This window comes from Hoplias malabaricus, chromosome 13 (assembly GCF_029633855.1).
Source record: "Hoplias malabaricus isolate fHopMal1 chromosome 13, fHopMal1.hap1, whole genome shotgun sequence".
NCBI classification, from domain to species: domain Eukaryota; kingdom Metazoa; phylum Chordata; class Actinopteri; order Characiformes; family Erythrinidae; genus Hoplias; species Hoplias malabaricus.
In genome coordinates, this window is record NC_089812.1 from 23,871,979 (window position 1) to 23,944,067 (window position 72,089).

At 39.6% G+C, this 72,089-nt stretch overlaps 3 protein-coding genes and 1 long non-coding RNA gene across 5 annotated transcripts; 1 reads left to right on the forward strand and 3 right to left on the reverse strand.

Moving 5' to 3' along the window:
- Positions 1–2,227: 2,227 nt before the first annotated feature.
- Positions 2,228–6,227, reverse strand: LOC136665369 (GTPase IMAP family member 7-like). Its single transcript, XM_066642970.1, has 2 exons — positions 6,112–6,227; positions 2,228–5,060 (listed from the first exon to the last, which is right to left on the reverse strand). Exon 2 carries the CDS (start codon positions 5,051–5,053, stop codon positions 3,611–3,613), a length of 1,443 nt encoding a protein of 480 aa, XP_066499067.1. The 5' UTR covers positions 5,054–5,060; positions 6,112–6,227; the 3' UTR covers positions 2,228–3,610.
- A 9,577-nt stretch (positions 6,228–15,804) lies between these two features.
- Positions 15,805–18,476, forward strand: LOC136665389 (uncharacterized). The gene is made up of 4 exons (XR_010795238.1): positions 15,805–15,890; positions 16,014–16,129; positions 17,433–17,554; positions 17,740–18,476. It is a non-coding gene; the product is annotated as an uncharacterized lncRNA (long non-coding RNA).
- Positions 18,477–28,070: 9,594 nt separating this feature from the next.
- Positions 28,071–29,811, reverse strand: LOC136665376 (GTPase IMAP family member 4-like). The gene is made up of 2 exons (XM_066642983.1): positions 29,770–29,811; positions 28,071–29,253 (listed from the first exon to the last, which is right to left on the reverse strand). The coding sequence occupies exons 1-2, from the start codon at positions 29,786–29,788 to the stop codon at positions 28,376–28,378; spliced, it is 897 nt and encodes a 298-aa protein (XP_066499080.1). The 5' UTR covers positions 29,789–29,811; the 3' UTR covers positions 28,071–28,375.
- A 3,505-nt stretch (positions 29,812–33,316) lies between these two features.
- Positions 33,317–41,305, reverse strand: LOC136665372 (GTPase IMAP family member 7-like). 2 transcript variants are annotated; one of them, XM_066642976.1, is made up of 2 exons: positions 41,170–41,305; positions 33,317–35,278 (listed from the first exon to the last, which is right to left on the reverse strand). In XM_066642976.1, exon 2 carries the CDS (start codon positions 35,269–35,271, stop codon positions 34,030–34,032), a length of 1,242 nt encoding a protein of 413 aa, XP_066499073.1. In that variant the 5' UTR covers positions 35,272–35,278; positions 41,170–41,305; the 3' UTR covers positions 33,317–34,029. The 2 variants fall into 2 exon arrangements, with proteins under 2 accessions (XP_066499073.1, XP_066499074.1); XM_066642977.1 differs by lacking the exon at positions 41,170–41,305 and adding an exon at positions 35,655–35,748.
- Between the last annotated feature and the right edge of the window lie 30,784 nt (positions 41,306–72,089).

Sequence of the window (72,089 nt, forward strand, 5' to 3'; positions counted from 1 at the left end):
AGCCCCTCTCAAGGAGATTGGTTCCAGAGCACATACTGTGTCGAGGTGAGCCCAACTATATCTAACCGGTACACCTCAACCTCGCGCACCATGTTCCAAGAGGCAGTTTCAGTAACCAGTAATCATAATGCCAGGGTCCCTGCCCTCAGCTGCCAACCGACCCACAATGCACCAGACCCAGATTACTACCTCTCCCACAGGTGGTGGACCCATGTTGCTCCCCATGAGTGGACCTCATGAGTAAGAGTCCAACCACCAGGGGCTCACCAAGGAGGCCCTCCCCCAGGCCTGGCTCCTGGATGAGGCCTCGGTAACCTTACTCCAGGCGAGGGAAGCTGTGTCTTTGTTATACCTCTCATCATGGTCTTATGGATCATCCTTTGTCTGGCCCATCACCTAGGACCAATTTGCCTTGGGAGACCCTACCAGGGACTATTGCCCTTGACAACATAGCTCCTAGGCTCACGCAGGCATGCAAACCCCTCCACCATGTTATGGTGATGATCCAGGGAGGGGTAAGGTGAAACTAAAAGTTAAAATATATGTGCTAACATGAAACTTAGACGGTTAATACTGCACAATTTAAGATGAAATAGAAAAGGTTATAAGTCTAGATTTTTGGCCACAATCCAGGAATTTTAACAAGAAATTCAGGTTGTGCTCTGTGAGAGAAAAGCAAAGGTCAGTGTAAAGCTGTAGGCCATTTTACCTTTATTTACCATTAAAGTACTGTGTGAATCTTAGACATATTAAACTTCATTCAAATGTCTGACTTAATGCCTGGGCTAGCACTAAGTGATTTTAGAAGTTCTAAGAAAGATATAAATAAATATATTTGCCCTTGTATCCACATTTACAATGTAGGCCTATGACAAGCAAAAAAAAAAAAACGTTTAGAAAAGTTTGCAGTGGCAGATCACATTTCCAGGAGCTTATCAGATCAGCTTATCAGCTTTCTGTTTCCATTTTCTATTTAACTGAAATGACAGCTTCCTACATGCGTGGTCTGGGAGGCTGGTCCTGGGAGCTGACATTTGTGAGTACATATCAGAATATTAATAAGGGACTTTTTTTTGTCAAAAATTTGTTGACACCCACTGGCCCAGTGTTTTTTTTTGTAATCTGATATTAGGAGTTTTTCTGCTTCTGCCCTTTCCTGCAGAAACTGATGCTTCTCTTCATGAGACTGGTCATCAACATCATCTTTTCCACACATCCATTTCTGGGTTGCGGTTCATCAAAGATGTAGTTACATTAAATATTTCTGTAAGTACGTGAAAGCATTCAGCCACATATTGGTGAAGTCAGGTGCTGATGTTGGATGATTAGCCCTGGATCACAATCACCAGTTTAACACATCCCAGACATTATTACACATCCAAGAAAAGCGCACAACAAACAGTCCTCAGTCCACATGGCGTGGTGTGTGATGAAAATGCAAGTTCAGTGCATGCAGGTCTCACTGACTTCAGCAGAGATTGCTGAAAATAGCCTGAAGGCTTTCTGTGGTGTGTGGAGCATCTGTTTACTTGATCCTTCACAACAGCACATCCCAAGTTTTAGCACCATATGAAATAGTTGTGAAAGAGCAGGGTGTAACCGGGAAGCCAGCTGTCATGATGATGTGTCCATTAAGACACAGGAGGACAAATAAACAGGCAGAGAGATATAGGAAATTGTTCTGTTGAAGAAACACAAGAGTGATACAACCTTGGAATGAGAATCCATCACTCTGTCACTCCAGAGAACACAGTTCACATGATATAAGCTGTGTGGGTACAGTTACATGCCTCTGTAAGAAATATATGCATTGTAATGTTGGATTCCTCATTAAAAGGTGTGCCAACAGACTTACACGAAGTCTACAGGAGATTATATGTTTGAAATTTGATAAAATGTGATAAAAACATCAGCCTTATTTGAGGGTCTGCATATCAAGCAGCAACTGTGAAAATTATCCTCTGACTACCCTATAAATATTTTCCACCATATCTTTATCTGAAATATGTTTACTAAACCAGTTTCTGCTATTTTCAGCATCTCAGTTTCACAAGAAAATCAAGACAACAATTCTAGAGGAAGGAATGGAGATGTTCTGGTTTTCAGATCCTTTGACAACTGTATATTCAGTGCATGTTGTTTAGTGTGCAAATGATCTGAACCCTAAAATGCTCCAAGTAGTGTATGAAAAGTCAAACAATGTGTTTCAAATGGGAAACTTGTGATATGCGGTCTTTATTTGCAGTTTGTTCTGGAAAGAATGGAACTGACACTTCTACAAGATAATTTACAAGATACAAAATGATGGTCTTAGAATGATGTGCTACTTTGTTTTGTGACTTTCTGAGCCAAACCAGTAACTTTCTAGAATCATATTCATCCATTCATTGTCTGTAACCCTTATCCAGTTCAGGATCACGGTGGGTCAGGAGCCTACCCAGAATTACTGGGTGCAAGGCATGAACACACCCTGGAGGGGGCGCCAACATACCAACGTTGGTTTTTGGAGCGTGGGAGGAAACAGGAGCACCCGGAGGAGACCCACGCAGACACGTGGAGACCACACCAAACTCCTCACAGACAGTCACCTGGAGCAGGGCTCGAACCCACAACCTCCAGGTCCCTAGAGCTGTGTAACTGTGACACTACATGCTGCACCATCACGCCGCCCCTATTTCAAATCCAATGTCTAAAAATTCTTTTAATATTTAACTTTTTGCTTAAAACATATTTCTCTTTAAAAGAAATTGGCATTATTATGCTAGTATATTATCATTATATCAGTGGCATACAATGGTCTTAAAAATTGCCGCTGTCCAATGAAGAACAGGTATCTACAAAAACTAAATCAACTTTACAGGAAAAAGAAAAAACCTTCTTACCTTTCAATAGAAGTCAATGTAAAAAATATTCTAAGTAATTTTGGAGCATTTCTATTGGTCCATTCTTCACAAAAGTTTCACACAGTGTGTAGGACATGTGAAGAACTGCTGTGTTCAGATAAAGTTGGTGGATTGGCGACTCAAAAGTGTCCATAGGTGTGAGTGTCTGAGTGAATGTGTGAGTGTGTGTCGCCCTGTGAAGGACCAGCGCCCTCTCCAGGGTGTATTCCCGCCTTGCACCCAATGAGTCCGGGTAGGCTCCGGACCCACCGCAACCCTGAACTGGATAAGCACTTACAGACAATGAATGAATGGATTTGGAATATAAACATATTTCAATATGTTTAATAAATAAAACACATATAAAAAAATCAACATAACCCTATAGCCCAAGAATAGAAACAGAGAATACCAGAGAACAAATGGCTAAAATATTGTTGACGTTCATTCTTATGTAAACAAACACACCAGTAAAAACAATTGGTGATTACTGAGGTCAGAAAAATGACTGAGGAAATGTCCAGTGTACAGTAAGTCAATAATGTAATTATTGTGACAGGAATATAAATAAATACAATACATAAAAACATAATGTGTGCAGCAAAAAAATAGCTTTTATCTCTAACTTTACTATTGTCTGCAGGGTGTGAATATCTGGAGACTAAGTGCACACAGTGTTTACTCTGTACTGTGTACACTGTACTGTACGTTGAATCTATTACTGTCTATTAATGATTTCCCCTGATGCTCATTTTTGGATGAAGAACATTTTTCTTCACCTGTGATAAAGAAGCTTGAAGGGAGCTTTTTAAATCCGTCCCTTTGTTCAAACGAATGGCTCGTTCCAGTTCTTCCAAATGTTTCAGAAGTGCTAAATTTCTCTGCTTCATTTTCTCTCTGTTCTCATCATTTTCTCTTCTCAGTTTCTCCAGCTCCTCCTTTTGGCGTTGACTCTTTTGTCTCAGTTTCTCAAAAGTTTCTACTTTAACCTGCTGCAGCTGAAGCTCTTTCTTTACTTTATCAAACTCGGTTTTCTGTTCCCGTAGCGTTGTTCGCAGCTGGCGAACTTTTTTTTCAAGTTCACCTTTCTCTTTCAACCATGTCACCTCAATCTTCTCAAGTCTTTTAATAGATCTCTGCAGCTCTGCCTCTGTCTTCTGCCATTTGAACTCCATCTTGTGCAGTTCCTTGCTGTGAGCTTCTGTTCTTGCATTTTGTTGAAAGGGCATCCCACCTTGAGATTTTCGACCTTGGAATTTTTCAAGATGGTATTTTTTACTTGGGTATTTTGCAGTGTGCACTGTGTACTTGTCCTCTTCGTGTGAATTGTTAGGATTTGTGTTCTGGTTGAGTTTGATTATGGCTGTTTGCCCTTCTTCTTGTCTGTGTTGTAAGTAAGATGTAATCTCTTTCTCCTTTACCTTCTCTGATTCTATTCCTTTGATAATTTTTCCCTCCTCTTGCTCTCTGTTTATATCAGCATCAGCAGATTCATCAGCTGAATCTTTCATTTCTGCCCTATATTCCTCTGCCACAATTTCCTTTGGAATAATTTTTTCTTCCCGTTCTTCTTCCATCTCCTGAAACAGAGTTTTTCTGTAGCGTTTGCCTTTATTTCTTTCCACCATGTCTTTGATCTTCTTCAGTAAAGTGGGGACTTGCTCTTGATTGTCTTTGTCTCTGTTATTAAAGACATGGTATCTTCCTCCACACATTCTAATGACATTCTTCAGTCCTGGATGGGCATCTTCCAAGTATTCCTCAATTGTCTTTCCCTCCAGATCGTCTCCTTTGGTAAATAACACCACTGTGTGCTTGATAGCTTCTTCTCCAAAGACCTCCAGGATCTGCTTGGCTGTATCAATCTCTTCTTTGGTGAAGCTACCAATGGGCAGTACAAAGAGGAGCACATCAGACCCAGAGTCAGAGATTTCAATGCACGAGACAATCTTCTGTATGGTTTCATTCTCAGTCTGACTGAAATCTGTCCACCCTGGAGTGTCCACAACAAAGATTTTGTGTCCATCTACAGTGCTGGAGCTCATGGACCAAGCCTGGGTCACTCCTTGTGAGCTGGGTGCTGTATGGAAAGATTTCCAGCCCAGGAGAGTGTTCCCTGAGGAACTCTTTCCAGCATCCCTATTTCCCAGCAGAAATATTCTGATCTCCATCACTGATCTAATGGAGAGAAAAGAAAAGCAGAGGGAACCTAATGAGAGGCCAAAATAAAGCAAAAGCACAACCTAACATAACAAAACATATCATAACATAACAGAACAAAGCTAACACAACATTAATAACAAAGCTTAAACACACACACACACACACACACACATACAAACATTCTTTCATTGTCTGTAACCCTTATCCAGCTCAGGTGGGTCCAGAGCCTACCCGGAATCACTGGGCACTAGGCAGGAACACACCCTGAGGGGTGCACCACAGAGCGACACACACACTCACTCCTATGGACACGTTTGAGTCACCAATCCACCTACCAACGTGTGTTTTTGGAGTGTGGGAGGAAACCTGAGCACCCGGAGGAAACCCACGCGGACAGGGGGAGAACACACCAACTCCTCACAGACAGTCACCCGGAGCGGGAAAGGAACCCACTACCTCCGGGTGCCTGGAGCTGTGTGACTGTGACACTAGCTGCTGCGCCACTGTGCCATGCACACACACACATACACACACACACACACACACACACACACACACACACACACACACACACACACACACACACACACACACACACACACACACACACACACACACACACACACACACACACACACTAACAAGGCCAGCACATATAACAAACTTGCACTCACTCAGCTCCATCAGCTCCACTCACTCATTCATTCTGAAGAGCTGCATGAACAAATGTATCAGTTCTGTACAATATTTATCCATATTTAAGTACAACTGTAAACTAAAATAACTTACAACCAACCCCTACTAGATCTGTAGTAGATGTGGGCTGACAAAGAGGATGCACCTGATGGTAAGTGTCCTCTACAAACCGGCAACGTATTTAATTTAAAAAAACGGATTTGTTAAGTTAACCTAGTAAAGTAAGTAAATGTTTCTTTTATGTTGTAATCAAAGGTGAGTTCATATGAAAGTAAAAGGCCAGCTCTTAATCAAAAGCAAATTTACACAACCACAGATTACTTTTACATCCAGTTACTAAAAATCTCACAACTGAAGTGAGTATCAGTACCTGCTGTTGGTCTGGGTCTGATCCTCTGCTTCTCTTCAGAAGTTGTGAGCAGGTGAATGTGTGTGTTATTAAAGAATCCTGAGGATTTGTTACTGCCTTTCACAGCCCTAAAGACAGGTTCTACCTCTTCTGTGGCGTCACACTGCACTCTAAAAAGAGAAGAGTTGATCCAACTTAATTGAATTGCTTCAATTGGTAACAAGTAATTCAATTAAGTTTATCCAACTTAATTTTTTAAGTTCAACCTACAAAAAATTAAGTTGGATAAACTTAATTGAATTACTTGTTACCAATTGAAGCAATTCAATTAAGTTGGTTCTTTTTAGAGTGTGGAGATCTGTGTTAGTTTATAGCTCCACACACTGGCGATCATCAGAAGGAGACACTGGAGATTCTTAGAGTTACAGCCACAGTTTGGAGAAATCATGATCTGAATTATAATAGAGGGGATCATAGCAATTCTCTTCTAACAGTCTTTAGTTTTTTCATATATTTCATGAACACAGCACCTCATGGAGCTGGCTCGTAACTCGCTCACTCACCTTTAACAAAATGTTTCTCAAATACCCTATTCAGTGCTTTGCATGACCTTGTCTCAAGTCTCCCTCCAGTTTAAGGCAGCACAGAACACGAATAAACAGGAAGCATTCATGTTTTCAGATGCAGTATCAATGTTTATTGATATTTTGGTGTGACAGCTGTTTGAAAGTTACATTCATGAAGGAAAACTAGCTAAGAATTCTGCTTCAGTTGGAGCCTAAAGTGCAAATATCTCTGAAAGCCATTTTGTAAACCTACCTCACTAGAACCCAAGCTAAAGGAGTGACCCGAAGTGTTTCTTTGCCTTGTTTTAGATTATACGACAAAACCAAAAAATCCAGTAGAGCAGTGTCCTCATCAGTAGATGGCTTTTTACTTTTGTTAACGAAAGAAGGAAGTGTGTCTCTGCCCTGAGCTTTGGTTTATGATTGATTATAAATTCAAGTATTAAAGGTCAATTAATCACATGATGTGTACACACATCAGACTTCAGGAATATTCACCATCAATAGATTTGGCTTTGGACAGAAACATTCCGAGCCACTCGTGAATTGTGAGAGAATTTGGACCCGTCCCACCACCCTGTCACTGCAGTTCAGTACCACTGCAGACAGACAGAAGGCAGTAATGATCCAGAAAGGCCTCTGACGCTCTAGCACATCTCAGGCCTCATCTTGGCTGCCCGGCATCTCAGGACTTTGAGGAAACTGTCGATCTTGTGGGAGTCCCTGCGGAAGTAGGACAGTGGAGATTGTCCAGGTGGGAGATTCTGTCCTGGCCCAGTTCGTTGTTGTAGAAAGGGAGTGAGGAGAGAGCCTGTGAAGAGTGGCCTACCTGTGGGGAAACAACAGTCAGGGAAAGAAGAATAAGCAGTCATCACTAGGGCTGTGCTATATCATATTGTGTGCAATAATATCACATTTATAAACAATTAAAAAAATAAATAGATCAATATCGTGATTATCATGATATTCTGACTTGTTTACGTAATGACGTCATGAGGTTACACGTAGTATGGCATACCTTTATTATGTCATTTAGGCACAGACAGGTATGGTGGAATTTTGCTCTGCGTTCAAATATAAAAATAATATTCTATATATTTTTATACAATGTCAGAATCTTGGTGAGTTACTGTTGTTTATAAAATAAGCAAATGTTTTCACATTTATTTGTTTCTTCTGGATGTTTGAAATGGTGAGATTTGTACTAAAATAAATATATTTTAAATAAAATTATAAAATTGGGGTAAACATTAACTCTTACATTTTTCAGAAACTAATACATGCATAGAAATGCAGAAATCTTTTAAACTCTAAAATAAGCCAACATTTTACTGTCCGAGATGGGTGTAGTTGGTTAATTTTATTCAGATGGGTATATGCTTATTTTTATTTGCCTTACTACTTTATCATTTTATGTAAGGTGTGTAATTGGGAACTTCTTTTAATTTTTTAGACTTAGAATTTTAGTTCAGGCCAAAATCAGCAAAACTGGAAGCCCACATGTCAGGTCCGTTGCAGATAATGTAGATTTTTTTTCCATTGTTTGTAACTTAGGGTGTCACATAGATTTGTAGAGAGAGTAATCAAGGCTACCACATGCAAAATCATGGGGATGCAGGTAGGCAATTGAATTGTATTATTTGGATGAAAATCTCATTCTGATGCCTCAAAAAGGAGAAGGAAAAGAGACATCTTGGCTGGGACACTAACAATCACCTGAAATACTGTGTGGAAAAACATAGGAAAAAACACATTCAGCGGAGAGAAAGAGAGGGAAAAATCGACAAAATGCACTTAGTATCTACAAGAAAGGCAATAGTGGCACTGCAAACAGAAAAAAAATATGAATAGAATGAGTGTACAATCAAGCACTTCCATTCATTCATTCATCTGTAACCGCTTATCCAATTCAGGGTCGCTGTGGGTCCAGAGCCTACCTGGAATCATTGGGCGCAAGGCGGGAATACACCCTGGAGGGGGCGCCAGTCCTTCACACAGACACACATTCACTCACACACTCACACCTACGGACACTTTTGAGTCAAGCACTTCCATGTGGAGGACCAAAAAATGAAAATTGAAAATACATGAAATAAAAAAAACAAAATAAATACAGGGGATTTTTTTAAATGTAAAATGCTAAATTATTTAGCTCTAGAATATACTTAAGGTGTGCAGGGTTAACTGGATGGCATTGTAGAATGACGCACTAGCATTTAACTAAATTAAAAATATATTAATTTTTTGATGGAAGGAGAAATGATCCAGAGAGCAGTGAATAATTTAGGTATATGGTGTAGGGCAGTGCTAAACAATACAGAACAAGTTGTGGGACTTAAAGCTGAACCAGTGAAGCACTGATAGATCGTGTTTGCCAGGGAAGTTGAAATTGTGGTGTCTGCAGTTTGGCTTATTGCCTTGTATTAGGTGGCCATTGACAGTTTATGATGTTTCAGTCACAGAAAGAGAGAGGATGGAAAGGGTTATTAACAATTTTAACAATAACCATAAGGAAGTGGCTAGGGGTGGTGCTGTGTTTAAGTAGCATGGCATGGTATGGGAAAGGAGTACTGGAGTTACCACTCAAGTTTTATTTGAGGAATATAAATGTGTGTTGTGAAGGTAAAGGTGAGTCGTGAGATGATTCTGTCAGGATCCAAAGATGCAGTGGTAAAAGCAGCAGCTCCAATCACTAAAACAGGAAGGAAGTGGAATCTGAAAGTAGCTGTGCAGATAGCCAGGAGCTCATTAGAACTAAGTGATTGGCCAAGTACAATGCCGAAGAGCAGGCCTTGGGTCAGGTGATTTGTGGAAAGCTTTTAGTAAGGCCACGTTACTGGAGAGAAGGCAAATGATGATGGCAAATGATTTGTAGCCAAATCAGCCACATCCCTGCCTGTGCAGTTTGGCATCAGGGGCCAGAAACTACAAACCGTATTCCAAAAAAGTTGGGACACTAAAAAAATTGTAAATAAAAACTGAATGCAATGATGTGGAGACGGCAAATGTCAATATTTTATTCGTAATTGAACATAGATGACAGATCAAACGTTTAATCTGAGTAAATGTAACATTTTAAAGGAAAATATGTTGATTCAAAATTTCACAGTGTCAACAAATCCCAAAAAAGTTGGGACAAGTAGCAATAAGTGGCTGGAAAAATGAAAATTGAGCATAAAACGAACAGCTGGAAGACCAATTAACACTAATTAGGTCAATTGACAACATGATTGGGTATAAAAAGAGCTTCTCAGAGTGTCAGTGTCTTTAACTTTAAGTATAAATAATGAAAGAGACATTTACTTGCCTGTTGGCACAGGTCAATTGCTCTTCTTGGGGGTCTGTGGGCCCTTGGGCAGGACGTTGGAACAGGGGGTGCAGGTCGACATGGATGGGAATAAAGAAAATTAAAGCTGTGAATAATGAATAATTAATATACCGGTGGATATTGATGTGATGTAATTATAGTCTGGAGGGGAGGTGTTTGTTTTCTTTGGTAGTATCAGCATGTAATATCCTGTTATCCCAGTAGGTGGGGCTAGGGTTAGTAGAGGTGGAGCTAGAGGAGAGTTAGAGAGGGAGCGCTGTATTCTTAGAGGTAGACTAACCCCGGAAAGATAACAAATGAGCTGCTATGAGCTGGCATTTTTTTTTGGGGGGGGGGTGGTGACAATTAGTTGAGTGTGTTAGTGTGTGAAGGCCATGTGCCAACTCCACGTGCCTGCTTTTTTATGGCTTTTTGCAAAATAAAGGGGAAAATTGATCAACAAGGGATCCTCCAGACCATTTGAGACAGCACTACCACAGTGCTTTTCTGTCAGTTTATGTGGTTCTAACAACTAGTGTACCACCAAAGTTACACTTTATGGTTGTAATAACATGGTCCACTGTGTAGGGTGGCACGGTGGTGCAAGCAGGTAGTGTCGCAGTCACACAGCTCCAGGGATCTGTGGGTTCAAGTCCTGCTCTGGGTGAAGACTTTGGTGTGTTCTTTCCCTTGTCCATGTGGTTTCCTCCAGATGCTCCGGTTTCCTCCCACTGTCCAAAAACATGTTTGTAAGTGGATTGGTAACTTAAAAGTGTGTGTGAGAGAATGAATGTGTGTGAAGGACTGGCACCCCCTCCAGGGAGTATTACTGCCTTGAACCCAATGATTCCAGCACTAAGGCCTACATAATTTAGTAAGAATTAATCAAGATTAATCAAAACCATTACTCCCTGAATATATTATGTCATTAGTTATTATTAACCATTACTCAATAGTGTTAATCTGCATTTTCCATCACATTCCTCCCTTTTTATGATTTAAAAACATCGATGCATGTGAACTTTTAATCATAATATTGCTAAAAAAAAATGCAAAAGATAACATCAAATATAGACTAGCTAAGTATTGAGTCTAGGCATCATAACTCATGCACTTAAAAAAACATATTGAATGATTACATATCAAATGATTATTTAAACTCATAAAATCATAAAATCAACTTGAAATCAGCATTAATAAATGAAAAGTGAGTTTAATGTAAAGAATTACTCCCCATCCAATGAGGCATAGATTGGTGGGGACATTTCAAGAGGCATCTCATCCAGTGGATTTCTTTCGCGACCAGAGGCTGCAGGGTCAAGCTCCATGTACACATCTGCACTCACCATACTGAATGAAACAGAACGCTCAATAATTTTGATGATCAGACTTCTGATACAGGGAATAATACAACATCTGATTAGTGCTATTACTAATAGAGAAATGATTATTGTGACAGCCAGTTTCAGCTCCAATGCTCCCCATTTGCCAAAATAGGAATTAAACCATGCCATCCAGTCAATGTTTACACCTGAAAATCCATACAACTCCTCAGTAAAAGTTGTTAACTCCTTCATCGCCTTAGTGAATCACCTGCTTGCTGCTGTGTGATTAGGAATGAAAGTGCAGCAGTGATCACCAAACATGTGACATTCACGATGTATAACTGAATAGTTGAATGTTTTTGAGCCAGCTGCTAGAGCACAATCTCTAGGACACATATAGCCCCACTTTATTGACTGATCTAGGATGTCTTCATCCTTACACATTTTACTTTTATTCCCCTGAAGTAAGCATTCTATCTTTAATGGATCTGGATGCATTTTTCTCATGTATTTGGCACAAGTGGAAGCATTGTAAGGAAATGGCATGATAATTGGAACTTCCCAAGCACCCATAATACACATAACATGATGAATTTGTGGCTGTAGTAACAGCATATTTAGCTTTTTTATGCCATACTTTTATACCTGATCGTATGGAGTCGCGGGGATAGCCTGAACCTTGAAATGATACAGTCAATGCTGGTGCCAACAACATCAACCAAAAGATAAAGATTAACAGTTCAGCAGGACTTGGAAGGGCCCCAACCACCGCTGTTCACCACCCTGTCTCCTGTTTCAAGGAGTGTGACTTCCCCTCCAACGGTTTAGGCAAGGCCTGTGAGTGAACAGAACGCATGATTGTTAGTAATTTCTCATGTTTCAATAGGACAACATGTGCTCTTCCAAGAGTCCCACGTCGTCCACGTGGCCTGGTGGATCCAAACCCCATCTCGGTGGCCTGCCAAACAAAATTTCAAAAGGTGTTAAACCAGTTTTGGTTCTGGCTCACATACGTATATACATTAAAATCAGTGGTAATGCCTGCACCCAATTGAGCCCTGTTTCTACACAACATTTCTGAAGCTTGCTTTTGATTGTTGCATTCTCTCTCTCGACTGCTCCTGCACTCTGTGGATGATAAGCACAGTGTAATTTCACATCAATGCCCAATTTCTCTTCTAGCTGAGTGAGTGCTGTGCTGATAAAAGCTGGTCCATTGTCACTCCCAATGCGTCGAGGAATAATGTGCTGAATTAAATCTTTGGCCACTGCCTGAGCGTCTTGTTTGCTGGAAGGGGAAACACTCAACCCATTTGGAAAACATATCCACTACTACCAGACAATACCTTTTCCCCTCGCACTGGTTGAGTTCAATGAAATCCATCTGCAAATGTTCAAATGGCTCATTGGGTGGAGGATGTGCCCCTGGTGTTATTTTAATGCCTCAAGCTGCATTGTGCTGGGCGCATATGAGACATTTTTCACAAAACCTTTGTGCAAAAATAGTGAACCCTCTTGTGTACCAGATTCACTGTACTGCAGATACCATAGCCCCTTTGGATGCACGATCTCTCCCATGAGACAATTTTGCAAAATAGGGAAAATAAGCAGAGGTTAGGCAAGGCCTACCATCTAAAGCTTGCCACATTCCATCCTTGAAAATACAGCCTGCTTTGTGCCAAGCAGAGCGCTCTGCTTCTGAGGCCTGCGAGGTTAGTTCTGTGTGTGAGAGTGTGAGAGGGTGGAGCTCCAGAACACAGGATTCCTGAAAAAGAGAAAACATTGGATCATTTCTTTTTTTTTCTTTGCAGGTTCATCTGCAAAATGTGTGATGTACAATGTGTTTCCCTGTGGATGTCAGAAAAATTCCTGTGGAACCATATCATTCAAAATCAAACACAGGAATATGCATATTTGGAGTCAGTCCAAATATTCACAGTCTTACCCTCAGCCAGTTTTCATGCTTCTGTAAGAGCCACCGATTCAGCTGCTTGAGCTGAGAATGACCCTGGCAAACTGCCAGAATAAAAACACTCATGCAGAGACAAAACAGCCAACTTGGTTCTTTCCACAAGTGTAATGGGACGCTAACCCATCAACAAACAAATTAAAATCATTGTTAGGAACTGGAATATCCTTTAAAACTGGTCTCCAGGAGCAGACCTGAGAGATGGCTGTCAAAAATCATGAGGCTCTCCATCATCCTGTGTAAGGAGCAGGCTTTGGAATTGTGCAATACTGAATAGTAACATTCAGCAGTTGGCAACAAACAACAAGGCAACAAGTAACCAGCGTGCAGCTGACAAATTACATGTTTCCTGTTCTGACAAAAATCAACACCTCATGTTGAACCACAGGACGGCACGGTGGCGCAGCAGGTAGTGTCGCAGTCACACAGCTCCAGGGACCTGGAGGTTGTGGTTTCGAATCCCACTCCGGATGACTGTCTGTGAGGAGTTGGTGTGTTCTCCCCGTGTCCGTGTGGGTTTCCTCCGGGTGCTTCAGTTTCCTCCCACAGTCCAAAAACACATGTTGGTAGGTGGATTGGCGACTCAAAAGTGCCCGTAGGTGTGAGTGAATGTGTGTGTGTTTGTCTGTGTTGCCCTGCGAAGGACTAGCGCCCCCACCAGGGTGTATTCCCGCCTTGCGCCCAATGATTCCAGGTAGGCTCTGGAACCCCGCGACCCTGAATTGGATAAGCGGTTTCAGATAATGAATGAATGTTGAACCACCAACATCAAAATTTTTTTTAACACCATGATATCTCTAGAAGCTAGGATCGCCAGTTTTGCTGGAGAAATATGCACCTGTGCATATTAATATTAATTATAAATAACCCCATGAGAACACAATGCAACATTATCTTCATGACATGCTTCAGCATCAGACAAACACACCAATAATCTATGTACTGAAGACGTGCACTGCCTCCTGGAAAAATAAATCCTTAAATCAGCCTTAAGGGCTGCATTAAAAATGATCAGTGATTCAAAGTGAGGCAAACAGGTCCGCAAACATATCAGCAGTCTGGGACTGCAGCCAGATCCTCAGGAGGAGCTGAAACCCATACAAAGCTCTGGTTTGTGTGTGTGTTCATGTCAATTAAGAAAAAGGAAACCACAGCTGTGTATTAAATGCGGAACACTTCTGAATTTTTCACCCTTTTTTTTCACACCCCCTCCATGATCCCACCAATCATTCAAGGAGGTGCACTTGCAATGCCATGGACTCAGATCTCTCCACCCATCCTCAAGAAGTTTAGACAGTGATATATGAGGCTCAGAATGCAAAAATATACTTCTCTTTTGAACAAACAGTTTAAACAATTGCTTTTGTGAGGGTGAGAGGATGATCTGAGCCATGGAGTGTCAATTTTCCCACTAGAGATACACAAGCTTTAGCTTTTCACTTAAACCCATCAAATCAAATTCCTTTATCAAAAAATCTTCATCAGGCCCTTCATGCATGTGCACAGTGCGATGAAGGTCCTCTATTGACATGACATCGACCCACTCTGTAAGGAGGTCAGTAGATTGCAGAAATTTAGACTTAACAGTGGACAGTAAATCTGCTGATAAAGCCAAGCTTTCTCAGCTTCCACTCATATGTATAACAGCAAGCCACGTGCCTGCTTCACCATGACATACACCACTGTATCCTCCACACAGACCTCGATGCCCACATAGACTCAGTATATATTAAATACTCAATGTACTCATTAAATCCCTGAATCCCTGCTCAGGAGATTAATTGGGTGAAACTTAGAAAACAAATGCATTCTTCTGTCTGCACGGAGCATCCTAAAGACTCTGTTGCTACATCTGTAACTTTGGCCAAACACCCCTTATGCTGAGGTCTAATTGAAAAACATGAAGCTCAAAAGTGGTTGCTCATGAATCTACTAAAAGCTAAATTCTATCCTTGCTACTGTCATCTTTATTCTAAACATGACAACATAAGAATCAGTTTGTGTTAATAACAAAAATTGTTCATTTATCTATTTTGGTGTTCGTCCAGACACTCCATCCCCATCCAGCTCCTCCACCCCCAAGACCTAATCTCAGTTGGAAGGCTCCATTGCTTGTGGCCCTTGTCTCTGGTCTCTGTGTCTGTTGGGACAGTCCCTTATGAAGTGATCAGGGCTTCCACAGACGAAACGCCCTGCATTTCTGCCAGCGCTGCCATGGCCTCTTCCACGGCCTCGACCTCCGTGCCGTCCCTCACCTCTTTGATCGTGGTCCGTTGCCTGCTTCCACAATGCCAGCTGTGCATCAACCAGTTTGCGCTCCTCCTTTTCTCGTCGGATTTCTTTCATGCCGTTCGGGGGTTTTTCTGCATGCGCTGCATACTTTTCCACCTCTTTCAGTTGGCCCACGTCCACATCTAAACAGTTGGTTTCCACACAGGCATGTAGATCTGGGCGTAACCCACACACAAAGTCATATTTCAGCTGGCTTTCCCAGGCTGTTATGTGCGCAGTCTCCCAATCCTCCGTTGGTGGTCCGCCGCCTCCATGTTTCCTTTTCACCTCCAGAAGGTGGGAAAGGAAGGACCGCGCTGATTCGTCTGGCTGTTGTAACACCAAGGATTACAAAATCCACTGTGAGTTTCCTGCTTCTGTGCTTTTCTCTTTGGCCAAAAAGTTTTTGATGTGTTTTAAGACACAAGTAGATGCCAGCAAAGTCACTTACAGATTACTGTTCATTTGTTTAAATTCTTTTTCAGGGTGGGAGAACGTCTATGGGTTTGACATGTCCTGCATTAAAGAGGTGGCCATTAAAGAACCTCTGGTGGATGTTGTTGACCCCAAACAGCTTGTCACCAGCGCCTGCCTCATTAAGGTGAAAATACACTGATGGAGTGAATGCAGTGCAAAAGTTTGTGTGTTTGGTCAAATAACAGGTTTTACTAAGTGGAAATAAGTATGCGTTCTTAAGCTCTTGATGAGCTTAATGGATAGTTACTGTTAGCTGGATGAATCTATCTCGCTGAATGTTTTATATTGAGACTGTCCAAAAGAAATCTCAGATTGTATCTTTTTATACGGGATTGAAAAGAAACGTCAATGTAAAAAGATCTTATTCTAAGTGCTTATTGTCTTTTTTATGAAATGTTCAGTGTGAAGGACTGCTGTTCAAATGATAAACAAATCGACAACGGAGATCGGGTGTGGGTTTTTAAAATGTTAATCTCCATTCAAATTGCAATGAAATCCCAGATCAATTTTTAACTTGTGTGCTTTTGTGTATAACTAACTGCTGATGGAACATTTGAATCCATCTATCAAGGGTAGTTCACATTTATGCAAACTGTTCAGTGTGAAATAATCATTTGTGCCAGATGAGTGGAGGAGCATAGTGAGTAACTCCTAAAGGTAACTCTGAAAATCTCAACTCTATTTCAATGTTGATGTGTCGCTTGCCACAAAAGCGCATGCTCTCAAGGCATGACTGGTCACTGTCTTCTGGGGTGAATTGGGAGTTGGATTTTCTGTAGCACTACCAAGCATTTATGGTGAAGCTTAAAGGTTATTAAACAGAACTAAAACCTTAATATTTGCTTCTTTTTTAGAGTCACTGAACTTGTTAAAATGCAAAATGCCTCTTAGTTAAGTAACCAGTAATTCATGTTCAAATATGGACAATAATTCAATATCAATATATTGCAATATAAAGTTTCTATAACAGTGATTTTCAATGTTTTTTACATTTTCAATATTTACAGCACCTGTCACTGACTGAAGTTTATTATAGGGTGCTGCCAGCAGTTCATTGCACTCAAATTTAAAGTTAATATTAAAATATTAATATTGACAAAGCTGAAGTTTTTTTTATTGTAATCTTTCAGTTCTTGGCAGATTTTCTGTGGCTTTAAATTATGAAATGTGATTGTAATTTTTGGCATATGGTTCGGCTCTATGTTTAAAAGCAGACATGGTGTGTATGTTAGTTTATCTGTGTTCAGTGAAACTAGTAGTGTGCCATAAACTGGTTTATCACAGTATTAACCAAGTATGTGGGTACTGCTGTTTGTTTTGGAATTTCGTGTCCCATGAATCCCTCAATATGCTGTGATTTTCTGATCTTGACCTTTTATGTTTGAAATGTATTCTGATCTGACATGGTTTTTATTTTAATCTTTCAGGTCCAGAGTCTCCATACACCCACTGGAAGCAGACTGTGTTTTACCTGGATGATTATCTCACAGTGAAGACTGGGGAAGAGATTTTTGGCACCATCAGCATGAAACCTAACGTCAAGAATAACGTAAGTTATGTTCCCTGAAAAAGCTGGAACTCATTCATTCTTTAACCGCTTGAGTCATTTCCATTCCAGTAAAAGCTGGAACTTTTTAAAAATCTTTTTTTTATTATTATTTTATCTTTTTTATTCATTCTAGCGAGCAAGTCATTGTTCAGTGTTTCATTTTGTTTAATTTGCCTACTTTGCAGAGAGACCTGGACTTCACAGTAGACATCGACTTCAAGGGTCAGCTCTGCGAGATGTCCAAGACTTCAGAGTACAGGATGCGCTAGATCCCCTCCTAGTATTAGCCTGTGTGTGTCTGGGGCAACTTCTGAGGGAGATCAGTGCATAGTTTGTGTGTGGCCTCATTCTTTTTAGAGATCTGGTCTTATGCTGTGAATGATCAAGGACTGGTGCAGTGTTTTTTGTTTAGATTTTTCTCTCCTCCCTCCTTTCTCTCTCCCTCTTTCTTCAAGCTTTTATATGAACACTTTCGGTTTATACACAACAGCTGCACCAGGAGAGTCTTTCTTCTTTTAACTGTGCAATAGTCTCAAATATTTAGTGTTACTGTACAATAATTATTGGGTCACTCAACCTCATTTTCTTGCCGAGTGTGGGAAGATCAGGCACCTCAAGACTTGCACACACAAACATGCACTGTCTCCTTCTTGCCAACAGTGTTCTTGTTCAGTCACTTTGACCAGTTGTGCGGTCATGAGTCCTGTTACGGCAACACATCCCTGTCCCAGGATTTTTTTATAATTTTTTTTCAAATTTGTTTAGTTTCAATTCCTAAGAAGAGCCTCCTGTGACAGTTTCATTGCCCTTCCATCAGCCAGTCAGCATGTCAGTTATAGGGTAGGGGAGCAAATACTCAGTCAACCGTCAGTCATTGTACATTTTAATATTCCATTTGTTCTGTCTTCAGTGTGAAGAAAAAGGGGGCAAAAAAACATTATGAATTCAAGCTGTAGTTTTAAACCCTGCCCACGGTCTCATTCCACCCTTTTACATCTGTGCAATGTACTGGAGCAGTTTGCTTGTGTTGTCAGTAGCAGGTGCCATATCATGGACCTTATTTGAGGGGTCACTTTAGATTTGTTTTCTGACTTGTACTGGTTTCCTCAGAGTCCAACTTTAAATGTTTCCTCTCTTTGCTTCTCGTAAATGAGCTGTTGAGGGAGCAACGAATAGCAGTGGTTGGGTGGAAAACGGAGAGTTCAGCCTTGTTTTACAGCAATGTAATATCAGACTGATTAGACCAAAGTGAAGTGGCTGATCTTGTACTACATTTGCCCACCATTTTGCCCTGCGAGCACTTAAAAACATGTGGAGCTGGATTTAGGGCAGGTTGTGCAGTGTCCTGAAATGCAGTAGGAGACGAGGCCCTTTTGGGAGACTGGTTTAACCTTGTTTTCTCTGATAATCGAGTCTAGCTTTGGTCTTCCTAATGTTGCTTCTTATGCTTTGGCATCAAATTTGAGAAGCCACTTCGTAATTTTCCCTAAAATACAACAGCAATGTTTAAGCCTAGTTGGAGACAGATTATTCATCTTTTGTGAATGTCTGTCTGAGACTTGGCTTAACTTGCCTCTATCTCTCATTAGTGTTATGGTGGGCCTCAGAGTTCAAATCAAGAGGTTATGTTATGTTCATCACTGGTCTGGGGTAAAGCTGGGTAGGATCATGTCCAATAGGATGTGTATTACATTTTTTTTTTCTTCCTTTTTTAAAATAAAAGAATAAAGTTGGGGGAAACATTGCTTCTGTATTTTTTTTTAAAAGCAACTAATACATGACACTGTTCATAAGAAAAACATGTTGTGGGAATCTTTTAAACTCAAAAATAAACCAACATTTTACCACCTGAGGTGGGTGTAGTTGGTAAATTTTATTCAGATGTTTATGTTTTTTTTACTTTCCTCCCCCTTATGTTTTCATCTTGGGTATTTCAGTTGGGCATATTTCTTAATTTCAGAGATTTAGCATTTTATTTCAGGCCAAAATCAGCAAAACTGGAAGGCCTAAGCCCCACACTTCAGGTCTGTTGCTGAGAGATAATGGATGTTCAAAGACTTTCTACTGCCCTTGAATATATTACACTATTAAAGGGGCAATCCAACAAAAAAGTGAATGTAAATCCAAGTTTCAAAATAGTGCAATAATAAATTTTAAGGGTGAGATAATGTTGATTTTTTTTCCCCTTCCCCATACCGTTTATGTAGTATTTAAGGCCACCATATTCAAAACCATGGGAATGCAGGTAGGTAATTAAATGTAATAATTTGTATGCAGTCTTGGAAAAAATTTGAATGCCTCGAAATAATCACCTTAAATAACATCAACCAGGAAAAACACACTTTCACCAGAGAGATTAACAAATGCAGTTAGTATCTACAAGAAAGGCAGTAGGGCAGTAGTGGCACTCCAAGCAGAAAAAAAATATGAATAGAATAAGATAGTACAAACCGGATTCCAAAAACGTTGGGACACTAAATAAATTGTGAATAAAAACTGAATGCAATGATGTGGAGATGGCAAATGTCAATATTTTATTCGTAATTGAACATAGATGACAGATCAAAAGTTTAATCTGAATAAATGTAACATTTTAAAGGAAAAATATGTTGATTCAAAATTTCACAGTATCAACAAGTCCCCAAAAAGTTGGGACAAGTAGCAATAAGTGGCTGGAAAAAGGAAATTGAGCATATAATGAACAGCTGGAAGACCAATTAACACTAATTAGGTCAATTGACAACATGATTGGGTATAAAAAGAGCTTCTCAGAGTGTCAGTGTCAATCTGAAGCCAAGATGGTAAGAGGATCACCAATTCCACCATTGTTGCGCAGAAAGATGCAGCAATACCAGAATGGTGTTACCCAGCGTAAAATAGCAAAGACTTTTAAGTTATCATTATCAACCGTGCATAACATCATCAAACAATTCAGAGAATCTGGAACAATTGCTGTGCGTAAGGGTCAAGGCCGTAAAACTCTACTGGATGCTCGTGATCTCTGGGCCCTTAAACGTCACTGCACCTCAAACAGGAATGCCACTGTCAAGGAAATACCAGAATGGGCTCAGGAATACTACAGAAAGCATTGTCAGTAAACACAATCCACCGTGCCATCCGCCGTTGCCAGCTGAAACTTTACAGTGCAAAGAGGAAGCCATTTCTAAGCAAGCTCCACAAGCTCAGACATTTGCACTGGGCCAGAGGTCTTTTAAAATGAAGTGTGGCAAAATGGAAGTGTGGCATCCGGACCAGAGAGGACAAGGATAACCCAAGTTGTTATCAACGCTCCGTTCAGAAGCCTGCATCACTGATGGTACGGGGTTGCATGAGTGCTTGTGGCATGGGCAGCTTGAAAGTTTGGAAAGGCAACATTAATGCAGAGAACTATGTTCAGGTTCTAGAACAACATATGCTCCCATCTAGACGTCATCTCTTTCAGGGAAGACCCTGCATTTTTCAACAAGATAATGCCAGACCACATTCTGCGGCAATCACAACATCATGGCTACGTAGGAGAAAGATCCGGGTACTGAAATGGCCAGCCTGCAGTCCAGATCTTTCATTTGGCGCATCATGAAGAGGAAGGTGTGACAAAGAAGGCCCAAGACGATTGAACAGTTAGAGGCCTGTATTAGACATGAATGGGAGAGCGTTCCTATTTCTAAACTTGAGAAACTGGTCTCCTCTGTCCCCAGACGTCGGTTGAGTGTTGTAAGTAGAAGGGGGGATGCCACACAGTGGTAAAAAATGGCCTTGTCCCAACATTTTGGGGATTTGTTGACGCCATGAAATTTTGAAACAACATATTTTTCCCTTAAAATGATACATTCTCTCAGTTTAAACTTTTGATCTGTGATTTGTGTTCTATTCTGAATAAAATATTGACATTTGCCATCTCCACATCATTGCATTCAGTTTTTATTCACAATTTGTTTAGTGTGCCAACTTTTTTGGAATCCGGTTTGTACAATCAAGCACTTCCACATGGACAAATTATGAAATAAATACATGTGGTCATTAAAATCACATGCAGTAAAATGCTTTGCTCAGTCGTGAGCATCTTCAATTTCATACTGCGTTTGTGAACTAATTTTTAAGGCCTAAATCAGGACAAGAGGCAAGTGTCACTGAAACATAAATGCTGAACTAACACCATTCAGTGAATGACATTGCCACTAGGTGTCAGCGAACACCCACTCACCTTTCACAATGCTCTTTAAAGGTGGATCCATAGAGAGAATTTTTTGTGGCTTTATGACCAAAACACATATTTAAATTTAATTTGATAATTTCTTTGTACATTTAATATACTGTCTTTTTTGTTCTCCATATTTCCAAACAAAAACAAAAATTCATACATAAAATTAATTTTAGAAAATTATATAGACATACATACAGGGGGAAAAGTTTAATGTAAAATACAGGAATGCAAAATAATTTTGCTTTAGAATATACATTAGGTGTGCATCGTTAACGGAAACTCTACAATCATTTCGTGTTTTGAGAAAATTCATATTATTTTTAAGGAGGTCTATACATTTACGGTGTTTTCTGGCTGACAGAAATGTACAGTTACACTTTATTTGGCAGAAATGCCGTAAAACTGGTAGCGCTCATCTTACGGTATTGGGTCTGATCATTTGCGCGGTATTTTGGAACAACGTACTAGAATGAAATTAAATATATGTGTCTTTGTTTTACTTTTTTAAATCCAGTTTTATTTCATTTTAAGAGTACACCGTTCATATATTGTGTGCAAGTGCTGTAACATTTTGACGCCCGTGGTCAACCTTGGTTTTGTTGTTGTTCAAAACAGCAGAAATATTGTGAGGGGAAAAGATGTGTTTTTTTTTTGTTGGGGGGGGGTTTGACACGGAAAGCACAGACACAGACATTGAAACTCAAGTTCAAGAAGTTTATTGTCATTTCAGCAGTATACAGTGTTTACAGTACACAGTGAAACGAAATAGCGTTCCTCCAGGACCAAGGTGCTACTAAAGACAATACACAACATTAAAGTGCATCTAGTGCAAAGCTAGTGCAACATAAAACAGTGCATACACATTAAAGTGCAAAAGATATGGCTAAGAAAATACAAAACAATGTCCATACAGTACAATACAATACAATGCAATACAAGACAATGCAAAACCATAAGTACGGAGGGGGTGAGGGAGAGAGACACTGCAATTTATAGTGTATTTGTGCTGTAAAAGTGTATTTGTGCTGTATTTGTGTGTATTTGTGCTCGGGAGGATTATTACCAGAAGATGAAAAAATAAAAACCCTTTTAAAAGCTTCTTACCTACAAGTTTGATACCGTTTTAAAAACACCACATTGCAGGGCAAACCATGCTTCGTCGTTTTTATAAATAACAATTACAAACCATTGAAAAAATGCAAATTAAAACAAAAATGAATGTGGCTTCTCCAGATTTTAATCTGAATATACAATGCCACCTACCATCTTTTGGCGGGTTTACCCTTATTTTTTTTACACCTTAAATGGCGCATGAATGTATCTGCTGGCAATTTAAGGTGGAATAGAAAAGTTAATAAGCCAAGCTTTTTGGCCATAACCCAGGAAATTAACCAAAAACTGCTTGTGCGAGAATAATAAAATGTTAGTTTGAAGTTATGGGTACCCTTTTTTAGTGATGTATAGAACCATATACTAAATGGTGATATTCAGTGACACAGTGATACCTTGTTTCTATCCTCCCCCTATTTAGACTGCACATTATTTAATATAATAACACTAATAAACGTTATTATTTTTATGCTATTTCTTAGGAAGCATTTGTGTGTTTTCAGATACATGATTAATGTTTATTTTGGTGTGACAGCTGTTGAGGTATACGAAGGAAAGCTAGTTAATCGTTCTGCTTCAGTTATTTTCTCAAGTGCAAATATCTCAACCACTATGTAAACGTACCTCACTAGAGCCCAAACTGAACGAGTGACTTAAAACGAATTTTAAAATGATTTGTTTGAAATTAAACTGGCTCACTCCCAGGTTCACATTTAAATCCGAAACTCTATTCCAGTAGTGACTGGTAACAAACTGTAGGGTTAAATGTCATTCCAGAAATTGACTGGAAATTAGTTGTAGCACTCCTTTTAGTGAAATTTAAATTCGGCTGGAAGTGTTAATTCTTGTGTTAGAGAAGTTAATTTCTTCAAAATTAGTTCAATGACTACTGTAGGTAGGGTGACCAGACGTCCTCTTTTACCCGAACATGTCCTCTTTTTTAGACTTAAAAAAATGTCCGGGCGGAATTTCACAAACGTCCTGGATTTTGTTTTTCTACAGTTTACATAGACCTTCGAGAAGCGTTCATAAAATAGTCCCGCCCTCCCCTACTCCGATTGGTTCGCTTGAGTGAGAAGGGGGAGTGGTGAATTAGCCTAAAATCTTCGGATTGGACGGTCTGACTGTAGCGCTACCGTTCTTGGTCGATAACCTTCTCTGTAAACATTTAATTGGTCAGTCTGCACCTCAGTAGTCCTTGTTGACGTCAGGCAAAGCTCATGTACCCACCCTCATCCGGAGCAGCTATGCCGAAACGTGAATGTAAGTTCTCGGATGAATTAAAAAAGAAATTCCCATGTTTTGTGTAGCAAATAAAGGTGTAAGGGACCCAAGAGCATTCATAGGTTCAGCTAAGCATACAACGGCAGAGAGGGGCGAGACCTAACCCCCCCCACTTTTTTTTTTCACCATCTCAGATCTGGTCACCCTACTGTAGAGAGAATTATATTCAATAAAAAATCATGCAGTGAAGCCAAAGTGCTTTTGCTCTGTTAGAAGGAGTGAGCTGCACTGGGATGAGAAAACTCCCCATCAGAGACATAATATTCAAAACCACATCAGGCATTGGTTTGTACAGTCTTCTTGATCAGCAGATTAAGAAGACAGTATAAAGCTCTTATGATTGGTTAGCACGCAGACATTTACCTAATATGGATTTTGTACTGTAGTGCTTTAAAGAAAAACAAAAAACGCTGCTACATTTACTTCCGTTAACGGAAACTGCTACAAGGTGAGTGCAGTCCCACATCCTGCCACAGAAAATATATTTACAGTGCAAGCCACTTTGCGCTTTGAATACCCCTTGCTCTTTGGGTGCACTTGCCCTCGTTTTTTCATTAACGCTTCATACTTCATTTATAATAAAATGACAATAAAAACAAAGCTCAGAACCAGAATATTAATGAAGATTAATGTATAGCTACAACTCATAGTATAGACCATCTGAAAACAGGTCGGTAAAGTTAGGTTTATATTTGGATATTCGGCGGATAATCTCTGAAACTTCATTTTCTTAATCGTCGAGGATCAGAGAACAAACTACAGTTATTATATTTTGCCAAAATACTACATCTTTTCATTTCGCAGAATAAATTTACTGAAAATAGCCAGAATGGCTGCAGCGGGCGCGTAAGACGCCAAGGGACCGTCGGCAAAGTGCGGAACCTATTTAAAAACTTAAACCATGCACATAGATGGAGCTAGTGATACTTATAAAAACTCAAAACATAACATACAACAAACGGGAGGCACACACTTATTTCCAACCTTAACAACCTAATCAATTTTATTTATTTATACATATGAATATTTAGTTTTGAGCAATACACATTGTAAACATATACAGGTAGTGCATTTATAGCAAATAAACTGTTACTGTGAAGCATCCATACATATTACATACAAATAAAAAAAATTGTGGTTCACAGAGATTTAACTTGCCAAAATACTACAAATTTTATTTCGTAAAATGTGCCTCTGTTCAATTTAAATTATTTTTTTCTTCATAAAATTAATAGATAGTCTCAGACATTCATTTGGCATACAGATCTAAAATCAGTTGTAGTCTACAGAGACACATCTGACCAACATACTACAGTCTTTAGTTTTTTAAAATGTCTTGTTAAATTTTAAATGTTACATTTTTATTAATTTTTTAAAGTTACAAATCACTACTGTGAAGTAACCTTATGATATAGAGATCTAAAATCAATTGTAGGCTACAGAGACACGTCTGACCAACATACTACAACCTTTAGTTTCTTTAAATGTATCTTTGTTAAATTTTGATTAATTTTTAAAGTTACAGATCGCTATTGTGAGACATCCGTATGATATATGGATCTAATATCAGTTGTAATCTACAGAGACACATCTGACAAACATACTACAACATTTAGTTTTTTAAAATGTGTCTTTGTTAAATTTTGATAAATTTTTTAAAGTTACAAATCACTACTGTGAGACATCCGTATTATATATGAATCTAAAACTGGTTGTAGTCTACAGAGACAAGTCTGGCCAACATACTACAACCTTTAGTTTGGTTACATTTTTCGTGGTTACATTTTTTATAAAGTTTTTCAAGTTACAAATTGCTACTGCGAGACATCTGTATGATATACAAATCTAAAAACGCTTGTAGTGTATAGAGACACATCTGACCAACATACTACAACCTTTACTTTAGTAATATATATATATGTTAAATTTTAATTAATTTTCATTTATACGAATCACTACTGTAATAGATCCATATGATATGCAGTTTATGTATGTAACCTCTTGTTTGGAACTGGCCTGCTCTACCTCTATCACATTTTCACACACACACACACACACACACACACACACACAGACTGCCAATTCTCAAGACTGAATAGCAAACATGCAGTACTAAGAACAGTTTTAGGCAGCTAAGGGAATAATGTATTTAAAATGCTATTTAATAGGTCAGTACACATTTATTTCCTATGAAACACAATCAGTAAAAAATCTTGGATATTTCTTTGCTTAGACATCATTCTGAAAGGCTTCAAGGGCTGGCAAGTGGCAGAGGCTGAGCAGGACAGTGGGACACCCGGAGGAGGAGAGTACATGGCAAATGGAGGATGGACACAAAAATGTTCACTTCATCTGAGCTGAGAAAATCATGAAGTGCTGAAATTGAGAGATCTAAATTTTTTAATAATTTATTAAAATTCTGAAATTATTTTTTACCAAACCAAAAGTTGTAGTCTGCTCGCCAGATAAACTGCTGTACACTACAACTGATTTAGGATCTATGCTATACTAATATCTCACAATAGCAATTTCTTACATTCAGAACTTTCATTAAAACATATTTCAGTATTTTAACAAACCGTTAAAATGTGTCTGTATTTTACAAGTGAAATTTCAGATCTGCATATCATATGGATCTATTACAGTAGTGATTTGTTTAAAAGAAAATGAATTAAAATTTAACATAAATATATTTTACTAAAGTAAAGGTTGTAGTATGTTGGTCAGATGTATCTCTGTAGACTCCAACTAATTTTAGATCTGTATATCATATGGATGTCTCACAGTAGCGATTTGTATCTTCAAAAAATGTATCAAAATTTAACAAAGAAATAATAAAAAAAACTAAAGGTTGTAGTTGTTGGTCAGATGTGTCTCTGTAGACTACAACCAGTTTTAGATCCATATATCATATGGATGTCTCACAGTAGTGATTTGTAACTTTAAAAAATAAATCAAAATTTAATAAAGACACGTTTTAAAAAACTAAATGTTGTAGTATGTTGGTCAGATGTGTCCCTGTAGACTACAACTGATATTAGATCCATATATCATACAGATGTCTCACAGTAGCGATCTGTAACTTTAAAAAATTAATCAAAATTTAACAAAGATATATTTAAAAAAAACTAAATGTTGTAGTATGTTGGTCAGATGTATCTCTGTAGACTACAACCACTTTTAGATCTATATATCATATGGATGTCTCACATTAGCGATTTGTTATTTTAAACAATTAATCAAAATTTAACAAATTTGTACTATTTTGATAAGGTATATCTCTGTGAACCACAATTTTTTTAAAATTTGTAAGTAATATGAATGGATGCTTCACAGTAACAGTTTATTTGCTATAAATGCACTACCTGTATATGTTTACAATGTGTATTGCTCAAAACTAAATATTCATATGTATAAATAAATAAAATTGATTAGGTTGTCAAGATTTGATATAGGTGTGTGCCTCCCGTTTGTTGTATGTTATGTTTTGAGTTTTTATAAGTATCACTAGCTCCATCTATGTGCTTGGTTTATGTTTTTAAATAGGTTCCGCACTTTGCTGACGGTCCCTTAGCGTCTTGGGCGCCCGTTGCAGCCATTCCGGCTATTTTCAGTAAATTTACTCCGCGAAATGGATAGATGTGGTATTTTGGCAAAATATAATAAGTGTAGTTTGTTTTCTGATCCTCGACGATTAAGAAAATGAAGTTTCAGAGATTTTAGGACGTTGAATGTGAGCAGAGGGAGGGGCGCAACCCGAATATCCGCTGAATATCTTAAAACTAGGGTATCTACATTTTGGATGAGAGTATGTCTAATCCAGTCATCTTTTATTGTTCTTGTTGAATTATGGAAATACAGCAGAATGAAAAATCAAAAGATTTTATTTAAACATTTACAGACAAATGACACGTCAGAAACTGTACATTGTGTTCAGATAGTCTGTTAATTTACAGTCATTTTCAGAAAGAAGCAAGTAAATGTAAGAGTATCTTTGTTTTCTTGCTGTGTCATATTTGAAAGACACTAACAGATTAATTTTGTGTTGACTGTTGACTTTCTTTTTAAATGCAAGATATGCAAAATAATGAAAAAAAAATTATTAATTTAAAAGATGAATTCATGGAACCTGATCAAAAAAATCTAAATTTGTTGATTTGCGTGTTTGTCAAATATGTCATAACATTTACAGTTTTGTACCTATAGTATTTTATTAAAGCATTTCAAGAGATTGTGCAATCAAAACCGTGGCGTATGAATTTCATTCGATCATGTTCTGACTGTAACAGTTCTAATTTCAGATCTCTTAGTATGTTTTGATATTTGACGTCGTCAAGCTGGAGTTTCGACATAGTTTGTAATACTTTCAGATACTCCTTTACAAGCATTGTGTGTTGTTCCCCCTCCTGTTCTTTGAAGTTTTGGTGTTCCAGTTTCTTTTCAAGTGACTGGATTTTCTGCTGAAGTTCAGCCTCTTTTTTCTTGTATTTCTCCAGCAGTTTGTATGTTGTATTGGTGTAGCACTTGCCCCCATTGGACCAGACCATATCTTGTATCTTCTGCAGAAGTTCAGACACTTGATCATGGTTCTCCTTTTCTTTATTGTTGAAGACATGGTATCGGCCTCCGCATTTATCAATGAAACCTTTCAGATCTTCTGTAGCTTCTCTCACAAAGTCCTCCACGCTTGTTTCCTCCAGGTCATCTCCTCTTGTGAACAGAATCATTGTGTATCTGGATGCCTCTTCCCCAAAGACTTCCTCTATCTTTTGGACAACTTCAGCATCTTCTTTAGTGAACCGACCAATTGCCACCACCGCTAGGAACACATGCGGTCCCGGATAGGACATGTCGATACACTGGACTGTTTCCTGGACTAATAATTCTTCTGGGAGGTCAGTATCACACCATCCAGGAGTGTCCACTACTGCTATGCATGTTTCATCAACTACATTAGTAGCTTTCCGGCAGAATTTTGTTACTGATTTAGAAGAAGAGAACTTGTGGAATACTTCTTTACCAAGGATGGTGTTTCCAGTAGCACTTTTTCCAACACCTGTTTTTCCTGTGAGAACTATTCTTAAGTCTGGTGACTGTAGTTCTGAGGAAAGAGAAACATTGTGATGAATGTTTGCCATCTTACTAAAAATCAAAATATGCTAAAACAGATGAACTACACTCTGTAACTGTAGAACTACAAAATGCACTTGCAAAGTCAGTGGCTCAGTGAGTGTAGAAACAAAGAGGTGATCATAATATTATGGCTGATTGGTATGTATATAAATAACATAAAACTACTTACACTTAAATAAAAAAAAATGCTTAATGTGACTTCTTTGAAAACTCATTTGAAATTGGATGTAAATTGTCATTGTTTAAACTGCAAATTGTAAAACTCATTTGTCATTCCACAGCTGTAAAATTTCACAAATATAGGAATACTTTATTTATTTTACTGCAGTTGCAAATTAACATGTGTTATTCAAGTATATTTCAGTGTTAAGATAAAAATGCTTTTAAGTTTTGTGTAACATCCTGTCTAACAATCACTAGCTTTATTGTAAGAAGCACTAAGTACAGTTTTATATATTAAGAGCATGACCTCCATTACACATACCTTGTCCTCCGGTAGCCATCTGTGTTGTGTTGTGACAGCTGCAATTACAGGTGCAGTGTTTACAGTGGCAGATATATGTTCTTGTCCTGACTTTCAACACCCTCTTAAAGGGGAAGTTCACATTTTTTTCATGTGCCAGTCACTTCACAGGGCAACACACACACACACACACACACATTCACTCACTCACTCACACACACACACACACTCACACACACACACACAACTGCTAAAGTTGTGATAGAGAAATAAATTCCCTTCTCTAGCTCCAAGATTTATTCTTGAACATGTAAATGGTGAAACTTATAACATTTAATGCTCAAGAAAAAATATTAAAAAGAGGTAAACACTAATAATATGTTGTTTATATAAGAAAAATTAGACTGGGTTAAAAGGTGAGTTCAAGTATTGGTTCATTTAAATGAAAACGCAATGAGAAATAAAATGACACATTTTGAGTTGGAGAGCTCATACGGGAGTTAATAAAAAAAAAACAAGAAGGAAAAAAAGCATGAAAGTTCATTTGCAGTGCCGTGAGAAAGAAGCCCAACTTTGGTGTGAACTAGTTTGATTTAGTTTGGAAGATCGGAGCTCCTCACATGCTTTGGTTTGAATGCTGTCCTCCCAACCCCCTGACCCCCCACCCCCAGTAAATAAAATTTTCAAAATCAAACTTTTAAGTCTAAAAGGGATACTGTACACATAAATAAAGAAATATCATGTATTACCATTACAGCAGTTTTCTTGTTAAATCTTTTAAGACAAGTATATTCTCTGCTAAGATACTGCTGAGATATAAACAAAATTAAATAAGATATAATGATGAAAGAGTAAGTTAACAATAAATGCTTTAATAAAAAAGACAATTCACAGCTCTTAGGGTTAGTTCAAGGTATGAATGGCTGGGGGTGGCTTATCTAGCCACTTGACAGACATAGTGATGTGGTGCCATCTGTAGCGGTCTGTCTGCAGGGTATCTAGGTAGACCCAAGTCATATTTCTACAGAGGGAGACTGGAAGCATAAGCATCTGATCCATGCAACCTCTTCAGAGTTTTCTCCTCTCTCCTCAAACCCCCTCTCCCCACCACCCTCTTCCATCACCCCAGAAGATTTTGTCACCTTCTTTGAGGAGAAGGTTAATACAATCCGCCAGTCTTTTTCCTCTGTTCCCACTCCCTCTGTAAGTAGTGGTCATACTGCTAAATCTTTAACCTGCATTTCCTCCCTTTCCACAGATGACGTGCTACAGCTAGTCAAATCCAGCAAGCCAACCACCTGCCCACTGGACCCATTCCTATCAACACTGCTTCAGTCAATATGAATGGATATGCTGCCTTTCATCACATTGATCATAAGCAGTTCCTTGTCTTCTGGTCAAGTTCCATCGGCCTTTAAGACCACCAGAATGGTTCCCATACTGAAGAAGCCCACTCTGGACTCCTCAGACGTCAGCAACTACAGACCGGTGTCAGTCCTTCCTTTCCTCTCTAAAATTCTTAAATGTGCACTCTGTAATCAATTGTCCCTCTTTCTTACCCAGAACCAGCTCCAGGACCCCAACCAGTCTGGCTTTAAACTGACGCACTCAATCGAAACTGCCCTTGTAGCAGTTACTGAGAAACTCCAGGCAGCAAGATCAGCCAAACGGACACCGGCCTTTGACACAGTCAACCACAAAATCCTCCTGTCAGTCCTCAGCAACCTCGTAATCACTGGTTTGGCATGGAAATGGTTTGAGTCTTACCTGAAGGATTGCTCTTACCAGGTAACATGGAATGGATCTATTTCCGGTCCATGCAGGCTCTCCACTGGTGTCCCTTAAGGCTCTGTGCTGGGTCTCCTTTTCTTTTCATTGTATACCCATTCTCTTTGTGATATTATTACTTCTCATGGTTTCTCTTACCACTCTTATGCTGATGACACTCAACTAATGCTTTCCTTCCCACCTTCTGACACTCAGGTTTCCAGTCGCATCTCGCTATCTCTTCTTGGATGACAGCTCACCACCAGACTGGGATGCTTTTCATTCCTGGAAATGGCTGGCCCTCACCAAGATCTTGCTATCTCATTTGAGAACTTCTCAATTGTTTCATCTAGAGATGGAAGGAGCCTTTGTGTGATTGTGGATGACCAGCAATCATTCACAACCCATATTGTGACTCGTTCATGCAGATTCCTACTGTACAACATCTGGAGGATCTGACCCTTTCTTTCTCGGGAGGCTGCCCAGATGCTTGTTCAGCCTGTAGTCATTTCAAGGCTTGACTACTGCAACTCACTCCTGGCTCTGTGAGCCATCAGGCCCCTTCAGCTGATCCAGAATGCAGCTGCACCACTTGACTTCCAACAGCAAACTCTCTTACGGTCTTCAAACGCAGACTGAAGACCCATCTCTTTGTCACCCAAATAGGTGAGCGCTAATCTAAGTGCTCACCATAACAGACTGTTTTTGCACTTATCTGCACTTAACTCCTTTCTTTCTAGGTATGAACACTGACTAGTTTCTCCTTCTAGGTTTAAACACTGATGAGATCGTATTGTGTATTGCACTTACTATGTTTTGTTCTTTCTAAGAATCAGCACTGGCCCTTGTTCTGAATGCGTCTGAGCTCAAATGGAATTTTTACCCTAACCTATTTGTACTAGCTAGGATACACACTCTGTCTGAATGCTAAACACGTTTGTGAGTCGCTCTGGATAATGTTTGCTAAATGCTGTAAATGTAAATGAAGAACTAGTCTATTTTTGTTTACGGTAATGATGGATATAACCCACAATCCAAAGGGAAACAGAAAGGTAGGAACTTCTCATGTCTGGGAAAATTTTGGCTCTGTCTCAAATACTGCTTCACTCCCTGTGTAGTGCAATTGACAGACTTAATGTGGTGCTTATATAGAATATAATAAAATAATCAAATATAATAATGGTTTTAGGGTGGCACGGTGCCTAGATGTAGATCAGACAGGAGTATCTACTATAGCTAAAAGTGGTGGATCAAAAGCATTATAGTGTGTTTGCCTCAGCTTAAAAATGTTACTTGTAGGAAACCTTTTCTTTATCTTGTTCCTCTACACTGATCCTGTGTCTCACGAAGCTAGGGATATGAGAACAGAGCACTGAAGGATGCAGTGTACAAACTACACACACAAACACAATACAATTACACCACACCTCACACAAACACATCTATGATTGTGGGGAGACACAGTTCTAAGCTCTGTGTCTTTTAAGGTGGAATGGTGTGTTTGAAGGAAAAAAATTACCACAGAACTCATTTGTAAAATGAGCTGATTAGTTTTGTAGAACTTTCGGTAATGCAGTTAGCCATCTCCTGAATTTGGAGACATTTTCACCTTAAGTGATCCAAACCAGCAATAATAAGTCTATATTACGCACTCATGGAGAAGGGATAGAGCACTATCCTCATTTCGGTTCATGCTTTTCAATGTTTGAAGTTCTCTCCATTGTCTAAATAACTCCAGATGCCTCTGCCATGAGCAGAGAAAGAGAAAGCCTAGCATAGGGAACTGACTTAGTAAGGTTTTTAAAAATTAACTTACAGACACATTATAGTGGTTTGGAGCACACAAACAGAATGGAAAGAAACAAATTGTAAGCAAACATCTGAATTTTATAAAATCTGTTTTTTATTACAATCATGAACTTTGGTTTCAAGAGGTGGCTTGAATCAGGTAAACCCACTTAATGGTGGACTAATAGCAGCCCATAATGTGTCCACAACTTTACCATCATTAACAGCATAGGGACTGGGGTAAATATTACATATATCAGATGATCAGGTGGCTAGACTGATGCAGTAGGCTGAAGCCAGCTGAAAGGCTTGTTAAAGCAATCTGTTCTGTAGCACCAACAGGTCTGCATGTGAGAGTGCTCATACTTATTCATCACCTAGTGAACACAAGCAACAGCAGGTTGGAAGGCTCCATGCCCACACAAGCTTCCACTGTTCATGTGACATCACTGCACTCTAAATATCTTCATACTCAATTGAACATGCACAATCATCATGTTCTGTAAAGTTTTATTTATCTTTATTAATGAACAGTGTTTGACTTTTATTGTAAATGTATTAAAGCTATCTCCTAACATGACAAATAATGGTGTATAAAGGACACAACTTTACATCTTTTCATCCAGCCCACAAAATATACAATCGATAAGAGTTGTTGAAGTTGGTATGTAATGAGCAAAGAAACATCTTGTACTATTACAATTTTTTAACTAAATTATTGTTTATTTAAGAATTGTGTTTTTTCTTGTTTCTTTTTCTACAATTTAAGAAACTGCAAATGTTGGTTGAACGTTTCTGTTCATTCTCTTCCTCTTCAGACTCTCTCAGTTCTTCCTGGAGTTCATTATGTGGAACTTTTTCTTTGTCCCCACCTTTTTCATGTCTCAGTCTGTTCTGCTGATCCTTTTGTTTTTGACCTTCATAAGCTTCTAACTTTAGCTTCTGCGCCTGCAAATCCCTCTTTAAAGTTTCAGTCTCAGCTTTCTGTTTCGTCAGTTCCATTTTCAGCGTGGATATTTCTTCCTGTTGTTCCTTTTTTACTTTAATTAATGCCTTCTCGAATGTGAACCCCATCTCTTTGATGAGATTTTCCATTTTTTCCATTTGACTTGGGGATTGTTCTCCATATTCTAAGTATGTGTGTTCTTGTTTTGAATTGTTTATGCCATTATTCAGATACACTAATGTCCCCTCAACTTTTCTCTCACTCTCTTGTAAATGTATTTGCTTCTCTTCCCCCTTCTCTGAGTCTCTCTTATGTATAGCTTCATTATGTTTTTCTTCCTCAAACTGTCTGCCTTTACTTCCATCAATACCCCCCGCATCCGATTTCTCTTTAATAATTTTTGTTGGAGTGGTTTGTATGTTTTTCTTTTCTAACATCTGAGTTTTTCTGTAGCATTTGCCTTTATTTCTTTCCACCATGTCTTTGATCTTCTTCAGCAAAGCGGAGACTTGCTCATGATTGTCTTTGTCTCTGTTATTAAAGACATGGTATCTTCCTCCACACATTCTAATGATATTCTTCAGTCTTGGATGGGCGTCTTCCAAGTATTCCTCAATTGTCTTTCCCTCCAGATCGTCTCCTTTGGTAAACAGCACCATTGTGTGCTTGATAGCTTCTTCTCCAAAGATCTCCAGGATCTGCTTGGCTGTATCATCCTCTTCTTTGGTGAAGCGACCAATGGGCAGTACAAAGAGGAGCACATCGGGCCCAGGGTTGGAGATTTCAATGCACGAGACAATCTTCTGTATGGTTTCATTCTCAGTCTGACTGACATCTGTCCACCCTGGAGTGTCCACAACAAAGATTTTGTGTCCATCTACAGTGCTGGAGCTCATGGAACAAGCCTGGGTCATTCCTTGTGAGCTGGGTGCTATTTTGAAAAATTTCCAGCCCAGGAGAGTGTTCCCTGAGGAACTCTTTCCAGCACCCCTCTTCCCCAGCAGAACTATTCTGATCTCCATCACTGATCTAATGGAGAGAGGAGAAAAGCAGAGGGAACCCAATGAGAGGCCAAAATAATTCACACACCAATTAACAAAGCTTACCTACCAATTAGCAAAAGGTACCACAACATAAAGATAGCACAATATATTAATAAAGCTTAAACACACAACACTAATAAAGCAAAACAAAATAAACCTAGCACACAACATAAAAGCACAAAAAAGTAAGCTAAAGCAAAATAATAATAAAACAATCTAAAAGATCTAAAACAAAGTAACAGCTAGCACACAATTAACACACAAAAAACAAACACACTAATTGACAGCTGAAACACAAAACCACAAAGCCAACAAACAAAAACAACAAGCATTAAAAAAACTTGTGCTTGGACTCCACATACTACATCCGCTCATCTGTTCTAAGGAGTTATATGTACAATTTCATCACGACGCTGAAGTTGGTTACTTATTCGCCAGTTTCTTATTCGGATTCTCTATTCCACCTTAAATGGTGAAATAGTTGCATTCTGTCGCCGCTAGATGGCAAAGTACGAACAAACCTTCCATAACATGGAAGAACTACATGTTTAGCTTAATTCATTTGACATTATCTCTTTATTGTCAAAGTGTCTCAAAAATCTGAAAGGCCCACTGAAGACACAATATAACAGACTATTAATATCCTGACGATGAAGAAATTTTACTGTGTAATTTTCTTTGCAATTGCCCTGTGAACATAGCATTGGACACTGTAGAATATGTGGGGAAATTGAGCATGTGCCTACATTCATTGGACATTTTCTCTTTATTTTCAAAGTGTCTCAAAAATCTGAAAGGCTCACTGAAGATACAATGTAACAGACTAATAATATGCTGAAGATGATGAAATTCTACTGTGGAAATTTTATATAATTGCACTATAAACATAGCATTGTATGTGGGGAGAAATTGCACATGGCTTAATTCATTGGACATTATCTCCAAATTGTCAAAGTGTCTCAAAAATCTGAAACTCTTATTGAAGACACAGTATAAAAGACTATCAGAATCCTAAAGATGAAGATGTCACTGTAGATTTTTTTTTATGGCCCTGTGAACATAGCATGTGATATGAACACAGCATGTGGAAACATGAACTTTGGTTATACATTCATGTGAAAAGTTAGGACACATGAGCTTCATTTGAACAGTACTGAGAGATGGAGTTTATGTAACTAAACAAATAAACCTGAAGAAATTACTTAAAAATATAAGATGTAAAACAGGGGCGGCACTGTGACAGGAAGTAGTGTCGCAGTCACACTGCTCCAGGGACCTGGAGGTTGTGGGTTCAAGTCCTGCTCCAAGTGACTGTCTGTGAGGAGTTTGGTATGTTCTCCCCGTGTCCAAATGGGTTTCCTCCGGGTGCTCCGCTATCCTCCAACGGTCCAAAAACACACTCGAATAGATGAACTGGCAACTCAAAAAATTGTCCCTAGGGGTGATTGTGTGAGTGAATGTGTGTATGTGTGTGTCATCCCGTGAAGGACTGGCACCCCTTCCAAGGTGTGTTCCTACCTTGCGTCCATTGTTTCCATGTAGGCTCCTGACTATGGATTTTGTATGTCCTATGGAATTTTTATTTTTTAATTGTTAGATTATCAAGAATCTGTAATTGATATGAGAGAAGGTGTAGTACAAATATAATATCCCAAAGTGTAGAGTTTCATTCATAAATGTGTGTTTGTTTAAACACTGAATGTCAGTGTGTATATTCATGATGCCTGGTTATTTCCAATATTATTATATTTTTATTATTATGCCATTTTATAGCAATTAGTCAGGTTGCCTGGCAACATATTAAGATAAAAGAGGGCCTTAAATATGAAAAAAAATATTTGCAAAAAAAGACAAAAGGAATTTGTGGTTTTCCCCAAAAAACAAATCCCAAATAGTTAAAGTAAAATTATATTTTTACATATATTAATGAAGGTTGCTCTGAAGCAAGAATTAGCACAATTTAGGCAGCTTAGTCCAGTGAGGCTAAACAAGGCATTGATAAGATTAAGTTTGCCTAAGCCCTAAAGCTTAAAATGTAAGAAAAGTTTTTATTTATATATTTAAAGGACATTATTGACCATAACAATATAGAAATGTTTAAAATTGTGAAAAGATAATTTAATTAGAAAAAAAATTCTATAAAATAATACTCTGATTCAAATGTTGGCCTTGACTGGCCTTAGGTGAATCTTACAGCCAAGAGGTGATTTCAGTAATATTCTTTATGTCAACAAGACTTTTACTGATGCACTGGGCATAATTGTCATGAGTATCAAAGTGTTAAATTTTATGAACCAACTTTTGAAGTTTCTTACATACTGTTGTAGAAAACAATTTTATTACTTTGTGTTAGTGGACAAATATTCTTAAATGTTTAGTTAAAATTAGAAATTATAACTACATATTCATTGTATGAGAACTTGTATTTTATATGCACTCATATGAATAACTAACCAGCATTTACACATATAGTAAACATTTTAGATTCTGCACACTAACTGGCATGTTGACTCAGTATTTACACCTTTCTAAATTCTTAAACACTTAACATTGAACAGAAGTACACTTAGGCTTATACCAAGCTCACATTAATCACAAGTGTTGGTCAGTACGGCTGAAGTGTAGGGGCACGGGGTGACCTGAAGTCCATTAGCCAGATCACTAAATCTTTACTGTAGGCAAAGGAGGCATGGGAACAAAACCTACAGTATCAGAAGGGCATGATGAATGTCTTTGGGGTCACGGTGCATGTGAAACTTGCACGCGAGAAAGTTGAGTACTAACATGTGAAATTATGCATATTAATATATGTTAATCAGCCAGAAACGCCCCACCAGAAGGGTACACGTCATAGGGGGTATAACTGTTGGGGTCAGAGAAACTTTGCGTGGAAGGGCATTAGGCTGTTTTTTCATGTATTAAGTTCTCCTAGATCCAGTATTGTTAAATAAATACTTTGATTTGCTTTGAACTTCACTCGACTGGTTTTTGCAAAGCTCCCGGAACGAGCACGTTTCCCCTAAGAGGGAGGGTGTATTTTGGACCTTTTGAATATTTTTAAATTTTAATTACTTTGAGAACGGTCCAAAATAACATTTTAATCTTCAATACCATGTTCAATATCTTCATCATAATCTTTATAGCTCAAGACATGAGACCATATGAACAAACGTTATTTATCATGATTAAGACCAGCTCTCAATAGTTATGGTCTCAATAGTTATGTCTTTTAAATAAACTTCTTTTCATTTTTCTTACTCTGTAAATAGACACAAAGTCAGTTAGTCCTTGTTTAACCTCACTGGCCGAAACTACCTAAGACTTCCTATTAACTAATGTTACATTTATACATTTTTCTCTTGGTATTTTGACTGTTTGGGATGTAATTTCTATCCACACATAGGCTTGGCCTTTAGAAATGTAAACTTTGCCTTGTTTAGCCTCACTGGGCCTAGCCGCCCAGTTAGGCTTTTTTACACCATGTTATTCATATTTAAGCCTCTCTTTTATGTTAAAATGCTGCCAGGCAACCAGACTAATTAAATGGCATAATAAGTGAAGTTGTGTAATAATATAATTTTGGGAGTAGGACCACGCCCGAAGTCCTCCTCTCAGCCCTATATATACCCTGCAAATTCACTTTAATTTCCATGTCATGACAATTCCATGACAATACCGCCTTCCCCTAAGCTCCTCCTGAAGGATGTAATGTCAGTTGTGTCTGAATACAGTCCATGTGTAAATACCACTCAAGTTCTAACTCAGTGGAAATTGAGTTCTGTCACCTTCATGTTTAGACTAGTTCCCTTTGTCTGTGGTGGATGTTGATTACTCAGTAATAAACTTCCTTTAATATTGATTAGGTCTTCTGGTCCCACAGTGAGAGCTGTTGTGGGTCTTCCTGCTTTGCCTGTTTATATGATAAATATGTCAAATGGTCAACCTACCTCTTGAAGACACACTGCTTTGGAACATTAGTTATGATATTAATATTGTTGATTGCAGCAATGTAAGCCAGTCACATTTGGGTCCATGCTGTAATTTCTTACACCACTCTGAACTCTCCCCCAAAGTTTACCTCCCCATTTCAGCCTCTATGGGCATGGTCCATACTAGCAAATAAGAATATAATAATATTGGAAATAACCAGTCATTGTGAATATACACATTGATATTAAGTGTTTAAACAAACATACCTTTGAATTAAACTTTACATTTAGGGATATTATATTTGTACTATACCTTCTGTAATATCAGTTGCAGATTCTTGATAATCTGAAAATTAAAAAATAAAAATATACCCAAAGTTCATGTTTCTACATATTCTATCATGTCATGTGCTATATTCACAGGATTATGACAAAGCAATTCTGATAGTCTTTTATACTATGTCTTAAATAAGCCTTTCAGATTTTTGAGACACTTTGAAAATAAAGAGATAATTGCCAATGAATTTAGTCAAATGTGCAATTTCTTCATATTCTATCGGGTCAAATGCTATATTCACAGGGCCATTACAAATAAAATTCCACAGTAAAACTTCTTCATATTCAGGATATCAGTCTATTATATTGTGTCTTCAGTGAGCCTTTTAGGCTTTTGAGACTCTTTGAAAATAAAGAGATAATGTCCAATGAATTAAGTCAAATGCACAATTTCCCCACACATTCTATCATGTCCAATGCTATGTTTATAGGGCCATTACAAAAAATTTCCACAGTAAAACTTCTTCATATTCAGGATATCAGTCTATTATATTGTGTCTTCAGTGAGCCTTTCAGATTTTTGAGACTCTTTGAAAATAAAGAGATAATGTCCAATGAATTAAGTCAAATGCACAATTTCCCCACACATTCTATCATTTCTAATGCTATGTTCACAGGGCAATTACAAAAAATTTCCACAGTAAAATTTCTTCATCTTCAGGGTATTAATAGTCTGTTATATTGTGTCTTCAGTGAGCCTTTCAGATTTTTGAGACACTTTGAAAATAAAAAGAGATAATGTCAAATGAATTAAGCCATATGCACAATTTCCACACATTTTATTGTGTCCAGTGCGTTTATAGGGCCATTATATAAAAAATCAACAGGAAAATTTCTTCATCTTCAGTATATTAATAGTCTGTTATATTGTGTCTTCAGTGGGCCTTTCAGATTTTTATGACTCTTTGAAAATGTAGAGATAATGTCCAATGAATTAAGTCAAATGCACAATTTCCCCACACATTCTGTCATGTCCAATGCTATGTTTATAGGGCCATTATAAAAACTTTCCACAGTAAAATTTCTTCATCGTCAGGATATTAATAGTCTGTTATATTGTGTCTTCAGTGAGCCTTTCACATTTTTGAGACTCTTTGAAAATAAAGAGATAATATCCATTGATTTAAGCTAAACGTGTAGTTTTTCCATGTTATGGAAGGTTTGTTCGTACTTTGCCATCTAGCGGCGACAGAATGCAACTATTTCACCATTTAAGATGGAACAGAGAATCCGAATAAGAAACTGGCGAATAAGTAGCCAACTTCTGCGTCGTAATTTCATCATTGTTGTACAGTATTCATTAGTATTTAAGTAAAACTGTAAATTAACATGAGTTACTAACAGCTGTGGACCTCTACCACATTTGGGTAGAGGCAAGCTGACAGAGTGTAGCAACAGATAATTGTAAGTGTGCTTATTCAACCAAGCAAATAAGAAAAAATGATTAGTAATAAATTAGCTATAGTAAATAATGGTTTCTTTTACGTTGTAATGATGGGTGAGTTAATATGAAAGTAAAAGCTTACTTCTTCAAACAAAATATGTTACTCAACCACAAATTAGTTTTAGGTCCCATTTAAAAAAATCCCACAACTGAAGTGAGTATCAGTACCTGCTGTTGGTCTGGGTCTGATCCTCTGCTTCTCTTCAGAAGTTGTGAGCAGGTGAATGTGTGTGTTTTTAGTGAATCCTGAGGATTTGTTACTGCCTTTCACAGCCCTAAAGACAGGCTCTACCTCCTCTGTGGCGTCACACTGGAGATCTGTGTTAGTTTATAGCTCCACACTCTGGCGATCATCAGAAGGAGACACTGGAGATTCTTAGAGCTACATCCACAGTTTGGAGAAATCATGATGTGAATTATAATAGCAGGGGGGATCATAGCAATCCTCTTCTAACAGTCTTTAGTTTTTTGTGTTATTTAAGTCTTCTTTTGTCATATATTTCATAAACACAGCACCACATGGAGCTGGCTCGTAACTCACTCACATTTAACAAAATGTTTCTGAAACACTCTATTCAGTGCTTTGCAATACATAATGCTCTATGACCTTGTCTCCCTCCAGTTTAAGGCAGCACAGAACACGAATAAACAGGATGCATTTATGTGTTTTCAGATGCAGTATCAATGTTTATTGAGATTTTGGTGTGACAGCTGTTTGAAAGTTACATTCATGAAGGAAAACTAGCTAAGAATTCTGCTTCAGTTGGAGGCTAAAGTGCAAATATCTCTGAAAGCCATTTTGTAAACCTACCTCACTAGAGCCCAAGCTAAAGGAGTGACCCGAAGTGTTTCTTTGCCTTGTTTTAGATTATACGACAAAACCAAAAAATCCAGTAGAGCAGTGTCCTCATCAGTAGATGGCTTTTTACTTTTGTTAACGAAAGAAGGACGTGTGTCTCTGCCCTGAGCTTTGGTTTATGATTAATTATAATTTTAACTATTAAAAGGTAAATTAATCTGTGTAATTAATGTGGACATACAGGTTTAGAAATCACACATCACACATCAGGAATATTCACAATCAATAGATTTGGCTTTGGACAGAAACATTCCGAGTCACTGGTGGATTGTGATTGAATTTGGATCCGTCCCACCACCCTGTCACTGCAGTTCAGTACCACTGCAGACGACAGAGGGCAGTATTGATCCAGAAAGGCCTCTGACCCTCTAGCATATCTCAGGCCTCATCTTGGCTGCCTGGCATCTCAGGACTTTGAGGAAACTGTCGATCTTGTGGGAGTCCCTGCGGAAGCAGGACAGTGGAGATTGTCCAGGTGGGAGATTCTGTCCTGGCCCAGTTCGTTGTTGTAGAAAGGGAGTGAGGAGAGAGCCTGTGAAGAGTGGCCTACCTGTGGGGAAACAACAGTCAGGGAAAGAAGAATAAGCAGTCATCACTAGGGCTGTGCTATATCATATTGTGTGCAATAATATCACATTTTTAAACAATTAAAAAAATTAATAGATCAATATCGTGATTATCATGATATTCTGACTTGTTTACGTAATGACGTCATGAGGTTACACGTAGTATGGCATACCTTTATTATGTCATTTAGGCACAGACAGGTATGGTGGAATTTTGCTCTGCGTTCAAATATAAAAATAATATTCTACATATTTTTATACAATGTCAGAATCTTGGTGAGTTACTGTTGTTTATAAAATAAGCAAATGTTTTATTTATTTCTTATTTATTTAAATTTATTTGTTTCTTCTGGATGTTTGAAACGGTGAGATTTGTACTAAAATAAATATATTTTAAATAAAATTATAAAATTGGGGTAAACATTAACTCTTACATTTTTCAGAAACTAATACATGCATAGAAATGCAGAAATCTTTTAAACTCTAAAATAAGCCAACATTTTACTGTCCGAGATGGGTGTAGTTGGTTAATTTTATTCAGATGGGTATATGCTTATTTTTATTTGCCTTACTACTTTATCATTTTATGTAAGGTGTGTAATTGGGAACTTCTTTTAATTTTTTAGACTTAGAATTTTAGTTCAGGCCAAAATCAGCAAAACTGGAAGCCCACATGTCAGGTCCGTTGCAGATAATGTAGATTTTTTTTCCATTGTTTGTAACTTAGGGTGTCACATAGATTTGTAGAGAGAGTAATCAAGGCTACCACATGCAAAATCATGGGGATGCAGGTAGGCAATTGAATTGTATTATTTGGATGAAAATCTCATTCTGATGCCTCAAAAAGGAGAAGGAAAAGAGACATCTTGGCTGGGACACTAACAATCACCTGAAATACTGTGTGGAAAAACATAGGAAAAAACACATTCAGCGGAGAGAAAGAGAGGGAAAAATCAACAAAATGCATTTAGTATCTACAAGAAAGGCAATAGTGGCACTGCAAACAGAAAAAAAAATATGAATAGAATGAGTGTACAATCAAGCACTTCCACGTGGAAGACCAAAAAATGAAAATTGAAAATACATGAAATAAAAACACCACAATAAATACAGGGGATTTTTTAAAATGTAAAATAGAGGAATGCTAAATTATTTAGCTCTAGAATATACTTAAGGTGTGCAGGGTTAACTGGATGGCATTGTAGAATAATTTTTTGATGGAAGGAGAAATGATCCAGAGAGCAGTGAATAATTTAGGTATATGGTGTAGGGCAGTGCTAAACAATACAGAACAAGTTGTGGGACTTAAAGCTGAACCAGTGAAGCACTGATAGATCGTGTTTGCCAGGGAAGTTGAAATTGTGGTGTCTGCAGTTTGGCTTATTATTGCCTTGTATTAGGTGGCCATTGACAGTTTATGATGTTTCAGTCACAGAAAGAGAGAGGATGGAAAGGGTTATTAACAATTTTAACAATAACCATAAGGAAGTGGCTAGGGGTGGTGCTGTGTTTAAGTAGCATGGCATGGTATGGGAAAGGAGTACTGGAGTTACCACTCAAGTTTTATTTGAGGAATATAAATGTGTGTTGTGAAGGTAAAGGTGAGTCGAGAGATGATTTTATCAGGATCCAAAGATGCAGTGGTAAAAGCAGCAGCTCCAATCACTAAAACAGGAAGGAAGTGGAATCTGAAAGTAGCTGTGCAGATAGCCAGGAGCTCATTAGAACTAAGGGATGTGATTGGCCAAGTACAATGCCGAAGAGCAGGCCTTGGGTCAGGTGATTTGTGGAAAGCTTTTAGTAAGGCCACGTTACTGGAGAGAAGGCAAATGATGATGGCAAATGATTTGTAGCCAAATCAGCCACATCCCTGCCTGTGCAGTTTGGCATCAGGGGCCAGAAACTACAAACCGGATTCCAAAAAAGTTGGGACACTAAATAAATTGTAAATAAAAACTTAATGCAATGATGTGGAGACGGCAAATGTCAATATTTTATTCGTAATTGAACATAGATGACAGATCAAACGTTTAATCTGAGTAAATGTAACAATTTAAAGGAAAATATGTTGATTCAAAATTTCACAGTGTCAACAAATCCCAAAAAAGTTGGGACAAGTAGCAATAAGTGGCTGGAAAAATGAAAATTGAGCATAAAACGAACAGCTGGAAGACAAATTAACACTAATTAGGTCAATTGACAACATGATTGGGTATAAAAAGAGCTTCTCAGAGTGTCAGTGTCTTTAACTTTAAGTATAAATAATGAAAGAGACATTTACTTGCCTGTTGGCACAGGTCAATTGCTCTTCTTGGGGGTCTGTGGGCCCTTGGGCAGGACGTTGGAACAGGGGGTGCAGGTCGACATGGATGGGAATAAAGAAAATTAAAGCTATGAATAATGAATAATTAATATACCGGTGGATATTGATGTGATGTAATTATAGTCTGGAGGGGAGGTGTTTGTTTTCTTTGGTAGTATCAGCATGTAATATCCTGTTATCCCAGTAGGTGGGGCTAGGGTTAGTAGAGGTGGAGCTAGAGGAGAGTTAGAGAGGGAGCGCTGTATTCTTAGAGGTAGACTAACCCCGGAAAGATAACAAATGAGCTGCTATGAGCTGGCATTTTTTTTTGGGGGGGGGGTGGTGACAATTAGTTGAGTGTGTTAGTGTGTGAAGGCCATGTGCCAACTCCACGTGCCTGCTTTTTTATGGCTTTTTGCAAAATAAAGGGGAAAATTTATCAACAAGGGATCCTCCAGACCATTTGAGACAGCACTACCACAGTGCTTTTCTGTCAGTTTATGTGGTTCTAACAGCTAGTGTACCACCAAAGTTACACTTTATGGTTGTAATAACATGGTCCACTGTGTAGGGTGGCACGGTGGTGCAGCAAGTAGTGTCGCAGTCACACAGATCCAGGGACCTGTGGGTTCGAGTCCTGCTCTGGGTGAAGTCTGTGAAGAGTTTGGTGTGTTCTCTCCCGTGTCCATGTGGTTTCCTCCAGGTGCTCCGGTTTCCTCCCGCTGTCCAAAAACATGTTTGTAAGTGGATTGGTAACTTAAAAGTGTGTGTGAAGGACTGGCACCCCCTCCAGGGAGTATTACTGCCTTGAACCCAATGATTCCAGCACTAAGGCCTACATAATTTAGTAAGAATTAATCAAGATTAATCAAAACCATTACTCCCTGAATATATTATGTCATTAGTTATTATTAACCATTACTCATTAGTGTTAATCTGCATTTCCCATCACATTCCTCCCTTTTTATGATTTAAAAACATCGATACATGTGAACTTTTAATCATAATATTGCTAAAAGAAAATGCAAAAGATAACATCAAATATAGACTAGCTAAGATTTGAGTCTAGGCATCATAACTCATGCATTTAAAAAAACATATTGAATGATTACATATCAAATGATTATTTAAACTCATAAAATCATAAAATCAACTTGAAATCAGCATTAATAAATGAAAAGTGAGTTTAATGTAAAGAATTACTCCCCATCCAATGAGGCATAGATTGGTGGGGACATTTCAAGAGGCATCTCATCCAGTGGATTTCTTTCGCGACCTTGATCATGGGTCAAGCTCCATGTACACATCTGCACTCACCATACTGAATGAAACAGAACGCTCAATAATTTTGATGATCAGACTTCTGATACAGGGAATAATACAACATCCGATTAGTGCTATTACTAATAGAGAAATGATTACTGTGACAGCCAGTTTCAGCTCCAATGCTCAGTCAATGTTTACACCTGAAAATCCATACAACTCCTCAGTAAAAGTTGTTAACTCCTTCATCGCCTTCATCCTTAATCTCTAGGACACATATAGCCCCACTTTATTGACTGATCTAGGATGTCTTCATCCTTACCCATTTTACTTTTATTCCCCTGAAATAAGCATTTTATCTTTAATGGATCTGGATGCATTTTTCTCATGTATTTGGCACAAGTGGAAGCATTGTAAGGAAATGGCATGATAATTGGAACTTCCCAAGCACCCATAATACACATATCATGATGAATTTGTGGCTGTAGTAACAGCATATTTAGCTTTTTTATGCCAAACTTTTATACCTGATCGTATGGAGTCGCGGGGATAGCCTGAACCTTGAAATGACACAGTCAATGCTGGTGCCAACAACATCAACCAAAAGATAAAGATTAACAGTTCAGCAGGACTTGGAAGGGCCCCAACCACCGCTGTTCACCACCCTGTCTCCTGTTTCAAGGAGTGTGACTTCCCCTCCAACGGTTTAGGCAAGGCCTGTGAGTGAACAGAACGCATGATTGTTAGTAATTTCTCATGTTTCAATAGGACAACATGTGCTCTTCCAAGAGTCCCACGTCGTCCACGTGGCCTGGTGGACCCAAACCCCATCTCGGTGGCCTGCCAAACAAAATTTCAAAAGGTGTTAAACCAGTTTTGGTTCTGGCTCACATACGTATATACATTAAAATCAGTGGTAATGCCTGCACCCAATTGAGCCCTGTTTCTACACAACATTTCTGAAGCTTGCTTTTGATTGTTGCATTCTCTCTCTCGACTGCTCCTGCACTCTGTGGATGATAAGCACAGTGTAATTTCACATCAATGCCCAATTTCTCTTCTAGCTGAGTGAGTGCTGTGCTGATAAAAGCTGGTCCATTGTCACTCCCAATGCATCGAGGAATAATGTGCTGAATTAAATCTTTGGCCACTGCCTGAGCGTCTTGTTTGCTGGAAGGGGAAACACTCAACCCATTTGGAAAACATATCCACTACTACCAGACAATACCTTTTCCCCTCGCACTGGTTGAGTTCAATGAAATCCATCTGCAAATGTTCAAATGGCTCATTGGGTGGAGGATGTGCCCCTGGTGTTATTTTAATGCCTCGAGCTGCATTGTGCTGGGCGCATATGAGACATTTTTCACAAAACCTTTGTGCAAAAATAGTGAACCCTCTTGTGTACCAGATTCACTGTACTGCAGATACCATAGCCCCTTTGGATGCACGATCTCTCCCATGAGACAATTTTGCAAAATAGGGAAAATAAGCAGAGGTTAGGCAAGGCCTACCATCTAAAGCTTGCCACATTCCATCCTTGAAAATACAGCCTGCTTTGTGCCAAGCAGAGCGCTCTGCTTCTGAGGCCTGCGAGGTTAGTTCTGTGTGTGAGAGTGTGAGAGGGTGGAGCTCCAGAACACAGGATTCCTGAAAGAGAGAAAACATTGGATCATTTATTTTTTTTTCTTTGCAGGTTCATCTGCAAAATGTGTGATGTACAATGTGTTTCCCTGTGGATGTCAGAAAAATTCCTGTGGAACCATATCATTCAAAATCAAACACAGGAATATGCATATTTGGAGTCAGTCCAAATATTCACAGTCTTACCCTCAGCCAGTTTTCATGCTTCTGTAAGAGCCACCGATTCAGCTGCTTGAGCTGAGAATGACCCTGGCAAACTGCCAGAATAAAAACACTCATGCAGAGACAAAACAGCCAACTTGGTTCTTTCCACAAGTGTCATGGGACGTTAACCCATCAACAAACAAATTAAAATCATTGTTAGGAACTGGAATATCCTTTAAAACTGGTCTCCAGGAGCAGACCTGAGAGATGGCTGTCAAAAATCATGAGGCTCTCCATCATCCTGTGTAAGGAGCAGGCTTTGGATTTGTGCAACACTGAATAGTAACATTCAGCAGTTAAAGCAACAAGGCAACGAGTAACCAGCGTGCAGCTGACAAATTACATGTTTCCTGTTCTGACAAAAATCAACACCTCATGTTGAACCACCAACATCAAAAAAAATTTTAACACCATGATATCTCTAGAAGCTAGGATCACCAGTTTTGCTGGAGAAATATGCACCTGTGCATATTAATATTAATTATAAATAACCCCATGAGAACACAACAATGCAACATTATCTTCATGACATGCTTCAGCATCAGACAAACACACCAATAATCTATGTACTGAAGACGTGCACTGCCACCTGGAAAAATAAATCCTTAAATCAGCCTTAAGGGCTGCATTAAATTGAGCAGTGATTCTGTACAACCCTGAGGCAAACGGGTCCATGTCCACAATTTATCCTTAAAAAAAAATGCCAACCAGTACTGGATTTCTGGGTGCACCGGAATGCTAAAGAATGCATTCACTAAATTAATCACAAAAAATGTGCTGTTAACAGGTTTAACAGGTACCTGGGATAAGACTATGTGCTGATTTGGAACTTCTGGAGAGGATGGATAAATCTCAGGATTAACCTCAGAATTTACTGCCTGCAGGTCTTACACAAATCTCTACTCTCCAGTTTACCCTGAAGCACTGAATTTTATTATTCTTCACCAAATAAATTCGGGTATGAACCGCTGATTTAGGGCGGAGAACAATCACACCAGCAGCGACGAGTGAATTGAACACTGATGTGATGCCCTCAATAGTGACGCGTTTGAGCAGCTTTTTTGGTTGATAGTCCCTTTTTAGGATTAACTACTACAGTTTGGGCGCATATCATCCCCAACTTTATTTGCACTTTGCATATCAGCAGTCTGGGACTGCAGACAGATCCTCAGAAACTGAAACCCATACACAGCTCTGGTTTGTGTGTGTGTTCATGTCAATTAAGAAAAAGGAAACCACAGCTGTGTATTAAATGCGGAACACTTCTGAATTTTCAACCTTTTTTTTTCACACACCCTCCATGATCCCGCCAATCATTCAAGGAGGTGCACTTGCAATGCCATGGACTCAGATCTCTCCACCCATCCTCAAGAAGTTTAGACAGTGATATATGAGGCTCAGAATGCAAAAATAGACTTCTCTTTTGAACAAACAGTTTAAACAATTGCTTTTGTGAAGGTGAGAGGATGATCTGAGCCATGGAGTGTCAATTTTCCCACTAGAGATACACAAGCTTTAGCTTTTCACTTAAAACCCATCAAATCAAATTCCTTCATCAAAAAATCTTCATCAGGCCCTTCATGCATGTGCACAGTGCGATGAAGGTCCTCTATTGACATGACATCGACCCACTCTGTAAGGAGGTCAGTAGATTGCAGAAATTTAGACTTAACTGTGGACAGTAAATCTGCTGATGAAGCCAAGCTTTCCCAGCTTCCACTCATATGTATAACAGCAAGCCACATGCCTGCTTCACCATGACATACACCACTGTATCCTCCACACAGACCTCGATGCCCACATAGACTCAGTATATATTAAATACTCAATTTACTCATTAAATCCCTGAATCCCTGCTCAGGAGATTAATTGGGCGAAACTTAGAAAACAAAAATGCATTTTTTTTCTGTCTGCACGGAGCATCCTAAAAACTACATCTGTAACTTTGGCCAAACACCCCTTATGCTGAGGTCTAATTGAAAAACATGAAGCTCAAAAGTGGTTGCTCATGAATCTACTAAAAGCTAAATTCTATCCTTGCTACTGTCATCTTTATTCTAAACATGACAACATAAGAATCAGTTTGTGTTAATAACAAAAATTATTCATTTATCTATTCTGGTGTTCGTCCAGGCACTCCATCCCCATCCTGCTCCTCCACCCCCAAGGCCTAATCTCAGTTGGAAGGCTCCATTGCTTGCGGGGCTTGTCTCTGGTCTCTGTGTCTGTTGGGACAGTCTGTTATGAAGTGATCAGGGCTTCCACAGACGAAACACCCTGCATTTCTGCCAGCGTTGGCCTCTTCCACGGCCTCGACCTCTGCGTCGTCCCTCACCTCTTTGATCGTGGTCCGTTGCCTGCTTCCATAATGCCAGCTGTGTATCAACCAATTTGTGCTCCTCCTTTTCTCGTCGTTTTTCCTCTCTTGCGTTCAGGAGTTTTTCTGCATGCGCTGCATACTTTTCCACCTCTTTCAGTCGGCCCACGTCCACATCTAAACAGTTGGTTTCAACACAGGCGTATGGGAGGCCGTCTAGGGCAAATACTTATGGGAGGCCGTCTAGGGCAAATACACTGAAACACTTGCGCACACTACATTGAAACACTTGCACACTACACACTGAAACACTTGCGCACACTACATTGAAACACTTGCACACTACACACTGAAACACTTGCGCACACTACACTGAAACACTTGCACATGACACACTGAAACACTTGCGCATACTACACTGAGACAATTGCACACTACACACTAAATCACTTGCGCACGCTACACGGAAACACTTGCACACTTGTTGATCAATTCCAAAAATGGAAGCGATTCTTTGCCAATTAAATCCCAGATTTAGGTAGTGGATAATCTGGTCTGCTGTTAAATCATACCGTGGGCAACCGGACGTGCCACTGGAAGTTGTTGGAGGAATTATGAGAATATTGTTGCCTTGATGTCTTTTGGCCCGGATATTGTTGTAAAATGAGAATTAGACACTGATATAAAGACTCCAAAAGAGTCGTGCATTCTCTCACCACAGGCCCTTCTCTGCGCCCAACTGCACGTATGATGGACTGAATGTTTCTTGTGTGGTGCTCAAGTTCAGTGTAGTGTCTGTGTAGCGGGTCATCTTGTATGGATTCCACACAACGCAGGACATCACGCAAAAAATTACGGATATCCTCACTGTTACCAGAAATACGCAATGGCTGATCAAATATGAAAAGACTAATAAAAAATAATAAGAACAAATGTCTGTTCATCTCTGAAAAGACACAGAGCACAGGAATTAGTCATAAAAGATTGTACCCTGTGCTACACAGCTGTGCATCTTCTCTCTCTCTCTCACACACACACACACGTCATGTTTAATATATATACGAGTGTATGTGAAGTGTAGTGCAAATGTTTCAGTGTAGTGTGCGCAAGTGTTTCAGTGTAGTGTGCGCAAGTGTTTCAGTGTAGTGTGCGCAAGTGTTTCAGTGTAGTGTGCGCAAGTGTTTCAGTGTAGTGTGCGCAGTGTTTCAGTGTAGTGCGCGCAAGTGTTTCAATGTAGTGCGCGCAAGTGTTTCAGTGTAGTGCGCAAGTGTTTCAGTGTAGTGCGCAAGTGTTTCAATGTAGTGCGCAAGTGTTTTGGTGTGTTGTGCAAGTGTTTGAGTGTAGTGCGCAAGTGTTTCAGTGTATTTGTATGAGAGGCCGTCTAGGGCAAATACACTGAAACACTTGCGCACACTACATTGAAACACTTGCACACTACACACTGAAACACTTGCGCACACTACATTGAAACACTTGCGCACACTACATTGAAACACTTGCGCACACTACATTCAAACACTTGCGCACACTACACTGAAACACTTGCGCACACTACATTGAAACACTTGCGCATACTACATTGAAACACTTGCGCACACTACACTGAAACAATTGCACACTTGCAAGAACAAATGTCTGTTCATCTCTGAAAAGACACAGAGCACAGGAATTAGTCATAAAAGATTGTACCCTGTGCTACACAGCTGTGCATCTTCTCTCTCTCTCTCTCACACACACACACACGTCATGTTTAATATATATACGAGTGTATGTGAAGTGTAGTGCAAATGTTTCAGTGTAGTGCGCAAGTGTTTCAATGTAGTGAGCAAATGTTTCAATGTAGTGCGCAAGTTTTTCAATGTAGTGCGCAAGTGTTTCGGTGTGTTGTGCAAGTGTTTGAGTGTAGTGCGCAAGTGTTTCAGTGTATTTGCCCTAGACGGCCTCCCATATATTTTAGCTGGCTTTCCCAGGCTGTTATATGCACAGTCTCCCAATCCTCCGTTGGTGGTCCGCCGCCTCCATGTTTCAGTGTATTTACCCTAGACGGCCTCCCATATATTTGCCCTAGACGGCCTCCCATACTACACAGCTGAGTGCATCTTCTCTCTCTCTCTCTCTCACACACACACGTCATGTTTAATATATATACGTGTATGTGAAGTGTAGTGCAAATGTTTCAGTGTGTACTGTGCACGTGTTTCAGTGTAGTGTGCGCAAGTGTTTCAGTGTAGTGTGCGCAAGTGTTTCAATGTAGTGCGTGCAAGTGTTTCAGTGTAGTGCGCAAGTGTTTCAATGTAGTGTGCAAGTGTTTCGGTGTGTTGTGCAAGTGTTTGAGTGTAGTGCGCAAGTGTTTCAGTGTATTTGCCCTAGACGGCCTCCCATATATTTCAGCTGGCTTTCCCAGGCTGTTATATGCGCAGTCTCCCAATCCTCCGTTGGTGGTCCGCCGCCTCCATGTTTCCTTGTCACCTCCAGACCGCGCCGATTCGTCTGGCTGTTGTTTGCACTCTGCAATTCTTCGTGGGACATGTTGGACCAGATACCTCCCTTTGATACGTTCGCACAATGCATCAAATTTGGTGAGATACGCCTGACCCAACTCTGTCCTGTTGGGTTGAATGCCACTCCAGTCATGAGATCCCCTTGCACTCTCATGCAGTCAACTCCCACTCCGGTAAAGTTGGTTTCATATTCGCATATTTCAGATTTCTTTCTTCAATAGCTCTCAAAATGCATGCAAATGACTTAAAACTTGCAAAGTATGGGACATTATAAACACCAAAATAAGAGGTGTAGTATGTCATGTGGGTGGCACTTGTTCAAATAAAACTTGTTTAGAAACAATATCATCAAAGGTTCAAAAGCTATTGAAATTTGTAATGAAATATTTATCACCACGGGCCAGCAATGGTTAAATTTGCCAAAATAACAGGTGTAGTATGTCATGTGGGTGGCACTTGATCAAATACAACTTGTTTAGAAACCATATCATCAAATGTTCAAAAGCTATTGACATTTATAATGAAATATTTATCACCACGGGCCAGTAAGGGTTAAATTAGCCAAAATAAGAGTTGTAGTATGTCATGTGGGTGGCACTTGATCAAATACAATTTGTTTAGAAACCATATCATCGAATGTTCAAAAGCTATTGACATTTATAATGAAATATTTATCACCACGGGCCAGTAAGGGTTAAATTTACCAAAATAAGAGGTGTAGTATGTCATGTGAGTGGCACTTGATCAAATACAATTTGTTTAGAAACCATATCATCAAAGGTTCAAAAGCTATTGAAATTTATAATGAAAAATGTATCACCACGGGCCAGTAAGGGTTAAATTTACAAAAATAAGAGATGTAGTATGTCATGTGGGTGGCACTTGATCAAATACAACTTGTTTTGAAACAATATCATCAAAGGTTCAAAAGCTATTGAAATTTATTTTCAAAAACTCATCACCACGGGCCAGCAATGGTTAAATTTGCCAAAATAAGAGTTGTAGTATGTCATGTGGGTGGCACTTGATCAAATACAACTTGTTTTGAAACCATATCATCAAAGGTTCAAAGGCTATTGACATTTATAATGAAATATTTATCACCACGGGCCAGTAAGGGTTAAATTTACCAAAATAAGAGGTGTAGTATGTCATGTGAGTGGCACTTGATCAAATACAATTTGTTTAGAAACCATATCATCAAAGGTTCAAAGGCTATTGACATTTATAATGAAATATTTATCACCACGGGCCAGTAAGGGTTAAATTTACCAAAATAAGAGGTGTAGTATGTCATGTGAGTGGCACTTGATCAAATACAATTTGTTTAGAAACCATATCATCAAAGGTTCAAAAGCTATTGAAATTTATAATGAAAAATGTATCACCACGGGCCAGTAAGGGTTAAATTTACCAAAATAAGAGATGTAGTATGTCATGTGGGTGGCACTTGATCAAATACAACTTGTTTTGAAACAATATCATCAAAGGTTCAAAGGCTATTGACATTTATAATGAAATATTTATCACCACGGGCCAGTAAGGGTTAAATTTACCAAAATAAGAGGTGTAGTATGTCATGTGGGTGGCACTTGATCAAATACAACTTGTTTTGAAACCATATCATCAAAGGTTCAAAAGCTATTGAAATTTATAATGAAAAATGTATTACCACGGGCCAGCAATGGTTAAATTTGCCAAAATAAGAGTTGTAGTATGTCATGTGGGTGGCACTTGATCAAATACAACTTGTTTTGAAACAATATCATCAAAGGTTCAAAAGCTATTGACATTTATAATGAAATATTTATCACCACGGGCCAGTAAGGGTTAAATTTACCAAAATAAGAGGTGTAGTATGTCATGTGGGTGGCACTTGATCAAATACAATTTGTTTAGAAACCATATCATCAAAGGTTCAAAAGCTATTGAAATTTATAATGAAAAATGTATCACCACGGGCCAGTAAGGGTTAAATTTACCAAAATAAGAGATGTAGTATGTCATGTGGGTGGCACTTGATCAAATACAACTTGTTTTGAAACAATATCATCAAAGGTTCAAAAGCTATTGAAATTTATTTTCAAAAACTCATCACCACGGGCCAGCAATGGTTAAATTTGCCAAAATAAGAGTTGTAGTATGTCATGTGGGTGGCACTTGTTCAAATACAACTTGTTTTGAAACAATATCATCAAAGGTTCAAAAGCTATTGAAATTTATAATGAAAAATGTATCACCACGGGCCAGCAATGGTTAAATTTGCCAAAATAACAGGTGTAGTATGTCATGTGGGTTGCATTTGATCAAATACAATTAGTTTTGAAACAATATCATCAAAGGTTCAAAAGCTATTGAAATTTGTAATGAAAAATGTATCACCACGGGCCAGTAATGGTTAAATTTATCAAGGTAAGAGTAGTATACATCATGTGTGAGGTTCGTCACCTTCGTTTTTACTGTGTAGTTTGTAAACGGTCCCTTAGCTCTCGCGGAGATTGCGGCAGCCCATAGAAAACACAATTTTCAAAAAAAAAATCAAAGGTACAATACAGTACCTTTCAGTGTTCTTTTATGTAGTCATGTTTTTGTACTAGTTAATGTACTTGGAACCATATGGGGCTAAAATGTATCATTAACATTAGCTTTATATATACCACCCCAGTGACAAACCATTTTGTACCCTGTGGTGACTAAAGTGTACCAGAATTATTAACACAAATATTCATTCATGATGGCGCAGAAGTTAGTGGCGCAGTCACACAGGTCCAGGGACCTGGAAGTTGTGGGTTCGATTCCCACTCTGTGTGAGGAGTTGGTGTGTTCTCCCTATGTCCACGTGGGTTTCCTCCGGGTGCTCCGGTTACCTCCCACAGTCCAAAAACACACATTGGTAGGTGGATTGGCGACCTTCCATTATCAACAGTATACGAAACAATTACTTATGTAAAAAGGCAAATTTAAAAATATAGCAATTTCTAAATTAATAAAAATCCACCTGAAGAGGAAATACGCAAAACTGACATTTTAATATATACATTAAATTTTACCTTTTTTTTATCTGTTTATCCCAATACATTAAATTAATAAAAATATGACAGTGGAAGGAAAATTATTTCTTGTGTTTTCAGTACACATCTGGCAGTCATATACAACAGGTTATACTGTACATGTCCACGCACAGGCCAATGTGTTGTTTGAGTTTGGCAAAGGTAAACTTTCTATGCAGAAATTGTGTGCATTGGTTCAGTGGAGGCATGAAAGGTTTAGTACAGGAGGTTGATCACTCGAATCACACTCTGCAACTCCATGTTTAAAATGCATCTCTGGAGAAATGTCATGATGTTTTCAGGTGTGCAGGGTATTCAATTTTGAAGTCGTGGTACGTACAGGTGTTTGTGAAGAAGGCCTCATCTACTGCACTATGACAGCAAACCTCAACTCAGCTTTCACCACACTCTGGCTTCCTCTGGAAACAGGTCAGTTGAGGCTATTCTCATCTCTGGTACCACGCTGGTGGAACGAGCTTCCAAGCACTATCAGAGCAACAGAAATACCTCTTTGCATTCAAGAAATCATTGAAAACCCAGCTCGTCCGAGAGTATCTTTTGCACTGAATGTCTTTCTTTAATCCGCTTATTACTTCCTGCATATTGCACTTAATGTAAGGTATTTTGCATCATTTGTGCTATAGTTCGAATGTTAGATCCTCTTCTGTAAGTCGCTTTGGATAAAAGCGTCTGCCAAATGCTTAAATGTAAATGTAAATGTAAACACCAGTTTCCCAGTCCTGATCTTTCAGGTGAATTATCAGATATAATGTTGTAGGTTCACCCTACAGAAAAACAGAAATAGACTTGGCATGACACACTAAGACATAATACTGACTTTCCATCGACTGTGACTATTTCAGTTCGTGTGGCAACAGTTTACTTTATCATACTTAATGAGGGGGTCAGAGTTGTAAGTCAAGAAAAACTAGTTTATTCCTGATGTCAGTGCCTAGACATCATGAAGAAAAATGCATTAATAATGATCCCATAATAATGATCCCATGTCTGTATGGGTTTCCTCTGTGTGCTCCTGGTTTCCTCCCATGATCCAAACACACATTGGCAGGTGGATTGGCTACTCAAAAGTGTCCATTGTGTGAGTGAAATTGTGGGTGTGTGGTGCCCTGTGGAGGACTAGTGCCCTGTCTAGGGTGTGTTCCCACCTTGCGCAGAGTGACTCCAGGTAGTATGTAAATATTTTGTACCCACCACAACCTTGAACTGGACAAGCAGACAGTGAATGAATACATGAATGAATGAAAGCACAGAAGCCACATTGATGCAATAATTGTTAAATTATTATTTAGGTCAAATGTTTAAATCAAACCTGTAAGCTTTGAAGTCCTCTCTCATCTCAACGTCAGTGTGGTGATGTGTATTTTAGGGAGTACAGCTGTAAATCTTATAAATTAATTAATAAATCTAATATCTTAAAAAATATTATTACTAATTCTACAATATAATAAAATACATACTTACATTAGTGTTCCCCACAACATTTATATTTCAGTTAAACCTTTGGGAACATGAACATACTCCAAGTTAGTTGGATACCTGAGTGGGAAAAATGGTCAGTCTAACACTAATATTGTATGATATGTAAATGTTTTGGTGCACCTGATAAAATTATATGTATTGATTTTCTAAGTAAAAGTCATAACAGAGTACAATACATCAATATTTTACACACAACTTCAGGTAAAAGTATCGTTCATCTGATGATTTTCACATATTTGGAAAAGCACAAATGTGGCCTATACAATGTTATTGTATGATTTTACTTTCCAGCCCAGCACTTGTTTTGATATTTGGTTAACATTCGCATTGTTAGCAAGGTGGCTTGCATGTAACTGCAACCCAGACCTGCTGAAATAAATGTCAAAAACATTACTGTTAATAATGTAATATTACTTTGAATTTTTTTGGGTTAACTATTATCCTCCTCTGCTCCTTCACTTGTCTTCATTGAGATGCTAACCTAGCATAGCTGTTGCTTTGCTAGAGCTCTTTAAATACTTATACTTTACCAGAATGAGTGAAACTAAAGTTTTATTAAGAATAAATATCACTTACCTCTGAATATACGAGCCTCCCCCGCTGTTTTAGTAATGCCTGCTTCCACAAACCGTTGAAAAATCATCCACTGAAACTTATTTTGACGCTGTATTAAAACTCAGAGTAACCGTTATCTGAAGGGGAGGGTCTCTCTCTCTCTCTCTCTCTCTCAAACACACACACATTCTCTCTCTTTCTCTCTCTCTCTGTTAACTGATTTAAAACGCATTCCGGACGTCCACTGACAATATTAATTTGTCCCAAAATAACAGACACATTTTGGACATCCACTGACGTTAACTGGTCCTGAAGTAACTGACTTGTTTTAAACGCCTTTCGGACGTCCTCTGACGTTATCAATTGGTCCCGGAATAACTGACTTGTTTTCAATGCATTTCGGACGTCCATTGACGTTATCAATCGGTCCCGAATAATAATGGTGTCAAAACTAATATCAATTGTGGATAACCCCTCTCACCCCCTATATGCGACAGTGGAGGCCTTGAGCAGCTCCTTTAGCAGACGACTGTTACACCCACAGTGTAGGAAGGAGAGATACCAAAGGTCATTCATACCTACTGCTGTTAGATTATATAACATTTACAATATGTAAAAAATATACTATTATCTTGCATATATTTTTTGCACTATCTGTCTTTGCACTACTTTGCAACACTTACAATATGTAATATATACTATTATCTTTTTTGGCACTACCGGTATTACTACCTCTGCCTTTTTCCCAACAATGCGAATAATAATGTGCAATAACTTCTCATATGCAACCATCTCTGTGTAGTTGTATGGGTTATATGTTTTGCGAGTATGTAAGTTTAAGTCTTTTCCTCCATTGTTTTTATTGCGTTACTGTCTTTTTTTCCCCCACTTCTTGTCCAATGCCTAAGATTGTGTGCTGCTGTAACAAGTGAATTTCCCCCGATGTGGGATCAATAAAGTCAAGTCTAAAGCCTTCCGAAATGCTTGTTAAAGCTATATGTTTTGTACCATCATGTCAGGATGTGACCAAAAAGAGACGCAGAGGAAAATGTAATGAGGCTTTAACAAAGGGCAAGATCAGAACAGTCCAGGTCAGTAACCAGGAAGTAGGAACATACCAAAAAGAAGAACTGAAGAAACCAGGCAGGAGTCCAAAACCAGAATGTCCCAACGGTAGAGAGCAAGGCAAAAAAGAAAATGAAAATACAAAATAGAAGTCATTGAAGATGACAGGTAGCGTAACACATCAACAGGTCTGCATATGAGAGTACTCATACTTATTCATCACCTAGTGAACACAAGCAGGTTGGAAGGCTCCAAGCCCACACAAGCATCCACAGTTCATGTGACATCACTGCAATCTAAATATCTTCATGTGGCAGATGGTGTTTTTATTTATTTCCAGTTAATATTCATGGAAGGGTAATGGCAAGGGTTAATTGTGGGATGTCACTGTAGCCCTATAAGAAGGGGGGAGTAGGAGAACTTAGTGATTTGTTTGCCCTGCTTGGCTCCCCCCCTTCCGGTGAACTTGACCTTCCTGCCATTGGCATGGCGGATTCAGGTACAACTGCAACGATTTGCGTGTTTTAATTGCTTTAGGTAGGACCATGGGTGTCGGTAAATTTTTTTTCTATTTGTGTGGGTTTACAATGTGTAGAGTAACAGGGTGATTTTTGAGTGTATTTAGTAGTGATTGCTGTGTTAGTGTTGTGCCGTGGTCTGAGGCCTTCATTCATTCTGTTTCGCATCGTTGCTGCTCTGTACTTTGCACTTTCACTGATTTGCTGCTTCACAGCTTAATTCCAGGTAGGCACGTTCCAGCTCTTTAAGAATATTTCCAGTTTTTTTTGTATTTGCATTCTATATTTCATTAGAACAGTCACACTGCCAGCTGCTCCTTCTCTTCTATAGGTTTTCGCACCTCCAGACAGAGATAGACTCCTTTAAAACGGAGCTTAAACATTCCCCTAGCTGCTCCTCCCCTCGTGGTGCTGCTGGTTTCTCCACATCTTGGCTAAGTCGTGCTGCTGCTTTGTTATAGGTTCGTATCACTTGCGGGTCTATATATATATATTTTTTTATTTATTTTTTTATTTATTTTTTTTCGTTTTCAAGACTCAGTTTATTCTACAATATAGTTATAGTTGCATTTTTTGGGGGTAATTTTTGCTTTTCTTTTGTGTTAAGTTTTTCGTTTGTGTGTTATTGAAATTTGTTAGATTATTTGTGTCAATTTTTGGGTTTAGTTAACTTGTTATTTCCCAATTGTGGGCTTGCTTATTAATTTTTTTTTGTGGTCTCTAAGTGTATATTGTCCTTTGATTTTTTTTTATTTTGTTTTTTTGTTATTTGAGTGTGTCAATTTGATGTTTTTAAAGTTTGTTTAAATATTTGTTTTGTTAAAGAATCTTGCTCTAGTTGTGGCAGCTTATGGCACCTTGTTGTTGTTTAAAATATAGTCATTTTGTCTGATCTTTTTAATGAATGCCGATGTATTAATTTAAAAGCTGCAGCTAAGTGTTTTAAAGTTTCAGTCTCAGTTTTCTGTTCCCTCAGTTCTACTTTCAGCGTGTATGTCTTCCTGTAGTTCATTGTTTACTTTAATTAATGTCTCATTTCTTTTGACATCTATGCAGTTCTTCCTCCTGTAAACTGAGGTGCTTGCTGAGATTTTCTGATTTTTCCATTTGACTTGGAGATTGTTCTCCATGTTCTAAGTATGTGTGCTCTTGTTTTGAATTGTTTATGGCCAGATTCAGATACACTGCTGATGTCCCCTCAACTTTTCTGTCACTCTCTTGTAGATGTCTTTGCTGCTTCTCTGAGTCTCTCCAATGTATATCTTGATTATTTTTTTCTTGCTGTTTGCCTTTAATTCCATCTTTACTCCTCACATCTGATTTCTCTTTCATAATTTTTGTTGGAATGGTTTGTATGTTTCGCTTTTCTAACATCTTCTGAGTTTTTGTGATAGTGTTTGCCTTTTTGTTTCCACCATGTTTTTGATCTTCAGCAAAGTGGAGACTTGCTCATTATTGTCTTTGTCTCTGTTATTAAAGACATGGTATCTTCCTCCACACATTCTAATGATATTCTTCAGTCCTGGATGGGCATCTTCCAAGTATTCCTCAATTGTCTTTCCAACCAGATCGTCTCCTTTGGTAAATAACACCATTGTGTGCTTGATAGCTTCTTCTCCAAAGACCTCCAGGATCTGCTTGGCTGTATCATCCTCTTATTTGGTGCAGCGACCAATGGGCAGTACAAAGAGGAGCACATCGGGCCCAGGGTCGGAGATTTCAATGCACAAGACAATCTTCTGTATGGTTTCATTCTCAGTCTGACTGAAATCTGTCCACCCCGGAGTGTCCACAACAAAGATTTTGTGTCCACCTACAGTGCTGGAGCTCATGGAGCAATACTTGGTCACTCCCTGTGAGCTGGGTGCTGTGTGGAAAGATTTCTATCCCAGGAGAGTGTTCCCTGAGGAACTCTTTTCAGCAGCCCTCCTCCCCAGCAGAACTATTCTGATCGCCATCACTGATCTAATGGAGAGAGGAGAAAAGTAGATGTAATCTAATGAGACCAAAATAACTAACACACAAAGCAATAATTCTAATGCACAAATTAACAAAGCCAACCTACAAATTAGTAAAGGAACAACAATATTAAGATAGCACAATATAATAACAAAGCTTAAACACGCAACACTAATGAAGCAAAATAAACTTAGCATACAACATAAAAAGCTAGCACAAAAGTTAAGCTAAAGCAAAATATAAAGTCTGACACACCATATCTAAAACAAAGTAACATCTAAATCACAATTAACACACAAATTGACAGCTGAAACATGAAAAAAACAAACAAACAAAAAAAAACAATCTAGCACTCAAACTTCCACATACTACATCTATTCAGTTATAGAGTGTTATATGTACAAATCAGTGGCGGATGCTGTTCTTTCAAGGAGGGGAAGCTCAATTTCGGCCTACATCATAAAATGTGTCGGTTTATTTATGCATAAATTCTACCCTCCGATCCTTTTCAAGAAAATGATCTGTGACCCTGTCGTACCAACAAGCCGTCTTTTCCAGGGACAGAAATAGAAGCTCAATTTGTCGCTAGACGTTTTTAACAAACAAAATGCCGCTAAGAGGACTTAGAAAGTCTCCGGTTCAACTCAGAACAGAATGAAAATGGAATGCTCGCATGGATCTTTACACCAAAGGATCGCTGATTCGCTCATTTCGCTGTCAATCAAAAATGGATTCAGCCTCAGACAGATCATTCAATCATCATGCTGACGCTGAGCGTCCGGGCCACCGAGGCCCGCCCACTGCCCCATAGAGCCCTAGAGACGCTGAGCGTCCGATGGGCGGGACAAAGCCCAGAATTTATCCAATCACTCGTCTCGTTTCCCTGCACTTCGCTGCTTCGCTATTGAACTCTGTGGACGCTCAGCGTCCGCACTGTTAAATCACTGTGAAAGCTGCGGGAATGACTGAGAGGAAAGCCGCGTCTTTACCAGTGATAAGAAGCTGATTCTGAACAAAAGTTGAGCGCGTTGTAGAGCATATTTATTCAATGACATGTACACACAACAGTATATATTTTATCACTTATTCTTTGACATTTTAGGGGAAGCTGAGCTTCCCTTGCAGTCTTAGAGCAATCGCCTCTGGTACAAATCCATCAGTATTTAAGTATAACATTAAATTAACATGAGTTACTAACAGCTGTGGACCACTACTAGATTTGGGTAGAGGCAGGTTGACAAAGAGCGTAATGTGGCCTTGGCTAGTGCTTAGATTAGTGTAAGCCCGACTACGCCACCTAGGGAATTTCACCCTAGGAAATAACCCCAAGTACTTTCCCAAAAGCACACAGGTACGTTCCGAAAAAGAGGAGAGACACGAAATGGAGTTCAGCGTACAAAGTCCTTTACTCTCAGTTGTCTTGCAACATTTAAAATAACGATTTTATTAATAAGTTTTAAAAAAAAATAATAAAACAAAAGAATACAGTGGGGTTTTACCTACTGACTACTAAAAATAACCCCTACAAGGTTATTAACTAGATTCGCTCATCATAATGATCCTACCATTTGCGTACATTTTAAGTGGGTTCCAGCAGACGCTATCCTATACAGAGTTCCAATACTAGAGACTATACAACCCACACACAGGTTACCAAAAAGAACCCCCTTGGGGTAGTGACTTCACACACAACAGATCGAGTGCCCAGGAAAAAGGAAAAAAAAAATGTACAAGAAGGATAACCAGTCAACCAAAGGGACACTCATATACCAGGTTGCTCTGCAAGAACAGGTAAAAATACACAAGTACGTTAAACAGGCAGATCACATGCTTAAAAGGACTGTAATACCCACAGCCCGAACACCATCCAAAATAATAACCAAAATAAAAGGGTTAATTTAAAAGACAAGAAAAACAAAAGAACTCAATAACAACAAGAAAAACCCACAAGGGCAAATAATCAAAATAAAAGAAACAACCAGATAAAACAAGATAAAAGTGGTTCGACCCCACAATGTATCCACACAGGCAAAACAGCAGGAGACTAGGAGAAGCTCTGCTCCACACCACCTGGGCCACCTCCGATGGCGACACCCCAGAGCACCTAATAAAAGCAGCATTTTAATCATAAAAATATAAAACCGTCATAATAGGTGGGATAAAGCTAGCCATGTGCTAAGCACACATCCCCTCTGTGCCTCAAACCCTTAAACCCATCTATAACTAAAAACATTCACCAGCATAACTAAAAGAATGGAATTTGTACCTTGATGCAGCTTGAAAGCCCACTCGTTCTCAGGCACACCAACATACATCTAAATACAACATTCTCCTGTTAAATTCCCTCCTATTTAGTCGTTCACTTCATTAAAATAGGTGACGGTAGCACCTAATGTCCACTGTCCAAACAATCATACTCACCAACTGCCTTAAATGCACTGTCCCGGATTAGAGCTGCCGCTAACGGCAAACAACGTGGTGAATCGACAGGGAGTGTGGCACCTGTCTTCTTTCCAGTAAGATCGTCCAAGACACTCAGCAGCAAGCACCGCAGTAACGCGACCCAAAGAATAAAAAGTGGGAGCTTAGCCTACCACATGCTAACTGCGTGTATATATACACTGGAGCTAATGAGCAACAGCATGACTCAGGAGAGAAAGGGGAGCGGGGGGGGGGGGGGGGGGGGGGGGGCGGGGGAAGACTGCTCCTGAACTACGGTGGCTGCACAAGCCCAAAAATAACTAATGGCCCAGTGACAGCTCTACCTGCTACATTCTACCCCCACATTTTGTGTCGGCGTCCCGTCGACAAAATATTACCCAACACACGGACTAACACCAGGGGCTGAAGTGTACAACAGCCATACTACCTGAATCAGATACCAAAGGTGCCGGGTTAGGAGCTACACTTGCCATGGACATTGGCAGATGATGAGGGTTCCTATGCTGGCCTGCTGTTACTCGAGTTGTTCGTCGCCTCTCATCTAACACTTGCTCAGCAACTTCTACCTCAGATATAACAGGGGAACCCGGACCACTAGGTCCAGCCCTGGAAGGAGGACTGGCTTCAACTGGGTTAACCCCTGGTGGAACTGGAATGGGCAATGGCTCCTGGGACCCAGCTTGAGGATAACCTACCACTAGCCACTGACCTAACTCTTCCTCCTCTGACTCTGAACCATCTTCTATGTTTGGGTTCCCTACTGGAGGAGATGCTGCAGAAGAGTTTGGAGAAACTAACTTTAACATTACCCGGTGTACCTGCCGGACCTGGCCCAAGTCTTGCAACGGGGCCACTGAATACACCACACCCCCAGGTTCAGGTACTTTTACTACCTGGTGAACAATGGCACTCCAAGCATCCTGGATTTTCTTACGTCCACGAACAGAATGATTCCTAAGATAAACCAACTGGCCTACCTGCAACCGGTCAGCTAAAAAACCCTGATCATGACGTTCCTTGCGCCGCTGTGCTGCTACCAACAACCTCTCCCTTGCCCCTTTGAAAGCAACCTGGAGACGCCTCTGATGCTCCTGAACCCAATCACCAACTGCTCTACCCTCAGTCTCTGGGACCCTACCCAACAGGAAGTCCACTGGGAGTTGGGGTTCTTGGCCAAACAAGAGAAAATATGGTGATTCCCCTGTAGACTGATGAACAGATGAATTATAGTTAAAAACTAACTGAGGCAAATAATCTGGCCAATGGCTCTTCTGTTCCTGGGATAATGTGCGCAGCAGGTTATGCATTGTCCGATTAAATCGCTCACACTGGCCATTGCCTTGTGGATGGTATGGAGTAGTTCGTGTCTTCTGAATTCCATACAAATCGCAGAGCTGATAGACAAGAGAACTCTCAAAGCTTGCACCACAATCTGAATGTAAACGGGCCGGGACCCCATAACGATAAAACCAGTGCTGAACAAGCACCCTGGCCACTGTCTGAGCCCTTTGATCTCGAGTAGGAATCACTTGAGTAAACTTAGAGAAAACATCAGTTATAACTAAAACCTGTTCAGTACCATCCCTAGCAGGCTCCAGAAAAGAGAAGTCAATGGCCACTACCTCATTTGGTCTCGAAGCCAAAAGGTGTCCCATTGGAGCACGCAACTGTCTCTGTGGGGGTTTAGCGATGGTACACCTCTCACATTGCTGACACCACTGCTTAATATCATTAGCCATTCCAGGCCAATAACACCGCTCCCTTACTAATGCTGTAGTACGCTCTACCCCTTGATGGCCATGCTGGTTGTGCAATTGCTGCAGCACTTCCTCCTGCAGGCATTCTGGAAGCAAAAGCTGCATAATCTCTTCTCCACCATCTGGCTTCAGAATCCTACGGTACAACAAGTCATTACGCTGGACAATCCTATCCCATTGGCGAAGGAATCCCTGAGTCCGGGTTGACAAGTCTTCCCTCACACTCCGACTAGGTAGTCTATGCTCCTGCCAAAAAGAATTAAAACTGCGGATAGCTGGATCGGCTTCCTGCAAACACTTCAGGTCCCCAAAATCACGGGAGGGAAAAGCAGAAATAAAAAACTGAGCTACTGATGAAGGGGCTGCCTCCCTACCCGGCTGCCGAAGAGCCAGAGGCAATGTCACACCACCCACTACTGAACCCTGCAGCTCTTCTGGCGTGGGCATTCTCTGCCGAGATAAGGAATCAGCATTTTTATTTATACGGCCTGGCCGATAACGGATAATATAATTAAATGCTGACAATTGAGCAACCCAACGCTGCTCTGTAGCACCCAACTTGGCAGTATTCAAATGGCTCAGGGGGTTATTGTCAGTCCAGACAACACACTCCTGACCCCAAAGATACTCACGAAATTTTTCTGTCATTGCCCACTTCAAACCCAAAAACTCCAGCTTCATTGAGCTATACAACTTTTCATTAGGGTTGAGGCTACGACTTGCATAGGCCACGGGACGCACTCGACCATCCTGTTCCTGGGAGAGCACTGCTCCCAAGCCCTGGTGACTAGCATCAACCTCTAAAATAAATGGAAGCGAGAAGTTGGCAAAGGCAAGTGTAGGTGCGTTCACAAACTTGGACTTCAGTGTCTGAAAGCTGGTCTCACATGGCTCTAACCAGAAATCTGACAACTGGGAACCAGGGCCCTTCCTAGTCCTTGTCCCACCCAATTCAGCAACTAAACGGTGCAAAGGAGCAGCCATTTTTGAAAACCCCTTAATAAACCGCCGGTAATAACTAGCAAAACCCAGGAATGAACGCAACTCTGAAACAGACGTGGGACGGGGCCAGTTAGCCACAGCAGATACCTTCTCAAAATCTGGGGATACTCCCTTATCAGACACCAAATGACCCAGGTACCGGACTTGATGGCGGAAGAAACAACATTTCTCCAACTTGGCTTTCAGCCCGGCTTGATCTAGTCGATTTAGCACCAACTCCAAACGACTCAAGTGCTGATCTAGGTCAGAAGAGAACACAATAATGTCATCCAGATACAGCAACACTGATTGGCAATTCTGATCACCGAACATCCTTTCCATCAGTCTCTGAAAGGTGCTAGGGGCATTACACAACCCAAAAGGCATGCGATTATATTGGAATAGACCAAAGGGGGTACAAAAAGCTGTCTTTGGGCGATCACCCTCCGTAACTGGAATTTGGTTGTACCCACTAGCTAAATCCATTGTCGAAAACCACTGGGCACCTGATAGGGCATCTAAAGTCTCCTCAATCCTAGGCAATGGAAATGCATCCTTCCTGGTTTTGCTGTTAAGCTTACGGTAGTCAACACACATCCGAAGGGTACCATCCTTTTTTCTAACCAAAACAATAGGCGAGGCATAAGGGCTACAGCTTTCCTGAATAACCTGATTCTCAAGCAGCTGCTGAATGTGAGCCTTAACAGCCTTATAGTCAGATGGCGGGATGCGTCTGTATCTCTGTCTTACTGGCACCTCATCCAACAAAGGGATGTCATGGGAAATCAAACCCGTACAGCCAATATCCCCTTCGTAGGAAGAGAACACTGCAGCATACCTACAGAGAAGGGACCGCACCCTTCCCTGATCTATTGGGGACAAAACAGACAGATCCAATGCGTCAATTTGCTCCAAAATTGAACTGGGCTGAGCTGTTTGAGCCTGAACCTGGGCAACCACCATAGGGGGCTCACTCATTTCCTCTGTAACTCCAAGAGGCAGACTCACAACCTGTGCGCTAGTCAACAATCCTAAGGGACGGCGTGGGGGCAAAACAACCCTAGAGCAACCCACATTTACCAAGGGGACATACACGGTCCCTCCGACTACCTTGAGTAGAGAAACAGCAACCAACAGGCCATCAGGTAAGGCACCTAAAGTATCAGGAGGTTCGAACAAAACCCCAGTAGTGCACTCACTGAGATGACTGGAACAGGTGGCAGCAACCATCTTGAATGTACCTGCTGGTATATGAATAGGTCTCCGCCCCCTAACCCTAGCTACCCCTGTGTCTTGTATAGAGGACCTATCAGAAACCTGATGACAATACTGCAGGGCTTGCTGCCAAGGTGGGGATGCGTGCACAACTGGCGGTAGGTCAAACAATGCAGGACCATGCTGACAGAAGAGTTCCTGATAACACTCTTGAATGACGTTCATACCCAACACGCCAGGGACTATAGGTGAGGTACTACAACCTGGGGGATCTTTAATTACCAACCAACCACGGTTAGGGAGGGATTTTCCAAGTACCTCCACGGTTAACTCAACGTAGCCCACATAGGGTATTTCTAGCCCATTAGCCGCACGAAGCTGCAACCACCGGCAAGAACGCAAATCACCCTGAATGTGTTGACGAAAGAAACTCTCAACTATGGTTGAAACCATCGACCCTGTATCAAGCAAACAGTTCACCACCACACCCCCCAATTGAATAGCCACTTTTGGGCACTGCCCAACTAAGGACAGACTGGTCAACTGAAGTAAAGCAGGCTGTGAGGTAGAGCCAATACTGTCCCCTCCCACGGTGTGGCTCTGCACCTGGAAGGGAGCTAGTTTTCCGCCGGCTGAGAATTAGGGGCTGCACGACTCTGAGGAGGAGTCCCTATTGGGTGCACTGAAACACGTTCATTATCACAGTCGCTGGCGTAATGCCCTGGTTTTTGACAGCGTCTACAGATAATATTAGGCCGGCTAGGACCGGTAGGCCGAGAAGAGGCACCTAATTTAGCAATGCTCTGGGCTAACTGACTAATCTGTTCTTGCTGTTTAAACAGCATAGCCCTTAATTCTGTCATCTCAGAAGATTTAATATTATCTGCAGCACGCTGAGCCTGATAAGACTCCCCAGACATCTGCAGTGCACACATAGAGGGGACAGAATAGCTCCTACCTCCCCCATTATCAGCTGGCCTACTCTCACGTTCCCATCGAATGGCCGCTGCCCGCACCTGCAGCATAGAAAGTGCTGGTGTCTGACGGATCAACTGCTTTAGCTCCCTACACAAGGCAGAGTCTAGAACACTCTCCACAAACTGGTCACGAACCAACGTATCAGCATCCGGTACTACAGAAGGTGCACACTGCTTTATTTTTTCCATAAGGGCTAAAAGGGCATGAGAGTACTCCTGTAAAGATTCCCCTTCCCATTGCTTACGGCGAAAGAAACTCTCCTGCAGGGCAATATATGACTTCAAGCACCCATATAGCTCTTTAAGGATAGATAGAATCTTCTGAGGATCCTCCCTTTCCATTCTAGGCCTATACCTTATTTCATCCTTAGCTTCTCCTTCTAGATGATCTAACATAAAATAAGCCTGATCAATAGGCGCCAAATGGCGTGCCCGAATGCTTGCCTGTACCTCTTCACTCCACTCTTCTATACCTATACCAGCCCTGCCTCTAAACACTGGGCATTTACGCTCACGAGGAAGGTACAACACCCTTTCGACTGGGGTAGGGTTACTCACCAGCCCTCGAGATTCACCACCACTACTGGAACCTGGCTGAGACTGGGAAGAAGCCCTTTCCTGTAAAAGGCGCTCATTATCTGCCCGGAGCTGTTGCACCAAATCCCTCATTTCCTGAAGCTCACTGGCCATCATAAGGACAGAAGGGAAAGAAACAAATAAGAAAATGAATTAGCTTAACACCTCCTTACAGGCACACAAGTACAATCCTTGTGACCCAACGTCAACTGCTGTTTTGCCTTTGAATAAGAACAACAAGACAACACAACTGAACTCCAAACCACGTCTCTGTTTCTGGATCCTGCCGACTACGCCAAAAATGTGGCCTTGGCTAGTGCTTAGATTAGTGTAAGCCCGACTACGCCACCTAGGGAATTTCACCCTAGGAAATAACCCCAAGTACTTTCCCAAAAGCACACAGGTACGTTCCGAAAAAGAGGAGAGACACGAAATGGAGTTCAGCGTACAAAGTCCTTTACTCTCAGTTGTCTTGCAACATTTAAAATAACGATTTTATTAATAAGTTTTAAAAAAAAATAATAAAACAAAAGAATACAGTGGGGTTTTACCTACTGACTACTAAAAATAACCCCTACAAGGTTATTAACTAGATTCGCTCATCATAATGATCCTACCATTTGCGTACATTTTAACTGGGTTCCAGCAGACGCTATCCTATACAGAGTTCCAATACTAGAGACTATACAACCCACACACAGGTTACCAAAAAGAACCCCCTTGGGGTAGTGGCTTCACACACAACAGATCGAGTGCCCAGGAAAAAGGGAAAAAAATGTACAAGAAGGATAACCAGTCAACCAAAGGGACACTCATATACCAGGTTGCTCTGCAAGAACAGGTAAAAATACACAAGTACGTTAAACAGGCAGATCACATGCTTAAAAGGACTGTAATACCCACAGCCCGAACACCATCCAAAATAATAACCAAAATAAAAGGGTTAATTTAAAAGACAAGAAAAACAAAAGAACTCAATAACAACAAGAAAAACCCACAAGGGCAAATAATCAAAATAAAAGAAACAACCAGATAAAACAAGATAAAAGTGGTTCGACCCCACAATGTATCCACACAGGCAAAACAGCAGGAGACTAGGAGAAGCTCTGCTCCACACCACCTGGGCCACCTCCGATGGCGACACCCCAGAGCACCTAATAAAAGGAGCATTTTAATCATAAAAATATAAAACCGTCATAATAGGTGGGATAAAGCTAGCCATGTGCTAAGCACACATCCCCTCTGTGCCTCAAACCCTTAAACCCATCTATAACTAAAAACATTCACCAGCATAACTAAAAGAATGGAATTTGTACCTTGATGCAGCTTGAAAGCCCACTCGTTCTCAGGCACACCAACATACATCTAAATACAACATTCTCCTGTTAAATTCCCTCCTATTTAGTCGTTCACTTCATTAAAATAGGTGACGGTAGCACCTAATGTCCACTGTCCAAACAATCATACTCACCAACTGCCTTAAATGCACTGTCCCGGATTAGAGCTGCCGCTAACGGCAAACAACGTGGTGAATCGACAGGGAGTGTGGCACCTGTCTTCTTTCCAGTAAGATCGTCCAAGACACTCAGCAGCAAGCACCGCAGTAACGCGACCCAAAGAATAAAAAGTGGGAGCTTAGCCTACCACATGCTAACTGCGTGTATATATACACTGGAGCTAATGAGCAACAGCATGACCCAGGAGAGAAGGGGGGGGGGGGGGCGGGGGAAGACTGCTCCTGAACTACGGTGGCTGCACAAGCCCAAAAATAACTAATGGCCCAGTGACAGCTCTACCTGCTACAGTAACAACAGATAACCCTAAGTGTCCATATTCAACCAGTAAATCTTTTAATAAAAAATACAAAACAAAACCGATTAGTGTAACACCATGAAATAGCTGAAGTAAATAATGGTTTAATTTATGTTGTAATGATGGGTGAGTTCATTTGAAAATAAAAGGTTACTTCTTCAACCAAAAAATAACTCAACCACAAGTTTTAGGTCCTATTTAAAAAAAATCTCACAACTGAATTGTGTTCCAGTACCTGCTGGATCTGGGTCTGATCCTCTATTTCTCTTCAGACGTTGTGAGCAGGTGAATGTGTGTGTTATTAGTGAATCCTGAGGATTTGTTACTGCCTTTCGCAGCCCTAAAGATGGACTCTACCTCCTCTGTGACGTCACACTGGAGACCTGTGTTAATTTATAGCTTCACACTCTGGCGATCATCAGGAGACACTGGACACTCTTAGAGTTACATCCAGTTTATAAAAGTCTTAATCCAAATTCTGTAATAACAGACGGGATCATATCAACATCTCTTCAAACACTCTTTAATTTTTGTGTTATTTAATTGTTTCAAAGCTCATGAAACAGGCATAGAACTCACTCAGTAAAAGTAAACCCAGGTTATATAATCCCAAGCAGGCTGATATGTGAGGGAATATTTGATTATATTCCGTGGTAAAAGTGTTTGTGCACAGTTTTGCTATGAATATATATCAGACTGAATAACTTACTATGAATAAATAGTTTATAATTCATTAATTCAAATATCTCTGAAAGCCATTTTGTAAACCTACCTCACTAGAGCCCAAGCTAAAGGAATGACCCGAAGTGTTTCTTTGCCTTGTTTTAGTTTATACGACAAAACCAAAGAATCCAGTAGAGCAGTGTCCTCATCAGTAGATGGCTTTTTACTTTTGTTAATGAAAGAAGTAAGCGTGTCTCTGCCCTGAGCTTTGGTTTATGATTGTTTATTAATTCAACTATTAAAGGTAAATTAATCAGATGATGTGGACTTACAGGTTTAGAAATCACACACCAGACCAACATTTT

What these genes read in the sequence shown, in the direction of transcription:
- LOC136665369 (XM_066642970.1), bottom strand. Translation starts at nt 5,053, where the DNA reads ATGGAGATCAGAATATTTCTGCTGGGAAATAGGGATGCTGGAAAGAGT.
- LOC136665372 (XM_066642976.1), bottom strand. Translation starts at nt 35,271, where the DNA reads ATGGAGATCAGAATAGTTCTGCTGGGGAAGAGGGGTGCTGGAAAGAGT.